Source organism: Teleopsis dalmanni, chromosome 2, assembly GCF_002237135.1.
Source record: "Teleopsis dalmanni isolate 2A chromosome 2, ASM223713v2, whole genome shotgun sequence".
Lineage (NCBI taxonomy): Eukaryota > Metazoa > Arthropoda > Insecta > Diptera > Diopsidae > Teleopsis > Teleopsis dalmanni.
This window is the reverse complement of record NC_051847.1, coordinates 25325042-25379642: the sequence shown is the minus strand read 5'-3', so window position 1 is coordinate 25379642 and position 54601 is coordinate 25325042. Positions and strand designations below refer to the sequence as shown.

Below are 54601 nucleotides of genomic sequence, written 5' to 3'. Positions count from 1 at the left end.
CAATTGTTTCATATTAAAATTTCCTCATTATTAACCCATTTTAACTTACTTTAATGTTAAACGAAAAACCTAGTGCTAACTTAGAAACTCTGAGCAGTGGAAGATTCTCTACAGACTACAAGATTTATCTGGTACAAATTAGATAGACTTTATATCGGATAGTTGCTTAAACAAAAGCAGAATCACATCGTTACTATAATATCAGTGGTGAAAGATTTTTGAGTATTAGGTATTAAGAAAGCATGTAATAAGATTTGGTCTACTCTTTAAAGACTTTTGTCACTCATTTGTCACCTTATTTGCCACTGCTGATCATTGACTAATAGAAGATTCAGTATTCTTGTGGTCCCTTTTCTAACTGACCTATCATACTCATTGTCTTCTAAAATAAGTGATATAGCCAAGATATAGACTTGTTAGGCATTTTTGAAAATATTTATAAAATTTGAATTTTGCATGAATAAATTTTAAATAGTTTAAAAAAATTATTTTTATAACTAAGCAATTTATTAAATATATCCTTTCTTTTTGCTATTATGTTACCTATCATGACAAGTTCAAGCAGTTATTGTTTGTGTTATAAGCGTAAATGTAGTGATTGATTAAGGAAAGGAGAACGATTTTAGTCTTCTACCCTATCACACCCTATTATCACAACTTGTCTTAGTAAAATCGGAATTTGTGAGAAATGTTAATGCACTTTACTTTATGTTCAGATATTGAGCTACAAAGTTGCAAATGCTTATATGGTAAACAACAATAACAACCAGATGTGGTATATGGTGTGGGTCTCTTATTTGTAGCCAACTCAATATCTCGAGAATCTAGCTGTATCTGCATATAACCTAATGGAAAAGTCGTTCACATCTTCCTTACTATTGCCTATTGCCTTCTTATTGAATAGCAAGCAAATTAAACGGTACCGAATAGAGTGAATACTTGGGCACACCATTACTTGTTATGAGTTTCTAAGAAATCTGAAGAGAAAAATTTAAGTCAAGAAGAATATTTTTTGAAGATCTATATATATTTATATAATTTTCATTACAAGTTATATTATTGTATACTATTGTTATAATACATCCACAGTTACTTCTCTAATTATATAAAACAATAACTAATTTAAATAAAAAACAAGACCTTATGAAGAGAACTTTTCCCTAAATTTCTTTTTTTTAATTAATTATTAGATAATACTTAATTTAACGATTTTGAACTTTCAGCTGATATGCTGATGAAGTAATTATTATTGTCTGTGAGAAGTAATAAATATTAATTTAAAAAATCAATTTTATTTATTTTGCTCGCAGCGTTTCACGGTCGTTAACAGTTCGATTTGAGAAAACAAACAACCGAACATGTAATTATTAATTAAACAACAATTAACATAGCTTAACATTGTTAATGTTTAAAAATAAACTTAATCGCGCAGTTTTGTAAACTTATTACGCTGTTCAACCGGGCGGTAACTCTCATTATTATTTGTTTATTTTTGTACCGATTAAAATCTATTGAAACATGTTTGTATCATCATTTCTCCTAAAGACTTGAGAATCAACTGGTACTATGATTTATATGTGATTATTGAAATATTTTTATTCTACTACTGTTCTAATGTTAATTACAATCTGAACATTAACTTTCTGGAATAACTGGCGGAAGGTTAAGATTAAAAAAGAATTAATTTCATACAAATAAGTATTTAATTATCAATTCAGAACGGAAGAGAAAAATAATTATACTACATTTTCATTATTAATAAGTTTAAATAGAGATTGAAAATAAAGTAATATGCAAAATTTATGTTTAATAATTATTTTATTATCTTACTTTAATCTTATATTGTATTCAAGAAATAGTTTTAATACTTTCTTTTTTAAAATTAACATATAATTAGACTATTAGCTTTCAGTAGAATAATCGTTTTAAAATCATTTTTATAATTCATTATTCATAAATACGTATATATTAATATTTTATATATTTTCTAAATGAAAATATTAATATTTTAGCGGTACTTTGTAATACTTTGTAGCGGTACTTCCTTAGGTATTTTATATATTGTACGTAATAAATAATAATTAAATAAATATTAATATATTTATTATATATTTTTATTCAATTTCCTTTTCGAAATAAAAAAGTGACCAACGAAGACCAACTCTTCGAAGATGAATGGTTCTAGCACAAAGCCCATTTAGCTCATGAGACTTGTAAGATGATACTCAATAGAATCAGTTATTCACTTTTTGACTGATAAAGTGTTGTTTCATTCTATGTACGTATTTATGATAAACATAAATGTCTACTAATAGATTACCAAAAATTTCAGATTACTCTTAAAATGTTCGATTGGGCAACAAAATTTGACAGATCGAGAGTAAATCTAGATTGAATTCAAATTTTTCAATTGAAAATGCCAATATAAAACAGCTGTTAATTTCAGAGTAAGCTGATTACTCTGGCAAGATATTTAGAGTGTTATAAATTAATCTCGAGCGTTATACATTTTGCATTAAGTGCATTAAAATCTAATGCTCGCAATTGAAAAAATTACCCCAGATTTACCAATCGAAAACGCCATAAGTTAACAGATTTCTACATATTCAGTGGATACTTAACATTTCTAATATCGATATGTTAACAAATGTTAATCGATTACTAAATATTTTATGCATATTTAACAGTTCTAATAAACACTATTATTGTTGCTATTCTATTTCATTTAAAGAACATTTAATTTAATTAAATAATATATAGAAACTTTTAATATACATTAAATTTTATATTATATAAAAAATTTGATACCCCAATAATACACACTTGAACTTAACATAAGTTATTTTCCTGTTGTTAATGATTGTCAATTCCGCCTCTGTTATTAACGATTTTGTAACTTTGTATAATTCCGAACAAAATCGCGCCTATTAGTTAATTATAATATGGCAGCGCATCAAAGCCATTTTTTAATAATAATTTTATTGTGGTATAATTATAGCTTTCATCGGAAAAGCAGTCAATCAACTAGAAATTGTAGTTAGTCATGAAGGTTACCTTTGTTGAAAATATTATGTATACATTGTTAATAATACTTTGTAGATGCTATAAATAAATGTTTGATATTTAAAATAAATTTGAATGAAGAAAAATATTTGTTTGGAATTGATTAATATTTGCTAAAGCTTCAATAGTATATCTCTTTTATAGTCATTGTCTATTGTCATATTACTTATAAGTTATTTATAGAAATTTTAAAATTATTTTTTTAATAAAAAAAATGTAATTTTGTTTATAAAATAATAGTAATTTTGTTTATAATAAAAAAATAGTAATTTTGTTTATAATAAAAAAAAATTATTTTGTTAATAAATTACAATATAAACTTATATATGTTATTTTTAAAATAATAATATCTGCTATGATATATATATATATATATATATATTATGCGGCTTACATATAACAAATCGTTATCGATTGAGTCTTTTTTTATATTCTTAAGAAATAATCGAAAACAAAATTTCTAAAAGAAAAATTTGATTTATATATTAAAAATCTCTTAAGGTTATTAAACTGTGAAGGTTCAACATCTAACTGGTACTAGTGATAGTAGAGCTTCCTAAACTAACACCGTTTTTATATACGTTTTGAAATGATAATCTCACTTTTAAACCAACCTGCATGGCTGATAAAGCAGATTATTTTTAGAAGATCTGTGTTTGGAAGATAGAGCTATCTACGTTTGGAAGATAGATCTATCTATGTTTGGAAAATAGAGCTATTTATGTTTGGAAGATAGAGGTGTCTATGTTTGGAAGATATATCTATCTGTGTTTGAAAGATAGAGCTATCTATGTTTGGAAGATAGAAATAGATTTATTATATGTGGAAAATAGAGCTATCTATGTTTGGAAGATATGAACCAAGCCAATATAGTTTGTTGATTTCCATAGTGGAATATCTCAATTTCGACAGGACTGGATATGTATAAAGAAAGTGTTCATTTGGTTTTTTCATCATTTACTTGTATATATTATTTTATATTCATTTTTAGTTGATTTTCTACAAATAATTCCATACAATAGTTCGATTAATTCTTTGTAAAATCGATATATGTTTGCGCTACTAATTTCCTGTAGTCTCAATCTGATATCTGTTTACAACATATGTCGAAATAAGTTCTAGCAGAATATTCGTGATGGCAGTTTCGAAACAACGGATATTTTCATGCTAAGTTTATGTTCAGAATGAAACTAACCACTTTTATAGTTTAGTATCATGTCTCATACCATATGTTAATAAAAAATCTTAAGTCGTTCATATAGAACTCAAATTATTCATAAAATGGATAACTCTTAATCACAGCTTTATTTGCTGTAAGACTAAACAGAATAGTCTTATTAAAAATGGTTAGAAAAAAGTTATGTTTAAATCGCATTATCATCTGATATAATGGTCTATTTAGATCTATGAATTTTTTACATGAAAAATATATAGAGCAGTAACAGTTAATTTTGGAAAATAGAAACTATTTATAAGATTCTAAAGATAATTATTTATTAAATAGACTGCCTTGTTGCAAAAATGTAATTAAATAAAATATTAGAATATAGAAATAACATTAGAAAAACAAATATATCTTCTCCATATCTAGTATTTTCTAATGATTAATTAAATTTATTATTTGTAATAATTATTCTTAAACAAGTGATTATAAATTGTAGAACGAAAATAATCAAAAATCTATTTTTTTATTTCAGTTACTTTCTAAATATGAACCTGAGATAAAATCATACATCTCTAGCTTAACTTTTTGTTATTGTAATGTATAATAATATGCTTATAGGTATAATTATTTAATGCAAAAATCTTTTTAGATATAAAATTGAGAGAAAGTATTTTCGTTATTAGATTGACAACCGATTGCTATATATATGTGTACAAACTATATAGTAGAACTATATAATTTAAACAACACTTATTCAAGAGTTGACCTAATTAAATAAAATTTAAAGCTATTATGTTTTTATCACTAGTTTAGGCATTGAATATAAACTATTAACATGTTTAATTTTATATAGTAAATGAATACATTTTTAAAATGTGAATATAGTTTCATTAACAATATGCAAAAATTTTTTTCACAAAATAATAGTAGCAATGCCAAGGTTGTAAAATTCAAAATATTTTAAAATCATATATCAGTTCTATCAATAACTAAAGCAAAATCTCTATTTTTGACCTTAATATATTTGAGATAATTAATTAAAAACTATTCCAATATTTTTATATACATATATGTATTTAATCTATTAAGTCTATTAAAAGTAATTCGTGCGTTAAATTAAAATTGAATTAAGTCTTTAATTTCAAAAGTTTGACATTTTTTTAAACGTAGATTGAATTATTAATTAAGTATTCCTGATTAAGAACAAGTGTTAACAATATTATTAAATTTACTTAATATTAATTAGTAATTTTTAATTATTTTGACTCAATGCAAACCTATCGACACTTCAGCATTTCATAGCTATTGTTGAAGTGTCGGTAATTTCATTATATTATATTTATTGAAAAGTTAATAAATAGTATTTAATGTATTTATCTGGTAGCTGTAACTTATGACTCCGTATTTATAGTTTAGAACGGCTTAAAGTATATTAATGCCATTGACTTCGTTTGGTTCTAAGTCAGTCAGTATCTAAAGTTTAGAATGGCTTAAAGTATATTACTGCTACTGAATTTAATTATTTTTTCCATTTTCTATATTAAAAATAAAAATTAAGTAATTTCAGTGGTTGTTTTTAATATGTATACCGTTATATACTGAAATATCTAGTCACAGCTTTATAAATAATTTTTCAAATACATAAAAACAACTGTTGATTGTTAGACGCACTAATTGATTTACCGAGCTATGCCTGAATATTCCTAATTTAAGTAGTTCACTGACTAAACCAAAAAACGAAAAATTAAAAAATAAGAAAAAGTTGTAAATAAAAATGTGCTAGCCAGCTGCACTAAAAATACAAATGAATAAAAAGTTCTGCAGAACGTTTTAAATGTATAGACCATACAATATACGCTATATCTACGAGTTAACACGGTGTATATCTTCAACGGTGGTTTAATTTAAATATTGATTGAAGTCTGATTGAATCAACAATTTAATGTATGTTGAATTAATTCATACTTAAGTCAGTTTCACGACTTAAATCACGCTTTTCAAGTCGGTCCTTATTTACTAAATTAAGATTTGTAAACTTTTTGTAAATCTACAAGGAAGAATACAATAAAAATATTGTATTGACAATTAGTCAAGATTTTTATCAGGCAAAAAGCATTTTGCTATTCTGGGAAAATCTTGACAAATTTCAAAGCTCAAGTACCTAATGCCACACTTTTCACCACGCTATGGTGAAAAGTGTTTTGTATACAAAAATCAAAAGCAGTGTGTTTTATTTGTCAAGAGCATTTGTCAACAACAGCAATTATCAAAAAAAAGCTTTTTATTTAAAGGACAGAATACTAAAACCTGATAAATTGTCAATCTTGACAAATAAGCAAGATGGTGAATAATTGGCAATTTTTAACAAATTTGTTAAGGTCACAGAATAGGTAATATATTAATAATATATATAAATAATAATATATATAAATGGTGTCTAACAGTTTTGTTATTATATACTTATTATTTAACTTTGGTCAATATGACGATAAATTACTATTTTACTTAGAAAATCAGCTGTATGGTCAGTCAAAAATGCAATTAATTAAAATAATATAAAAATAATTTTTGTTGTAGTTCACTACTTTTCGAAAACTCTTATTATTTAACTCGAATTTTCTATAACTTGAACTAAATAGAGTGTAACAGGGTTTAGAGAGCAAATTACATAGAATTACAAAAAAAATTCTTTAACTCGATATCTCCATAAATCGAACCTTTTCTTTGTAAAATGGTATTTCCAATTATGGAAGTTTGACTATATATTATTTTTTTACATTCAATTTATATTTGATAAGTCTTTAAGATTAACTTCAGGAAAAGGAAAACAGTATTTTTCTTAATTTTTGCTAAACTTATTCAATTCATTTTTTACATGTTTCGAATCATAGTCGAAATATGTTAGTCCTCAACAGGATCAGGTATGTAAATATATAATGTTAATAAAAGATGTCTAACAGTTTTGTTTATAAATATTATATCTTATTTTACACGTATTATTTAATTATAAATATACTGTATATAATCTTATTCATTTGTTTTTTTCCATATTATGACAGTTTTTAACATAATTATTAGGATAAAGTATGAAAATGTATAATGTAAATAATAGTTGTCTAAAAGTTTTGTTATGTCATATTTTATTATATATAGTAAATATTTTTTTTTTACATTCATTTTATATTTGATAAGCCTTTAAGATCAACTTCAGGAAAAGGAAAATAGTATTTTTCTTAATATTTATCAAACTTCATTTTTTTAAATGTTTTGACTCTGATGGTTGATCATCAACAGGATCAGGTATATAAATATATAATGTTAATAACAGGTATCTAATAGTTTTGTTTATATTTATTATATTTTATTTTATACTTATTATTTAATTATAAATATGCTGTATATATAATCTATTCATTTCATTTTTTACATTTTTCGACTACGATCGTTAGTCATCAACAGGATCAGTTATGTAAATATTTAATGTTAATAACAGGTATCTAACAGTTTTGTTTATTATTATTAAGCTATGTTTTTGAATAAGTGTAGACATTGTGTTTCCCGCCTTTGTCACTTGACTGGCTTTTATCATTGTTAACCGCAAATACAAGTTCATTGTATGAAAATATATGAAAATGTAAGAAATGTAAAACCTAGCACCTATGAACTTATACACCTATATCTCAATGGTATGAAGACTCGTACGTACGTACCTTTTCGTTGCGCGATAAAAACTCCCAAATTGGTATTGCTGAACCGTGAATATGGCACATCTGCAGAGCGATGATTAAAATCAGAAATGTTGCAACAACTTTCGCCATTATCGCGATGATAATAATTCTCGACGTTTGCAATGGATTTTTTTAAAGATTTTGGTTTGTTGTTGTTTTAACTATAATTTAATTATAGTGGAGTTATAAAAATTATTTTGGGTTTTTTGATTTTTTGATTTTTTGATTTTCTCCACGGCAATGCAAAATTAAAAGTCTGCAGTTTTTATTTTAATTCGAAATGAAGTTGAAAAGTGTTAAAAACGCTGCCGAACGAATAAATACGATTTTATTATTAAGTTTAACAGTTGTATAATTATTGTTTACCACATGCAGATACATTTATAAAAATGATGTGATGTGATGTGGTATCGAATTTTATTTTCTTAACTAATTTACTACGAAATTTCACTTTGTTTAAACTTTCTTTTTATATATATTTTTCATATATATATATATATATGTTCACTTTTTGAATGTTAATGGTTTCGTGCTTATTTAGTGCTCATCAATTTTTTCAATTTTATTTTTTTTTTTAAATTTTCATCTGTGTTATTATCAATGTTTTGTTATATTTCTGTTATATTTTTGTTAAAAGTCAAGTTAAAACAAAACTCGTCCTATTGACTTTTTTTTAATTGGCTTACAAGTTTATTGGCATTCGTTCGACCACTGGTACTTTTCTCAGACTTTTCTATTTTTTATTTTTCGTAAAAATTTCGCTTACTAGTTTGCTGCGATTCCGTATTCCGCTATGCCGTTTTATAAATTATATTTAAGTAATAAAAATAAATTGGCAATAATAGTGACGCAAATTAACCAGCACACAAAATTTTTAAATATTGGCTTTGGATTAGGTAAGCTCCGAGCTCTGAGGTTCGAGCTCCGATTTGGTTTTTTTTTGTTTTCTATTTTTGTTATTTCAGTTATGCGATCACTATTTGTTATGTTTTTATTTCTATCGTTTGTATCTCATTGAATCTACGAGTACGTACACACACTTTCCGTTGTCTTAAAAAATTTGAACCGGAAAAATATTTGCGTTTCGATATCAAAACTATTTAGATACTTTTTGTAGCTTATAAAAACTTCAACTATTTATACATCACTACTTCATACAGCGAAGACTCGTCTTTAAATGAGCAAAAACCAGTGAGGGGCTTTCATTTATAGTTTTACTCATTCCTTCTGCGCACTTGCTTGCTTTGTCTCCAATCATTTCTTCAAGTTTCTCAGCATTTTTTACCGAACACCGCTTACCGAGTGTAAGCAATTTCTCGGTTTGTCTCCCACTTGAGTTTCTCGGTTTGTTTCTCGAGTTTTAGAAAAAATAAGAAGACGTATCTTGTATCTGAGTTGTTTATATATTATTGAGATACATGAGTTTTCGTGAGCAACGCAAACTTATAATCAAACTCAAACGCAATTGGAATTACGGTTGTATACCTTTCTCCATCGATTTTCAGCTAAAATTGAAAATGATAATATCATTTATTTTCGATTTAAAAATCATTTATATCTCATACATTACTTTTTGCTTGATTTTTGAGGTCTGTGACGCATTTGTCATCAAAAAGTTGTTAGACTTCACCGAGACCTTAAATGCAGTGTTCAATTAAAATTTTGTTATTAACATTAAAAGCAGGTAAATAATTTTAATTTATTATTTGTTTGTCTGAGAACATTTTTAATTACTGATATACATGAAAATAAATATTAGATTTAAAATTTAAAAATATTTAAAATAGCTACCGGCTTTTATATATGTGTGTATATTTAAAATGTAATTAATATTGATTAAACAGTAGAAATTTAGTTTTAATATATAATTATAAATATTATCATAGAAGTTAATCTCAAAAAAATTAAAGAGTGATATCGAAAATTTAAATATTCGATGCTAAGTTTAAGAATATCAGAATATTAATAACCTAGGGTTGCTTAATCGTAGAGTTAATGCCAAAAAATTAAAGAGTAATATCGAAAATTTAAATATTCCATGCTAAATTTGACATAATATCAACATAATAATATCCTAGGGACAGTTAATCGTAGAGTAACTATAACAAAAAAGGAAAGAGTATCACAGAGAATGTAAGTATTCGATGCTAAGTTTGAGTATCCGAATATTAATAACCTAGGGTTGCTTAATCGTAGAGTTAATCTTAAAAAAATTAAAGAACGTTATCGAAGATTTGAATATTGGATGCTAAATTTGTGAATATCAGCATATTAATACTCTAGGAACGCTTAATTATGGAGTTAATAACAAAAAAATTAAAGACTAATATCGAAAAATTAAATATTCCATACTAAATTTGACATAATAATATCCTAGGGACAGTTAATCGTAGAGTAACTATCACAAAAAAGGAAAGAGTATCACAGAGAATGTAAGTATTCGATGCTAAGTTTGAGTATCCGAATATTAATAACCTAGGGTTGCTTAATCGTAGAGTTAATCTTAAAAAAATTAAAGAGCGTTATCGAAGATTTGAATATTGGATGCTAAATTTGTGAATATCAGCATATTAATACTCTAGGAACGCTTAATTATGGAGTTAATAACAAAAAAATTAAAGAATATTATAAAAAATTTAAATATTCCATGCTAAGTTTTAGAATATCAGAATATTAATAATCTGGAGGTGCTTAATCGTAAAAAAGTTTATCTCAAAAACAGTTTATAGAATTACAGAACATTTATTTATTTGATGCTAGGTACCAGAATATCAACACCATAATACCCTAGCGAGGCTTAATTAAGATTAAGTTTCAAATTAAGTTTTATTTATTAACATTTTGATTAAGATTATTAATATTTTATTTTAAATCCAAATATATAAGTAATTAATATTAAAATTAATGCTATTAATTATATTAATAATATTTAATATTTGAGTATGTAACTCTTAACGCTTTCTTGATAAACAAATCTATTTAACAACATCTTAATATATTGTTAATTAATATATGAAATAAAATGAAACAAATAAATATATTTTTAATATATTATATTTAATAAAAACCTATAATATTTTTTATAGAAAAACAAATGTTTTGACGTGGAATGTTCTGGATACAGATATCTCACCTTTTAACTCGGTCTTATTATCATTTCTGGGATCTCGGTTGCCAGTTTTCTGGGATCTTAACCTATATTTAAACATCGATTGAAGCGTTTACTCCCCGCACTTGAGAGTATACATTTGATCATTGGCAACTGCGGAGTACATTTTGACGTAGGTAGTTCTATATATAGAAATCTTACATTTCCTCTCAATATTATGGTTTCCATGCAGTTATTATAGATTTCCCAACTTCTCCTTGGGCCGATTTTACCCTCGTGGCTTAATTTTCAATTCCGTGACCAATGTTGACTTGAGTATAATTCAAGTCTGTATTGAGATTTAAGACAGTGTAATATTATTACAGTGTAATAATACAATACAGACTTAAGTGACCAATGTTGACTTATATAAAACTTAGGTCTGTATTGAAACTTAAGCCTTGACTTAAAAATCGGGGCTAAGTGTGTTCTCAAACATTTCTGTTGAAATTTATATACCCACGTATACCAGCTGACTGTGAACTTTATATAAAAGAGTGAGAATAGCTGTAAATGGAGCTCTTAATATTTTGTAAGTAAATAATAAGTTATCCAATATAATGGGTTCTTAATTATTATTATTATTAAAAGTTCAGACGTGAAATCGCCCAACAGTCGGTACTGCGGCCAGAAGAGTCTTATTGTACAAGTTTCACTATTGATTACACAAAGCCCCTTAAAGTTTTGTGAATAAAGTCCAGAACCAAATCTAGAGAAGAGTTCTTAATCTGTTCTGGTGACAGAAGTTTCATATAAAACAAGTTTCTTCTGTGCGTTATTATAGTTGGAGAGTCACAAAAAATATGCATGGTAGTTTCCTCATTTTCGAAGCATAATCTGCATTCCGAATTAGCAGATAATCATAGTTTATGAAGGTGTTATTTCAGACCTTAAATCACATTTTGAGAATTTAAGGAAGTCTTATCAGTGCTTTGTTTTCTCTAAGTCCTTGTTGTTAATTACTTTCATTTGTATTTTATAACATTTGTATTCCATATCATTTCAACAAAAAAAATTCAGATCCATTGTTTAGGGTTAGGCAGCTTATGATAGAATTTAACTTTACATCGAACTAGCGCTGTTTAGTTTAAGGTATTGTTAGTTCTCTCATACTTCGTCTGAGCTTTCCACTGTGCCATACCTCGACGAAAAACGGTTCATTACAACTTAAAAGTGAAAAGATGCTATTTTAATCGTGGGTCTGTATAAGTTAGATGGATCGAACGCAGTAAGTGACTCATAATATTTACATTTATGCCATTAAAACCATAGACTCTGCAAAGGGTTATTTTAGATAAAAACTTGTTATTTTTATATTTAATTAATTAGCATTAACTTTTTGAAGTCATAATATTAGCTCAGTTCAATATCTCAAAGAATGTTCCTAATAGTTCAATACTGTGATAAATAGTATAATATCCGTGTTTTGCGAAGTATTTTATTATTTTGGAAAGCAAAAAGCAACATTCAACACGTTTGACGTAGAAATATGTACTAATTTGATATCATGACAGTGATATTTTAATTTAGAATAAATTATTAGGCGCCGTAAACAAAAAATTAGTGAAAAGAAATATTTTTTAACGATTTGATGCTAATTGAGAACTAAAAGGAACTATAAAATTTTTTTCGAATTATTTTACAGACATAAACACAGAAAGGGTATAAATTTTAGAAAATACGCAAAATACGTAAAATAGCGGCAAAATAATTTTTGCATATTAATTTTGTTTATCCATTAAATTATTGACATTATTGACAAATTCGGTTTTATCCAAATGTATAACAAAATTTCAAACGCAAATACCAAAGAATCGGGAGTTTTTGCATAGTTAATGTTATTGTCTTCAGCATTCAGTGTTGTCTTCGATATCTTCTTTGAGGAACTGGTTTCGGCAAAAATTCCAAACGGAAAGTAGTTATACTTTGGATTTCATTTTGAAATTTATTTGAAATTCGCTATATTGGTTTTTTATTTAATAATAAAAACTTATTAATAATTTATAACAAATTCTAATCGCATTTGTGTGAATTGTTGCTAACTTTATTTTTTATCACATATTTTTTGTGGAATTTCCGATTATTGATGAGTGCTATTACATGAATCAGTTTTGGATGTTTATAATATGGTATACATATATAGGTATAATATTATCAAAGCAGACAAAACAAATAAATAAAATCAGATTGAGTAAAAAACAAAAAAAAATCTTCTTTGTTAGCCCTCTTTACGCATTTATTGAAATTTAAGTCTCGAGAAAAGAACGGTATCATGATCACTTGTGTCACAACTTCATCAACTCATTAAGATTCAAAAGTTCTGCACGTAACAAAACTGCACCCAAATGCAAAATTTAAAAGAATGAATTTTACTTAAATAAATACTCAATAATACTTGCCCGTAAAACTAATAAAAAGTTCATTGACATTAATTTGGGTGATAATATTTATATCAGATCGTTTCTGTGCTTGAGAAGATTACAAGTAGAACTTCATATCCATATAAAATATGTAACGAATTATTATTGGATATTAAGGAACGATTTCGCAGTCGTAACTTAAAGTTCAATACTATAAGTCAACAAAGTTAATAAATTAAGCACGACTTAAGGTTCAGATTTTATAATGTACACTTAAGTTAAGTAACACTTAGAGTTATGTTATGTACACAATCAAATGATCATCGATCACCACATTTGTTCTTCCCTTCAATGTAAATTCAAAAATTAAAAGCAACAACAGATGTGGTGATCGACGATCAATTGATTGCTGTGTACTTTTGATCTTAAATGTCCGATATTGAGCAAACTAATGTGTCCCTTAAAAGTCAGTTTAATCTCTAAACTATACTTAAGTGTACATTGAAAATCAATCCCAATTTTAAACTTAAATTTGAGAGCTGCAAATTTAACAATTACTAAATCATTTATTATATTAAAACAGAAGATATAACAAATTAATATATTTAAATTTGAAAAATAAATTATATTTTTATAGTATTGAAATTTAGCAATTAAAAATAAAAATATAATTAATTAATTCAGTTATTCTACAGCTGGTTTATGGTTACGTTCTAATATAAACATAGCAAGTGTTAATAAAACTTTCAGAGACAAGAAGGTAAAAAAACTTCAGAAAAATGTTCAAACATAAAAGTCAAGTACGGTTTTGGGTTGAAGAGCGCTGACTCTGAGCTTCAAATTTGGCAGGGCACGAGTTCAATCCAAAAAAAAACAAAATTATTTACAAATATATAAATGAAAGAATTATTTCCAAGACCACTGATGATACTCGAAACAGCTGTATGGTCACCCAAAAATTCAATTAATTTTAATAATATAAAATTAATTTTTGTTGTTGCAGTTCACTACTGTTTGGAAAACCTCTTAATATATTTATATAATAATAAAATGAAATAAAAAAAATTTAATAAATTAAACAAAATGAGAATTGAGCACGAAAAATAAATAGCCAGTACTATTCAAAAAATTCGAATCAAATTTTGTTTTCAATAGAATTATGAAGAAGAAGCTAATTTCTAAATACGAGCAGAATACTTTCCGTACAGTAAATCTTTAACAACTTATTTAAATTTTCCCAACGCTTTCCATATAACTTAGTTTTAGTACTGATAAGAGTATTAGAGATGTGGAGAATTGTTAACTATAGTCACCTAATACAAATTTGTTGTGTATGTAGAGAGTATTTCAAAACTTCATGGATTTAGATTATTTCACCAATTCCAATTTCTTTTATTAATTGTAGTATGGAACCTATATTACAGAGTTTTATGTCTTCATATGAGATGCCCCGCTAAACTTCTATCACGTGTTTTGAGGTTTTATCCTTTTCTCTACAAAAGCCCCAAGTTTCATTAGAGTAAGTGTTCAGTATCCTGAGTTGATACTTTAACTTCCAATACCTTGTCAAAATTCCTGTATTGATTCTTAAAATAATTTTAATTAGTTGCATACAATCCTTAAATTACTTTAGGTTGAGAGCTATATCGAGTGTAATAACTCTGATAGATTATCCCAGTATTGGTTTTAATAAACTTTTAAATTAAAAACGATTTTAAGTATAAATGTGATAGATTAATTCAGGTATGGCTTTTAATATACTTTTAAAGTAAAAGTAATTAATTTAAAAATAAATACGATTAACAAATTAAAATAACACTTCTTGAGAAAGAAGCCAAAAATTTTTTTAAAACTTCGGCAATATCATTCCCATAAAATACTTGTATATTGAATTATATATTGAATAAAATTATAACTTTGTACTTATTGGTATCAACCCATAACACTGAAGATGGATTCAAAAATTTTTTTTAAATAAATAAACTAAAATTTTGGTTTCAAATTAACAAATAAAATGATTGATTTTATATTTATACATAATTTTTGTATTCTTTAAAGTAATATAAAACAAAAACAACAACCTCAAAACCCCACAAAAAACTTTAACAATATAGTTTGTTCATATATTTTTTTAAATTGTTCATATAAACCTTAATTAAAATCAGTAAATTAAAAAAAAATATTTAAATATTAAAAAAAATTTGGAGGTGCCGGGGATTGAACCCGGGGCCTCTCACATGCAAAGCGAGCGCTCTACCACTGAGCTACACCCCCTCATACGTACCGTTGTTCAATGTGCGCATTTCACTAACATTTATAATAATTCTTTTAATTTCGAAAAGTTTAGTACTTAATTATAAAAAAAATGTATTAAGTAATTAACTACAATTAAAATATATATAATATATGTACGTATACAAAATTACTAATAAACAAATAACTAGAACTTCTTGAAAATATATACTAAGGTAACTTGCAGTTGTTTTGACACATTTTATTGAATGTCTTCTATCTACTGAAATATTTTATATTTATAATTTATTAAAAACAAAAAAATATGATATCTATTGCTATATTTTCTATTTTCTACATTTTTATTTAAAATAAAGTCTTAATTATTTTGCAAAATTTTAACATACGCAGTGTTGCATTTTAAATTTATTATACAATTTATCTTATCTGTTTTTTTTCCAGTACGTGAAAAGCATTAAAAGTCATAGTATGAGACATGATTATAGAGTGGAATTACAAGAGAAACGCGGATGAAGTCGTCCAGATAAAGGGTCAGCAATTGCAGGGACTTGCATCTCATATTATTGAGTAGGTCGATGAAAAATTGAGCTGGGTGAATAATGTGAGGTGAAGATTATAGTATGCAGCATATATCACGTGTTTATAATGACTGAATTTAATTATTCGATCGTTAAGAGTTCTAAAATAACATTCAATATGTTTTTTGTTTGAGTGAAATGAGTTGAAGCGTAATTTATGACTTAGTCTTTATATATCTGTTTGTTAATTCTAACTTAAAATGTGGTAGAAAAGTATAACGTACGTTTTGAACTCCACCATTATGTTTTGTTTAGTATGTGATACAATATTTTAGCTAAAACTGAAGAAATTAGTAGATACAAATCAGTCAAATTTAATCAGTTATGCCTTTTTTCAGCAATTAAAAGAATATATAAAAACACCTTGAGATTAGTAAGGTACGGCCCTCCTTATCAAGCCAGGCAGCATGCGATAATATATTACTTTTAAAACTATTAACAAATTATTGTTTAAAGTTTACAACTTTAAATAACAATATTTCGAGCACCGAACTTAGAATTTCGAATATTATAAAAATCTGTCGCCAAGTAGCGGTGCCTAAAAATTTGTATTTGAGCGAGTTATATATGAAGTGGTCACACCATACAAACTAGATTAGAAGAGAATTTTTCATTTTTTTGACATATATAAAATATTTCAGAAAGCACAATATGGCATTTGAACACACCTTATTCACCTCGAAGGAATGAATTGTGACAAATTCATTTTCCACGACCTGTAGGATCAGTAAATAAAATCCACAACAAGATAAATTAATTCAAAGAACGAAATAAGCAGCATACTAGATAAGGTTATGATTGGAGAAGAAGATAGGAGAAAAGCAAGTATGAACTTTAAGTAAGATCTGTGAGAGTTTTTGGAGATGTTCGTGCTTACATAATTTTTTTCGCACGATTGTATTAATTCAATTCACAAGGGATAGTGTATACCAAGTTAATGTACCGTCACATAAGTTTAGTTTATTTCTCGAGGAATGGTGATGATTACTTGGATGTTGTCGGACATAACTTTAAAACAAGTTATAAATAAATTTGTTTATTTTATATTTAATGCAACCCTGTGTGGAGTTTAAATTATTAATAAGTTTGGTAGCACTAATGTTTTTGCGCCATAGGCAAGCAGCCGGCAATTAAATAAATGTAAACAATTCGTGCTCTTCAAAAATGTCGACAGAAAGTCATGAAATAAATCATTTACGACGTTTTCTAAAGGAACGATTGCAAAGAGATTATACCACATTTCGTGGACATGAAAATGAGCGGAACAATATACGCACATTACTGCAACGTACCGCAGAATATGGCGAGTCTAACTCGATGTTACTAATTGGTCCAGAAGGATCAGGCAAAACCACAGTAAGAAAATAACATAAATTTGAATTAATAAAAGTAATGTTGTGCTTATAAATAAAAAACCTTTTCCTTTCTACAGCTTGTTAATGCTGTTGTAACAGATTTGTTGTCGAATAAAGATTTTTTAACAAATACTCTTATTGTTGTGTTGGATGGTGGCATTCATACGGATGATCGTCTGGCACTGAAATCAGCAACGACACAAATGAAATTAGAAAATGCAGTTGATGGAAAAGTTTTTGGCTCCTTTGCAGAAAATTTAGCCTTTTTATTAGCATCACTTAAATCTGGCAATAAATCGTCGAAAAGTGTAATATTTATATTGGAGCAGTTCGATTTGTTTTGTACCCACCATAATCAAACGCTTTTATATAATTTATTTGATGTTTCACAATCGGCACAGGCGCCCATTTGTGTGTTGGGCATAACACGACGTTTAGACGTTGTCGAGTTATTAGAAAAACGTGTAAAATCGCGATTTTCACACAGGTTAGTCAACTTAAATATAACAATATTTAATAAAATATATTTAAATATATATATTTTAGACAGATTTTTTTATATCCTGAAGCTGATAAATTTGAAGAGTACGTTACAGTATTCCAAGAGCTTTTGAGCATACCAAGTGAGTCAGAGATAATTGAGTACAAAGCGCGAATTAAAAATTTAGAGCTACTTAAATCAGATGAAATCACTTTTCAATACAATCACTTTAATCCTGCTTCGTATAAGTTTAGTTCAAAATTTACTAGAAAATGGAATACACAAATCAGTAAATTAATCTGCGATAATAACGTTGTGCAGTTGTTACAAAGATTGTTTGATTATGACGTTACAGAGGCTTTTCTAAAAAATTACATTTTTAGACTTGTAATGCAGCTGAATGTGGATACGCATCCACAGCTCACGGTGGAACAAGTAAAAGACTTGGTGACGTTGTATGAATTAGATCACAAAGTTGAAATGCTTTTGGGATTGAATGTGTTGGAATTGTGTCTCATAATAGCAATTAAACATCATTCAGAAATATATGATCGTGATCCGTTCAATTTCGAAATAATTTTTCAAAGATTTTCAAAATTCGCTAAGGTATCATCAACAATGCAAGGCATTGAACGTGGTGTCATTTTGAAGTCATTTGAATATCTACGGAATATTGAGTTAATCTTACCAGTTACGGGCTCTAACAGCAATAAAGTGGTTAAAGAAACTGAAATGCATCAGGTTGCACTTACATATGGACAAATAAATCAAGCGGTACAAAAATATCAAGCGCTGCCAACAGAAGTTTCGCAATGGGCGCAAAGTTCTTTAATTTAGTTTTTACTTAAGTTAATGAGTTTTTATTATTATTTTTTATTTAATTATTAATTTCATTATTGATATAATTATTATTTTAATTTCTAATTTAATTATTAATTTAATTTCCAGTTTAATTATTAATTTAATTATTCGTTTGAATACATTTTTACTAATTATTGTTATAAATATTAAGGTGTTTGCTTTCAATATTATGAATATTGTTGTAATATTATTTTATTGCTGTATGCTTTAGTTGGTTTAAGTGCCCATGCCATAGCGTGCTCTTTATGTAGTTATATCATTACCATAGTTTGCTGTTGAATTAACTATTTCTTTAGTTGTCATAACTCCTTACGAGAAGTTAGTTAAGTTAACTTTAAGACAACAAACTGTTATATTCAAAAATTTATTTAATAAAAGAAAATATGAATTTTCCATAAATATAAAACATAGACGTGAAAATATGTGGCGGTACTGCCGCCTTAAAGTGGTCCTACATAAATGGGAATGGGATAACAGCTACCTTAAATGACATGAATTAATGGCCAAGGAATGGTCATGTTAATGTTATTAAAATTGGCACGATAGGGTTCTTCTGGCTGCACTACCGACTGTTAGACGATTTCACGTCCAAAATTTTAATTTAGGAGAGTCTAATCATCTTTCCCTAACCTCTAAGAGATAATGATATGTATTTATTTTTGTGTTTCGAATCGAACAATTATGATTCTCTAACCCCTAGAGATAAGTTCACAAATCTACTTTTGTATTTCGAATGTAGTAGTCAAGTTTCTTTAACCTTTAAGGTATAACTTAACTTACTTTTTGATTTTGGCTGGGACAGTAATATTTTCCTCACCTCTAACAGATAACACTTCGTATTTGTTTTTTGATTTCGGTTGGAACAGTCATGTTTTTCTAATGCCTATAGGAATATTTCTTCTTACCCGAAAGAGATAACGTCGCGTATCTATTTTTCGATTTGATTTAGAAGAGTCATCACTCTCTAATCCTTAAGACATGATTTTAAGCGTGTACTTTCTTTGATTTAGGAAAGACCAGTCATCTTTTCTAACTCTTAATACAACGGTGCGTATTAATTTTTCGAATTGGCTAGTGTGGTCATCTTTCTTTAAATCCACTGTCTGACTTTGGATGGATCAATCATCCTTCTTTAATACCTATATAATAACTTAATTGCTCTTTGAGCTCGACTGGAACAGTCACCTTTACCTAACCCTTAAGAGATAATTTGACGTGTCTAATTAGAAGAGGAATTTTTTTAATAGAGTCATATTTCCCCTACCCTTAAGAGTTAACGTCGCATATCTATTTTTTAATATCATTTCTCTCCAATTGATCATCCTCCAGCTCTTCAGTTATTGATTTAGTTTAGTATTTAGTTGTTAGTTTAGATAATATATTTAGAAATCATATCTGAATTAGACGATATTGAAGAACATTTTATAGAGTTATAGACTACCCACATTTTTATTTAAAGTAACTAATTTTTTATTAGCTTTTTGATCTATCACGACATAAAAATTATATTCTTTATCGTTTATTTTATGAATTAGAAAAGTAGAAGATTTTTAACAAAAATGTGGATATTTTTTATAAAAGAAAAAATTATCTGTTGAAAAAGTACAATATGCTATTGAGTTAAAAAAAAATTAAACGAAAGAAATTAAAACTAAATAGGTTAAATAACTTTATTTTAACACCTTTTAAAAATCGATAATGCAAATTATTTGCTTATCAAGAGTTGTGCCCACATAAACTTACCCTAACCATTTTAATCCCAAACTGCTGGTAAGAAGCGAGCAGCGATCAAAAATGATATAAAATGATACAACGAAGTTGATGGATTCAGTTGATTGCCAAACTCCAGAAGATGAGCTTTAAATTCTAAATTTTTGGTTGAGCTCTACGAAAATATTTGAACAATAAAATGACTTCATTCCGCTTCACATTTGTGTGGCTAACAGTTTTGCTTTCATTCCTCATTAGTCGTGGTTATGGCGATGACAGTCCTGGATTTTTCTTAAAAACCATTTCAAAGAATATACCACGCTTAGGACGACGGTCAGATAAAGAATTTGAGAGTTCCTTTTTTAAGAATATGAAAAGTATTCCACGTATAGGTCGTGCCGCAACAACAACAAGCAAAGTAAGCCAATGACACCAGATAACAACGGACTAAAAGGAAGTCCAAAATAATTTATTTTTATTTCTAGAGTGACTTCAACGATCTCATTGCCTGGTTCAGTAATGATTTGCCAATTCTTAATAAACGTATGCTGTTAAATCCAGCAGCTGTGGCGGCTGCAGACCGGGAGTACAGTGTGGTGCAACCGGTCAATTCGAACACTTTGATTGAACTAATTGACAAGGATGCAATACCTAGCGATAACGTGAAATTTGTACACTGGAAGGATTTCGATCGTGCCTTACAATTTGATATGGATCTGTATGAGAAGGTTTTCTCATTGGGTCGTCGGCCAGATCAGCGTCTGAAGCAAGATTTAAGTATTGGCAGTTACATTCCTCTATTGAGCAATACTAATAACGTCAATGATGACTACATGCTGTACAATCGAGGTGGCAGTGGTGTTTTTGATCGCGATATTTTGCGTTATAATCATTTAAAGTAGATAAAATGTTTTTTTAGATTAATAATGATTATAATCTATATCTTTTAAAATATATGTATTTGGTAAATACTTAGCATTTAATGGTATAAAATGCATATACTTTTATGCAAGTAGAGTACATCTAGTCAATTGTTTTCAAAGGCAAATGTAAAAACATTAAAAAAATATATGTAATTGTATATGTAATTTGCTATTAAATTATGTGGAAATAAAAAAAATGTGAATGCAAGTTAATTACTTTTCATTATATTATAAATATTACTGGCTTATTTCTGTATAGTTTTGTATTTTGCTGCGGCTATTGCTGTTCTATATACACATTTATAGAGTCTTTCATTATGAGTGTTATATCTGAGAGAACTTATCAGAAACGTAGAAAAGGAAGGAAGGGATTTGAGAGGTTGAAGCCTAAATTAATTAAAGGACTATGTGTATATATATGTCTATTTAATTTTAATGCAACAGGACATGACTAAATGGTAAACAAAAGTTAGTCGTTCAAATATTTTATCTGAAAGCCACCCCAATTAAAATTTCTAGCTACAGACAGGAATTACCATCAATAATTTCTTTAGTAGAGATCGTTTAGTATATTATATTATCTATATTAAGAAAATATATAATATGTAATCCTTTTGCTGAAAACATTCAATTTACGCGGCATTTTTCGGCAAATTTATAGAAAAATCCTGCGTTGTGCAAAGATCGTAATAATTGAAAGCTCAAACACAATATTTCTTACTTCTAATACGGTCTTCTGTAACTGTCTCAAAAATGAAATTTAAGTGGTTTATATACAAACTAAAATCACATGAAGAAGACCGTACGCTTAGCTGAATGACATATAACCGAATATAAAAAAATAATGAATATATCATAAAAATGTTAAAATTCATTGAAAAGTAATAAGGAACTGAAAAGTTTTCGCGATCCGAATTAAAATTTTTCTCTGAAAAATGTAGCGTAAATTTAATATTTGTCAAATTCTTTCTGTTCAAGAAAATTTAAATGAATTTCAACGTGTTTATAATAATACGGACTTAACCGCATATCGTATTAAAAAAAGACATTCTCATAGTCACCGCATGGTGTGCGCGTTTGAAATTACAGAAAGTCCTGCATTATCTACATTTAGCACATTTTAGTCATCGCTTGGTGCACTTCGATCAGCAAAGCAAAAACGGGGTTCTACACTTATCATAGACATAAACCCTGACCATACCATGGACCAGAAATACTGGCAGTAAGAAATTCAATTTTTCTACATTTGCACATAAGATGGCAGTCGAAACAGTACAGCTCACATTTCACAAAGACTGCATAAAATGTTAAAAATTTAAATGATTGTCTTTTAAAGTGTGATTTGGCGCTTTAATAAAATTAATTCTAATTATATTATATATTAAAATATGCTATCGTTTAAACTTACGATAATTTGGCATAAACATTATTTAGTAGAAAAAAAATAAAGTTTTGTGCATGCAAATGAAAAAATATTATTTTTATTTATTTATTTTTAAAATAAAAATATTAATTTTTTATATTCAATATGATTTTTAAAGTCTATTTTTTAAAAATGTTTATTTTTATTAAAAATTAAAAATTTTAATGAAATTCACTACTGTTAAAAAAAATTTTCCTATTAATTTTTTGGCTTCTTTTATTTATACCTATACCTATACCTATACTTAAATTAAAATTGATATAATCGAAAATATTATGATTATTATTATTGTTAAGGGATGTAGCATTGCTCCCTTCTGAGTTTAGAGTAGGTCTCTAAGCCCTGTTCCATCAATAAAAAGTAGTATAAGTAGTAAGTAATTAATAAAAAATTATGATTGTGTGGTAAAAATAATTTATATTAAAATATAGATTGATTGATTTATTTATTAAAAAAAATACTTTATTAATTTTAATTATGCTATGTATTGAAAGTAAAATTTTTTTGATTCTAATTTAAGCTGTGAATTTATAAATTCATATAATATAGAGTATGTATACTTTCATGTCCAAGTCTCCTTCAGTAAAATCCTTTTAGTCACACTTTGTACATGACTGGGCTGACTGGACGACACTGCATGAGGCAGCAATTTTTAACACTTGACTTGTATTTCATTTAGATTTGTTGCCTTTCTTGCCTTTGTTGCACATGCCAAAATTAGTGCAACAAGTGCCGGCTGTGAAAATACAAAACAAAAAAAAAAAAAAAATACAGAAATATTTGAAAATTGCACCACAGCCGAAATTTGTTTATTTCACAAAATTTTTGTTTAATTAAAATCAAATGACAGGAACTGTTGCTTCCAATGGGTCTTGAGGGCGTTATTGTCTGTATGCTTACGCAGGATCATAAGTGCAGTCATTCGAATGTGATGGATTTGTTTCTTACTCGATCACTTCGTGACTATGTTCTACAAAGTATTTCATTTTTTATGACTTTATACTTTTGCACAAACAAAATGTTCACTTGATTAATGTACCAGACTTATATATATTATTTTGCTACACAACAATCCCGTCCATGAGTGATGTCATCTGTCATAAGAAACTATTGGGTGATATAAAAAGTATTTATCGTTTTTTTGTAGTTTTTTAAACAATAATTTTTTTTATTAAAAATTTATTTTAATATAATTTATATTGACCATTATTATTTAAAATAAATAATTCTATTGGTGTAAAACTTGCGTGGTTTATCGGCGAAAGACTTTACCAAATAATGTAAAGTCTTTTTTACCAAGAGAGTTTTGTACAGAGCAAAATAATTGATGCTCAGATGGTACAAGATCTGGGTTATATGTTAGATCCATCGAAACTTTCCAACCGAATTCCGTTAATTTGTTCAGATCCCGACAAAGACGTGTGTGACCTTACGATGTGTATTTAATTTCTATTCTATTCTAGTCGGTTTTCCGTTATTATCTCTTAAGTTGTGAGTAGTAGGTTTTGTTAATTCAGGCTTTGAAGCCATTGGTGGAGGTTGGGGTTTGACCATGATCACTTGCGTTTGATATTCTCATATATAACTTATTTTTTATCGCCGGAAATGATTCGTTTAAGAAATAATTTGAAAGTGCCATAGGCTACGCTCAACGACTACTGTCTTACTTATGGATTAGAGGATGAAGATAAAAAGGTCTGTTATCTACTAAACCAGTCTAGAGTTCCCCTTCCATAACAGACTATCAGATATCAGTAGATAAATTATAAGTGATCTACTGTTTATCTCTCCACCCTTGCAGGAAGGGTGTAGAAGGAGGCATGAATCTAGTATCACTGAGACCAGGGGTTACAACTATGGCTGATCTGACTAATTGAGGTTAGTTCCTTTAATGCAAGTATCATGGTAGAGAGGGTTAAATATCAAATTTAAGCAGGTAATCAGTTCATTTACTTTCATTAGATGTGGAATTGCTCTTTCGAACTTCAACTATAGGAAGTGTAAGATAGATCTCACTCTCTATCATAGAGGAAACGATACCCAAACACATTGCTTTGGCTGGTACCTACGAAATTTCTTAGAATATTCCAATAGGAGCTTTTATCGGCGCATTATACAATTCGTGTATTAAGCGCATCGTGGTGTTTAGCGTTTATGATAGTTAAAAACGTTAGAAAACTCTGGACTCTAGCTACTGATCAGAAGAAAAATATGAAAATATAAATTATGTGGATAAGTGACGTACAATTAGTTTAGAGTTTCATTTTCACAAGTGTATATCCGATTTAAATACTTAAAATACAATTTATCTGCTGAGTCCTTATCCAGTTTAGGATTTCTTTTCCGCAAGTGTTTCAGATATCAACAGGATAGGCATTTGACGATATTACACATGTTACTGCCATGAGTACAATGGTTTCTCAGTTGAAGATGAAAGCATCTTTAGCATGCCTTAAAACTAAAGTATCATAAACTTAGGATTAAGTGTGACGTGTCTCGGGCTGCTACAGGTATCTACTATCACTAACTTATTCAGCTCTGTTCACGCATTTATGTCGCATAGTTTTATTCTCGTAAGAAGACATATTCATTTCATAATAATATTCTATTTAAATTGTGTATCCAGGCAATTAAAGTCACTCGCATATGAAATGCACTATTTATGCACTGGAATTAATCAATTACACGTTTTCATTTCTTAGCAATTTCCATGGGCAAGTGGCATATAAATTGTAATTAATTATGTCGCTTTTCAATTAATTTTTGCAAACACTCAGCTTTCCTGCAATAAAAGAGTTTCGTTATTGCACCTACTCATATGTCCGCTTGTGAGCAGCAGTGCATCCATTAATTTAGCCCACAACTAAGTTGGCTCAAAAGCAGAGTTGTTGCAGGCCCCATAACCACAAACAATGATGAGTGACATCGCATTTTTAAACGCAAAACTTTTTGTCTTCAGTTTGTTTCAGCGGCCAGAAGTGCACATAATTAACGAGCATAGATTCTGATATGTCCAAGTGAGTTGAGTTAGTAGTAATTAACCCAACATAAATGCTTAATTCTAATGGCCAGTAGGTAAGTCAGTCAGTTTACTCATCCCATACTCAAACCATTTTTGTTAGTCACTTACGTCCGGAGCAGTGCTTAAAATTGTTTATTTTGTCCATCACATCATTAAATCTTTTTGTTTGTTTATCAATTTTAATTCTTCTGATTACAATCCTATAAAAAATTAATAAAAATTACAGGCTTACAATAATTTTAATGCTAATTACTCATTCGGTCTCTTACACCACTGTCAGATGGAAACTTATGCGTTTATTTATTATAATTCACACGAGTAATTAGCGAAATATAAGCGCAGCTCTTTGCGCCTTTGCGCCTTTGCGGCTTTGCGGCTTTGTTGCTTGTTAGCTGCCGACATCGGAACCGATTTCAGCTTGTCTTTCCAGAGGATTCATGTACTCATGTCGAAGTGCGCGCTCTTGTAATGACCAACGCTAATTATTGCATACATTGCATACATAACGTCTTAATAAAAGGTTTTAATTGTTGCTGGTAGAGTAGACAAGTCATTGCGCTACACTTCAGTGTAACCCTATGAGTTCATAATGTCAGTTGACAACAATTGCTTAAACAAGACTCTTAACTCTACTCAATATTTATTCTTACGTGGGTATTCTTACGTTTATAAAATCCGTTACGTTTGCGAGAGAAATATTTGAAAAATTTTTGGATGTAGCAATATGTAATTTAATCATAACTTGGTTCTGATATTTTCTTCTAGTTTTTTAAACAATAATTTTCTTTATTAAAAATTTATTTTATTATAATTTATATTGACCATTATTATTTAAAATGCCTTTTGTCATTTGGCAAGGGTTAAATCTCAAATTTAAACAGGTTTTTCATTTACTTTCATTAGATGTGGAGTTGCTCTCTCCAACCCAAGCAATAGGAGTTGGAGAGAGCAATATAAGCAGTGCGAATTGAGGCTACAATCACGGTTGCCACTTCAAAATTTTTTCCTGTACCAAAATTGGTTTAAAAAAGTACCATTTCTGTAAAAAAAGGTCCAAAATTTTTTTGGACCTCTTTATTTTTTCGTTCTGTGTTTTTCATAGTGTTATAAATGAACAAAATATAAAATAGTGTAAAGTTGCATTTATAAAAAAAATTAATTGGAAATATCCACAATAAAGTTGGGTCGTCAAAAATGTACCATTTTTTGAACATGAGTACCAAACGAAAAAAAAAGTACCAATTTTGATACTAAAGTACCATAAGTGGCAACCGTGGCTACAATTGTTAATTTCTCTTATTTCTTGAATATCGTAAATTTTAATTGTTGGTTCAACTTCTCTCTTAGCTCATCGGCATATTGCGCAATTAGCAAATTCACAACAATATTCAATATTTCAATATTTTTTTAGATTTGAAGTTCCAGAACACCAGAACATCAACATCAACAATATAAGCAGTGCGGATGGAGGGTACAATTGGTCTAATTTTCAATCTAAAATATTTGTTCATACCTCAGTAGAAAATGTTGTTTGAAGTCAGGCTTTCTAGAGACTTATACCATTCACCAAGGTGGCGCTTTGCTCCTAATAGGATCTACAGGAACTAATATGTCTATATATATTCAGTGTATTCAACAATATAATATTATTGACCTAAAATTGCTTTTTATTAATAACAAAATATAATTTTAATTTAAGATTTAAATTAATTTCATTAATTTCTCACACTTTCCGAATTCTCACAGGTAAACTCACTAAACGCCGTGATTAATTATCGCGTATTTAATTATTATTAATTTGCGTAGCTCACAAATGTCTCAAATAGTTTTTAGCGCATCTCAATGAATTTGCGGTTTTATTTCAATTTGAAATTTAATTTATAACAATTTTTCAATTTTTCAGTTTTCAGTTTTTAGTTTTTAATTTTTCAATTTTTAATTTTTCAATTTTATTTATTCACGTTGACAGCCTAATTTGCTGTTATGACAAATGCCGACTCCTAAGCTTTTAATAATAATGGCGCGCGTAATAATTGCAACAACCACAACAATAACAATAACAATAACAACAACAACAATGCTAACAAAATTATTTAATTACATTAATAAACAGTGGCAGTTTAGAAAATTAACATAAACTCATTTTTAATTAATATTTTACGATATTTTATATGATTTCCAAACAATATTTTATGGCGAATTTATGTGAGGAAATAAATTATGTTGCGGCTTTGAGTGGCTCGGATCGGCGGCATTGATAATGGAGCGTCTAGATTGAGGCAGTTAAGGTAGTAGAGGCAGTTGAGGTGTTACTTTTATTGATTGATTTCAGTTTTAATCACTTTAAATTAAAAAGTATTAATTTTAATAATATTTCGCTATCTTTCTATGCACACAATAAACAATGATTAATTTAAAAGCGATAAATTAAAGTGTTGAATTGTGTTTGGTTTCATTGGGAAAGTCATTAACGTAATTTACTCTGAATATTTCAAAAACGTTGTTAGCAGTAAATTATGTATCAATTAAAAACAGTTTAAGTTGAATAACCCAAGACATAATGCATTGTAACAAGTATCACAGAACTAAGCAAATAATCAAAAATATAGTACACATTAGGGCAGTGATCCAGAGAAAGTGAGAGAGCATCGAAGTTAAGTGTGGAATAGTGATTCGGAGAGAATGCAAAAGATCTAAATAAATTGACGAAACGTAATTTAAGCCCTTGGATTTTCAGTAATACGGTAGCACAATGGATCTGTGAGCCTAAGTGGATCCCCCTGTGATCGCCGGCACAAACAAACCTAACCTAATTTAAGTTAGGACAGTGATCCTCAAATATAGAGAGAGTATAACTGATCTGCGCAAATAAACGAAAATATGTTTTAGGTTACGACAGTGATCTCGAGAAACTGAGAAACTGAACTGAAGATCTAGTTTATGTTAGAAAGCCTTATAGATCTATGCAAGTAATTGAAAATGTCGTTTAAGTTAGGATAGTGATCCAGAGAAAGTGAGAGAGCTTCGTAGATCTAAGTAAATAACTGAAGATCTAGTTTATATTTGAAAGCCTTATAGATCTATGCAAGTAATTGAAAATGTCGTTTAAGTTAGGATAGTGATCTAGAGAAAGCTAGAAAGATCGAAGTAAATTACCAAAATATAATTTAAGTTAAGACATTTAAGTGATTCTGGGATATGGAGACAGCGTCAGCAATGTAAGCAAATAAGCGAAAATGTGGCCGGCAGTGATCTCAAGAAACTCAGAGAGCGTCATGGATCTTAAAAATCTTGGTTCTTAAGACAACGACAAATCATTACAAATCTAACCAAATAAAATAAAATGTAGTATAGGTTAGGACACTGCCCAGAAAAGCATTACAGATCTAAGCAAATAACCGAAACTATAGTTAAATTTTGGACGGACACCCAAGGAAAGTAACAAAGCATTACAGATATAACGAAATAATCGCAAGGATGACTTAGACTAGGAGCCATATAACGAAATCTGAAGTTGCTATGTAACAACATGGAGAGACCAATTGAGAACAGTGTTGCCACAGGAAGACTGGGAGTGATAATATGTGCAGAGAAGCATTTTGATACACTTCAAAACTATTTTCCTACATAAATTTGAGACATTATGAATAGTAGTTTTCTATATAATGAAATAAAATGTAGGAATATAACTTAAATTAAAAGTGGAGTTATGAGAACCCTATACACATATAGTTCAAAATTCTTTCATGCTTTTTTGAAAATTTAAAAATTATTTTTTTTTTTTGTAAGCAAATAAAATAAAATATCTTTTGGCGCCATTTGATTCTGTAACAATTCCATATAATTTTGTTACTTTGTTGAGTTCGACTTTAACGTAAGTGTAAAAATATTTCCGCTTTCAAGCCAGTGTTTAAAATTAATTTAGTCTCCGATTTAGCTGAATCATGCGGGAGTAATTATTCATGATTTCATTTTTTGTTTTGATTTGAAGTGAAATGCATTAAATTGAAGAAGTGTGGCAACCAAAGGCCTCGTGTGAGGTGAATTTCACGCTGTTTATGTTTAAAGAATAAAATAATTTCCAGTAAAATTGATGCAGTCTTCAGCAACTCACTTGGAAAGTGTTGAAATTCTTGTAAAGAGTTTGGTAATCCTTTTTTAATTTCATTTTTTGGATTTGTATGGATTTGTTCGGAGGGTATGTACCCGTGATCCTAACGAATATTTTGCACTCATGGCACGCTGCGTTCTTGTGAAGTGTTAAAATGTTGTAGTGATTGATGATGTGACGGATGTTTGTAGTTATTACATCGTCAGTTACAGATCAATATTTCAATTTATACTTATGATTGTAAACATCAGATATAAGGATTAAAAGAAGCGTAGGAATATATGTTGACATGTGTTATATTTTAAGAAATTAGTTTTATCGAACTAATATACAACAAAGTTAAAAAGAAAAGCACCATTAATAAGTTTTTTGAAATATTTATTTTCATATTGGGTTGGGCAAAAAGTATTCGGCATTTTGATTTCGATTGACTTTGAAGTGCAATAGTGGTTCTCTGTTTTCTTTGACAAATATCATTTTTTGGTGATTATTGATATTTTAATGGGATTGGTTTTTATATTAACAGTTTTTACATAGCAAAAATGAATAAAATTTCGAAATATGCTCCTAGGGTTTGGGTGCTTTATGAATACAGTGAGAGGTTAAAAATTTTGTGTGCAGACTTTGGTTTTGCGAATCAATAAAATGGACCAATTTTTACGGTTTACTTACTTACAAGACTGTTATACAAAATTAGTCCTTTTTAATAAAAAGATAGTGTTCTACGAATGGTGACAATACGCGTATTGACTTCAAGGAAAGCAAACATTCATTTGTTGAACTTGGAAGATTATTACGTATTCCTATTACCAGTTATTATTTCGGTTAAGGAATGAAATTGAAAATTCAAGGATAATGGAAGAAATATGCTACTTACCACAGTGGCAATGATACAGAATAGACAACATTAATGCCATATTAAAAATGGAAGAAGTGAAGAGAACTGAGAAGTTTTATGAATCCATCATGACATCTGCTTTATTTTCACACCTGTTACGGTGGCAACTATGGGGTATACACATCTTTCATCTTATGCTAAAAATTAAAGGAGCTTAATTAGGAAATTTTATTAATCCATCGTATATTATTGACACTACACTGTAAGAATATTATCTGCTTTGTATTCGCACCTATCACGGTACCAACTTTAATATATACATATCTTTTATGCCATGGAAATAATGGAGAAATCTTAATTGAATAGTTTTATAAATCCATCGTATATTTTTGACACTATACTGTAAGATGGGCATCTGGTCTGTTTTCGCAACTTATAATGGTAACAACACTAAGGAATACAGATTTTCCATAAAATTAAGAAAGTTGAATTGGAAAGTTTTATGGATTTTTCGTATAATCTTGACGTTCCACTGTAAGATTACCATTTATACTGTTTTCAGAAACAAATTTTTATTGCTTTTATATATACATAGGCTGCAGACGAGGACTTTAAATATCATTATTGTCTCTTTTTAATAGATAACACTGCGAAAATCTATATTGATATATTAGAAGATGTGACTGAAAAATGTCAAAAGGTGTTCGATAAAGACCTATAGTTAGATTAATAATAGTTGTTCTTTAAAATAGGAAAAATATGTTTTAAATGAACACTAGTAAGCATTTCTCTAATATAGTGTATATATAATTTGTTGAGTATTATTACACTGGTATCCATCGGATTCATGATATGATATTCATAATATCCATTAGATTCGGCTTATATTTTTTTTTATATATATCCAAATTTGAAAAAATGGTTTTGATCAAACTCAGATGTAATTTCTGCAACTAATAAATGTTTCGTGAACATCAAAGAATATCTTTTTTTCAGAAAGTATTATGATAGTGGAATACGTAGTCCCTTATGTCGAAATATAGCAATAATCATAAGTATAAATTCAATTCTGCCCATTTATCATTGAGTTATCAATCAATCTATATAGTGTTTATATATTAATATATAGTATACATAGCCTACACTTTATTAGTTATAATAAATGAAGTATTAAAGAAGTTTTTATTTAAAAAAATATTTACTTTAAAGTTCCTTCATCTCCCTTTGTAGTCACATTTTAATTCTGAACTGTTGCGATTAAAACCAATTCTAATGTTTTTTGTTCAAAAACTCCTACAAGTGTGAGTTCCATTGTAAAATAAAACAAAACGAACAAAAAGGCTGTAAACTCATAAAGGATGCACTCGCAGGACAATGGAATTATTATTTCATGTTTATGGTTGATGGTTTATGGTTTATGGCTGATGGCTGATGGTCTCTTGTGTAATTTTACCCAATATTTGACTTTATGTTTGAACAAAGAGCAAAGGGATTTATGGTTAGCCGAGGAGGAATAGTTGGTTACATAAAAAGAAGCGACTATGGAGAAGCGGTGGTGGGTCTTCTTGCGGTTTTCGGGCGTTGACCATGTCTTTGTCTTATGTTACACTCGATTTTTATGACGATTATATAATATTTTTTATGTCGGTTTATCTTTTTCTAATTTGTAGAAAGCGAGAATTTTATGTGTTTTTAATTTTCACCTCAGCGGCGTCTCTACTACCTTCGCCTCTAAAGTGCGTTCCGTTTTTATTAACTGTTGACATATAAAATTGAAAATTTATGACGGCAAATATTTAGGAAATTAAATCATCGCATTGACAGATTTATCGTTTGTTGTAGTTTCTGGGGCGTTCGACTATTTGAATGGATGGCTTCATGCTTTATTAGCGCGTTTTACAGTAAAAGAGCAATTAAGTTTTTTTTTTTGTTATATTTTTTTTTTTAAATTTATTATATATATTTTCTAATGTAAATGATGTTCTTTTATTATACTCGTATTACAAAGAAGCGCCAATTATGTGAATTTGATTGGCCCCCTTTTTGCGATTGACAAATTGCACGGTTACTTAGCCCAATAAATTGTTTGCACAATGCAATTGTAAATCCGTGCAAAACCAAAGAGAAAACAAGTCTGAGTTGGAAAAATTAAATATTCATAAAAATGCTCAAATTGCTTCTAATTTGTCGCCACAAGATTCAACCTATTTTTTACTTAAGGGGTTGCAGCTAGTGGGCTTTGATGATGGGCTTCTTTTTCTTTGCAATTTACTAATTCATTGGCTCACAAATAGTTCGTAAGATATGCATCTATGGAATTCATAATTTTCTAAATTACACTAAAGAAAAGCGTTTCGTATATGTACGATAAATTAATATACAAATCAACCTCATTTCAATAAATTAATATTCGCGTAGTAGTCCGATATATTATTTACAGCTACTGTTTGTAATTACTTTCTTCAAATCAAATCAAATCAAATCAAACATATCCTCAAAGAGGGGTTTTGAAGAAACCTCGCAGTTAATAGAGAGTAAAAGTGCTCAGGTGCACTGACTCAACTAGCCTCAACATAATAATATCCTCAAATAACAATATAATGTACTCAGTAAGCTCTACCAATCCATTGTTCTAGCAATAAAACGCGGTTTTATTCTCTTGAGAGAAATGCACATGAAGGACTCTGACTCCCATATGTCTTCCATAGTATATAGTCCATAGTCCTTTTTAATGTGATTTATTCCAATTGAAGCTTAACACCGTGATGCTTTTAATACATGTATTAGTATAATGCAACGATAAATGTTCCCAGTAGAATCACAAGGATTTCCGCCGTTATCAATTGAAGCTGTACGCTATATATCTATAGCTATAATTAATAACTCTGCTGTTCTTTAGGCCGAATCAAATCAAAGTAATATATATATATATATATATAAATTTTATCTACCAGCGTGGTTTTGTATTTTAATCGTAGTCAGTACGATAATCACTTTAAAGAGCTCAATTGGGCAGACGATGTCTATTAGAAAGAAGAATGTATATTTTTCTGTGGTTGTACTCATATATCCACACAAAAAAATACAATATTACCTTTTACTAAACTAAAAGTTTTAAAATAGTAGTAACAGTACGAATTAACAATTGTGATATGACTCTTTGTATATATGTTTTGGACATAACCGAAAAGTGTATAAAATTTCCGGGACAATTCGTCATAGAATTGTCTATATGGCATGGTTCTATTACATCAATTGAGTATTAGAATTGCTAGTTATTTAAATTATTTAAATTCTTGCTTAAATTGCCGTTCTAAGATGTGTATTTCTTCAGTTTTTGGATATTCTTAGTTTTAATTGAAATGGAACATCAAGCTATATCAACTATATTTTCTTGAATGCTTCACTTTTTTGAAACATAAACGGATTACAGTAATAGACCGTCTCACCTTAGAGAAGTTCATGTACGTCACTAGAAAGGGGTCTGTAGTGATATTACCAAAAAGTTTTAAGGCACTAGGGTATATTAGTTAATCTGACTGACCGTAAGCTAAGAATATACGAATTGATTCTTAGCGACACCAGAGAGTGTTAAGTCGATTTTAATTTAGATTTTGTATTAGGCATTTTTTAGGAATGTAAGAAGTGCTTAAAGATTTACTCCTAAGAGAAAGCTATACAGTTAAAATTCTTCTTTATAGTAGATATCTTTTTTTTTATGAATTTCAGAAGTGTTTAATTTTCTAAGATAGCGTTACCAAGCATTTTTGTAAAAATTTTTGAACGCTCAAGATTTTTAGAACAGTCTTGCTAAGACTGCCGAAGACGAGTATGTTGGGTGTAGATAGTTCCTATTCTGAGATGAACAATGAAATGCCAAGACTTAATCTTGATTATAGTTTAATTGTATATTAATGGAGGGGAAATAAATTCATCCCTGACATATATATATTTTTTTTAAATTTATTTTTAATGTTATCTCCCAAATAATGTGACATTAAACAATATTTTGATAAATAAATCTGTTTGACATAAGCACAAGTATAATCCCATAGATTTATATTTCATGATAGTGTCCATTTTCCTTAACAGGCATAAGATTCCAACGATTCTTTTAGACCATACTTGATTGGGTGTTGAATGGTTGTTTTATATTAATAATGCTATTATTTAATGGAAATCTGAATCTGAGTATAAAATAGTAATGTAATATAAACTTGAAGTACGTATTTAAATAATTTTTTATATGCAATAAAAACGCTAGCAATTACTCAACTGCATAATACCGAAAAAAAAATAATTTTAAAAAATAAAAAGGAAAAAAATGAAATTCCCCTTTTTGTGGAAAAAAGCTGAACAAATGATAATTGCGCGTGAAGTTGGTCACAAGCAGCAAACAATAGCCGTGCGTCATTGTTTTGCAATAATTACGATCGCTTTTTTTTCTGTCTATTTTTATATGGAAAATGGAAAAAAGTACTGACTTACAAATAGATTGTTCTATTTGTTATGATCAAATCAATTATATAACAAAAAAAAAAAAACTTTTTTGTTGTATAATTTTCATTAAAAAAAAATCTAAAACCTTTCCTCTAGATTGTTAGATTGGTGGCCTATTAATATTTCATCACATCCGTGGAAAAGTGAATTTTAAAAATGACAAATAGTTATGGAAATTCAGCAGTTATATAGAAGATAATAATGATGAAAATGGAGCATCCCATAAGTATTCTATGAAGTGTTGAATGGTTAGTAGAGGTGCACTTTGATATGAGTGAACACTTCTCTATATATCTCACTGAACTCCGAATAGAATTTATACTAACTGCCTTATGTCTGCTTCAAACACCTGCCCAATCCGCCACAAAGAGAATGTACCTTCTAGTGATATAATGCCCCCAAGGAATCGTTAAGCTAATGGCATTGATAAAAGAAATGTACCAGATTGTTGAACTATACTTTTTTAAAGAATATTTACAGATTTACTTAAAAATGAGCAATAATACGTATTGTCATTGATTTACGAATAGTAACGGGATGGACAAAATCCTGGTTGTAAAATATAAAGATAGTAAGAATAATCCTTAATTTATTGTCGAAGATTTGATATTACCCAACTCTTTGTTGAGGTTGTGTAATGTGGAGAGAGTAACAATCAGCTCTTCGCTTTGCTAAATATCCGTAAATTTCTAATTTATTCATAAGACTCTATATATGTATATACTTAAAACGCATATAAACATAGCTTATATCATATCACTACAATGTAAAGATATCGCATACATTTATATAACTCTTTATTTTATAGCACTACTTCATTAACCATACAAAAATATAACGAACGAAGTTGATAAAGACTTTGTCTGCCATTTTTCCATCTTCAGAGGAAAATTGGTTGCCTTAAGTAACGTTGACAGCTGCTGTTTGACCTATAGATGGCGCTGCGTATGAATAATGTGTTCGCCAATCATTTAATTAGTTATCATAGAAACATTAACTTTTCTATCTGTCAGAAAATTATTAAAAAAACTGTGTTTCATAAGTGAAGTTAGAAAATTTTTTCAGGTTCTCATAGATTTTGTTTTCCTTACTAAGTAAAAATAAATTTTTCATATTCAAAATTTTTTTCTACAGCTGATTACGTTTCTGTTGCATGTAGTAGATTCTGTCCGCATTAACCGTCTTCAAGATCATGGACGACGCTTTCAAGCTTTTCCGTCAACGTGTCTGCAATGTTATGAACAATTTCAAGAAAACAATTGTTGAGACCAATCTTGATGACAAGGAGCATCAGCATGAGGCACCGGAGGGCAATAACCAATTACCAAATGATCTGAAGAAACGTCCCCGTTTGTATTTCCAACAAAATGGAGATATACTTAAAGTCGAGTATTTGAAGAAGTAATCAGTTGTTGTTTGGCATGCAAAAATAAATAAACGTTAATTTTAATTTAATTTTTTTTTATTTAATTCACATTTATTTAATTAAGAAGAAAGATATCAAATATATAATATGGGAATTATGTGCAATTTCTAAATTAAGATGAGGTGTTTAATTGGGTGCCTTTGTATTATTGGTTAAATTATATTGAAAAACGATTGATAAAATTTGTATTTTCTTAGCAAGTGTAGCTTGCTTGGGGACAATGAGTGAGCTTACGGAGTAATGTTAGATTCGGATTCGTGAGATGTCTTTTAAAAAATCCTTTATTTAAAATGTACAATTTTACTTAATTTACTATAAATTTTTTTTTTGTTTTTTAGTTATAATTTTATTAGACATTTAAATTCATGAGTAAAGAGGAGTAGTGCTCAGCGCACAATTATGCAATAGTCACTAGGAACTGTTACTGGTAACAGTCACTGGCAATAGCCACTGACAACAGTCGTTGTCAACGGAGTCTGCAAACATGGCTTCTGTAATCTCTTGCAGTTTTAATATCCGTTCTGTTATAAACCGTAGGTTTTTTTTTGGAACACTAAAAATTTTGAGTTACCTAAATTAATCCAAACCATAATCTATTGCAATTGAAATGGATTGTGCTGTGTTTCCATGGTGTTTACTAAGTATACAATCTATAAAATATGTACTAATTTGACTATTACAGAGACATATTGTCCTTGGTCGCGTCAAGTAACCCCCTCCAGACTGCTTGATCAGTGGCTTGTTGCCGCCAGTTAGTAGTACTAAATGCCTTTCTATCCTTGGTCACCTGGTCTTTCCACCGAAGATTCAGAGGTTTTTTGTCGCGTCTTCTACAGCAGGCACCAAATCGAACACCTATCTATTCAAGGCCTTTTCCAGCTCCATAGTGAAGCCGTTGAATTTTTATACGTTGAACTGTGCCAATGTCCTGGTGTAGCGTATAAAGCTTATCATTCCATTTAAATTGAAATTCGTTCCCAACGTATACAGGACTATAGAACCTCCAAAGAACTTTCGCTTATACTTTCTAATTATTCTAGTTCACTTTCTGTACCATATTTATTTCTTATATCTTATTTAGGTTTATTTCTTATTTATAATTTTTGTTTATTTATTATTTTTATATTATATATAAAATATTTATGATTTATATTGTATACTACCCGCAGTAGCTTTTTCATTGACAAGAGTGATTTTTCTTTTAGTCTAAAAGCTGACATCAGATTTTAGCGTTAACGGTAGTTCGCAAATAAACAGGGTCTTTTACAATTTTGAATGCATAGTTGTCACCAGTAATGTGGGTCCCAAAACTATCAGGAAATGCATTTATTGAAAGAAAGTACTTTGCTGACATCAGATTTTAGCGTTAACGGTAGTTCGCAAATAAACAGGGTCTTTCACAATTTTGAATGCATAGTTGTCACCAGTAACGTGGGTCCCAAAACTATCAGGAAATGCATTTATTGAAAGAAAGTACTTTGATTTTTCTTTAGTTCAGTTTTTAAAATATCTCTCGTATATTTTCTGTTGGATTATAACAGGAAATATACAAACAACTATAAATCTCTCGGTAATGATGAATATATAGTATGTGTATATTGCTATAATAATGCAAATAAATCAGCACAAGATATTTTTAAAAAGATGTCAATTGGTAGTAATGATCATTATGGGGTATTATTTGAGTATATGACATATGTAAAGTAGTGTACAGCGATATTATTATAATTTGTTAAACCAGAGGAACTTGAAATTCCACCAAATTTTAAAAAATTGTGGAGCTACAGTTACAAACATTGCATTGGATTGCTGTTCATCACTATTGATTGGTTCATGTTAGATAGGAAAAGTCTCGCATGCTCAAACTAGTAACAATCTAAGATTTGTACTTCTATTTAGAGAAAAACAGAAAACGACATAAACAACACCCAAACACGCAAACTTTAACTAAAACGACTTTTTTTTTTTAAATATATTTATTAACCGCAAAGAAATATTTATTAACCATCCAAACGGATGTCCACAGTTGCGTGATTGTACGAGTATTTCTATTCCTCATTCAACTAATTCAGTTGATGTTGCAGGTACACAAACGGAAGATCGCGTTTTCATCTCAACTAAAAATGTCTTTCTTCTTGGCAATGATGGCGTCTTTTTGGAGTTGTTGTTATAGTTATATAGTGCCGTTGTTGTTGTTGTTGCTATTCTCTGTTTGTTCGTCCATCCGTTTCTATGGAGCGAATGCTTGTGCGTTTTTCCGTTCTGTGCTGGTTTTGTTGTTGTTGCTATTGTTGCTTTTATTATTTTCTGAACATTTTCTTACTTATGTGGCTTTTAGCCATTTTAGCTTCTTCATTTCACTTCAATTTGCTTCACTCATTTCAGTTTAATTCACTTCACTTCCATTCCATTCAATTCTATGGAGTTAAGTTCAGTTCAGTTCGGCTTAGTTTTGTTCGGTAGTGTTTCGTTTCCTATATTTCCTGCATTTGTTACTCTTGTTCTTGTTGTGCTGTTTACATTGTTGTTTCTGTTTCTACAGTTGTTGTTGTTGTTATTATTATTATTATTGTTCCTGCTGTTGTTGCTGTTGTTGGTCTTGTTGGTGTTGTTGCTTTTGGCTAGCGTGTCGGCAAAGTGGCCTCTATCATTATAGCTGTCGTCTTAACTCAAAATTGGGCAGTGCTGATGCGCTTGCATGTTTTCAAATAAAATAAAATAAAATAAAATAATAAAAGAATAATTTTAAGATTTTATATTCGTAATCATATAACTTTTGCTTTTAGTCGGTGTTGGTGTTGATGTTGATGTTGGTGTATATAAAAATTTTTTTCTTATTTTGATATGGGGAAAAATTGATTTACGACTTCCGGTACTATTGAATGTTTTTTTTGTTTTTTTTTTTTCATTTTATTAACCAACTCGGTTTTAGTGCTTGAAATTTTTACAGAAACATTTGCGGTTTGTGTCTTTTTATCAAAATAAAGTGAATAATAATTAAGTATATTTAATTTTACAAACTCATTTATATTGATTATTAAGCGTTTTTACAAATACAAATGAATTGAATCATATTCTTCACGATAAATTTTTATTTCGTAGGGATCGTCTTCGATTTTGCTAAGAAACCCACACACATTGATCTATTAAAACTGATTTATATGCTTTTAAAATCAATTCTTTTGAATATCTTTTTTAAGTCTTACTAAAGTTAAGATTATTTGTTAATATTAAATAGGACATAAAATTTTCCTACAGCTTTGAATCAGACTAAATTTTGTCAGCGAAAGTGATTAATTTCTATAGATCATATGTTAAATTTGGGAGCTGAATACTGGTTCAGTAAATCCGCACACATATTACTTAATATCTATTAAGTACAATTCAGCAATAGTAATAAATTAACAATTATTTAAGATTACTACTCATATCATATGGATGTTTTTTTAAAAAAAAATATATATTAAATATGGTGAAAAAATGATAAAAACTATCTCAAGTCAGAACAAAACTATTTATTTTCTATAATTGGAGCTTAACCTTTCAGTCGGAAACAGTTACTAATGCCTATCACTATAATATAAAACAGTGCTAAGAGGCGAGGCTAGGTTTAGTGAGGTTGAGTGAAGGTCTTTATTGTGCCCAAAGCCCACTTGAGCTCTAATAATGGCCCGTTGTGATACTACGGCTTAGTGTTGTTCATACGCCGCCCGGAAGAACTCCCGAAAGAACTGCAGTGGACAACGCTGATGAACAACGCTGAAAGGCACGTTTTCCAGTCAAGTAAAAATGAACCAACCTAATAAGTCTATGAAATTGGACAAGTCTTTAACTTTACAGGATGACAGTTCTATCAGTTCGGTAAGAATAGGATTTTTAATCCTTTTAAATCTTCCTTTAATCAATGGTAGACACTGACACAAGTGGGTTGGAGTATATTTTGTACACGTTCGCAGAACCACAACCCTGACAGAGGTCTTTGTAGGTTAGACTTAGTCTCATAGCATGTCTTATTAGTATGTAGTGACCTATTAGCACCGATATCGTAGTGATGAAGGTTACGCTGTAGTTAAAACTGTAGACTAGTACGTTTCTTGTTTAAGAGGTTAGGTATGAGGAGTTTACGATAGTTTGATGTGACAGTTTTTTACACTTGAGCACAAATAATGATTCATGGTGGTGCTATAAGTAGCCACTGTTCATTCTACAGACTAGAACATTCGAAAAATGTGCTGGTACTGAAAAAGGTTTTTTGGCTCATTTTATGATATTAAAAATAAAATTTTCATTGGAAAATGTATAAAAATATTTAATTTCAATTTTTATCTACAACATCATCTTACATATTTAAAAGCGATCCAATATGCTGGCGGTAGGGCAAGCAGTTAACCCGACTTGCAGTTAACCCGACTTATTTTACAATAGACTTTTTTCTTTGAATTGATATGCAATTGATATGAGTTGATTCGAATTGATCTTAACGTGTTTGGGATCGAGGGGCCTTAAGTTTTTTTAAGCTGTTCTAAAGAAGTTCTTTTAAATTTACTTAAGCTATTTTTCAGTTAATGTTGGTCAACCCCTAAATCAACTTAAGTGGCATGTCCGGGAAACTGGAATAAGGGCAGTTTAACTACCTAAGTTTTGAAAGTTAGTGACCAATAAGCCTAATACAACGTATTAATAATAACTTCAGTCATAAAATAATAAATATTTAAATGTCTAGAGCAATCTAAGCATGGTTTGAGAGTATGGGTTCTGAATTACAGGTTCTTTAACCGCCATCGGTCCACACTTTTCGCACCACTGGTTCATTAAATATTGTATTTTTGTCTAAACCGATATTATTCGATTATAAAAAAAGTTTAAATATTTTTCTGGGTTTTTTAGTACGTTTTGCGTTAAGAAACGCTGCTCTAAAGAGCTTTCATTTGTTGAATAAGTAAAATTTAATTTTCATTTCTGAATTTCTACACTTTACCAGCTGCAATTGCATTTCTCTTCAACTATTTAACTTAAAATCTAATAAATTTTATATTGCAAATATTGAACACGTGATAATTCTCATAGGGAGTTTCTGAGGTATTGAATTTCGCAAAAAATAGTTCTGTTCAAAATTATGCCAAGTGAAAAAATAATTTCTCAATACATTTTCTAAGTACTTCTGGCTGTAATGTAATTTAAACCATTTAATGGTAATAATATCTATTTTGATATTATTGTATTTTAATGATACAAATCACCAGTATATAAATATTTATATTTATACATAGTATATATCTTAGAATAATGCGAAATACCACGGATTAATAACTATACTTACAGAATCCTGCAACATTAAATTTCAATATATGGTATTTAAAATAATTGTTGTTAATTAAAGTTCTAGAAAAGTGTTTTTAAACATATGTAATATATACAAATTAATTTTTAATAGAGTTACTGCAAATTATTTCGCTAGTTAATATAATAATGCAATTACAAAGGATTTAATATACAGAAATTATTTGGTTTAATCGTTTAATGAAGAGGTTAAATCCTATTTAGATACTAATTTCTTATTGATTCTATATAATTTAGTAAAATACTTAAGAAAATTTAAATAAACTTAACACTGTTCGAGTTCAGTTTAACAATTTGCATTAATTTCATCAATGAAAACAGACATTAAACAGATTTGAAATAAACTTCTAGTTAGTAAATTCGAATTATTTAGTTGTTTTACTGGTTCCAACAATTCATTACTGAGGTTTAGTCTGATGCAACAGTTCTCCACAGACGCCCTAAAGTGAGTACAAAGATCTGCACAATACGGTGAAATGGAAAAGTAATACGAGAAAGAAAATGAATAATAAGAAGGTTTTTGGAACGCATATTGAATCTAACCTGAATGGAGCCATAAGTCAATAGGACTCAAATTTGTGTGTGCACGTGAGGAAGAAAACATATTGACGGTGTCTTTGGAGAAGAACTGCAGTCGCTTCAAAAAATTAAGAATGATTACCACGTAGTTATATCATAATATTAATTGGGAATGGTCAGTTTTTACTGCACGTGGATTACATCATTCCTTCCCGAAAATAATAGGCGTTAGCCAATTGAGAACCATATTGTTAGACAAATGTAGCCTCAAAGAGAATACTGTCTCGCTTTACTGGACGGAAAGCTCTTGACTGTAGTCAACCTCTCTGTTGTTTTCTCCACTGGGGTGTTGGTTGATGTATCAGCCATTGAACGAAAAGGGTTAACATATACAACGAGGACGAAATCATTTATTAATTTTGGCTATTCATATGCAATTCATTCAATAATTTCGCCGGAGAAGCAGTCTTCTGTTATGTGTTCTTTCTCAGACAGTTATTGCAAATAATTTTTATGTTGGAGTCAGGTACGTAACCTGGAGAGGAATTACTCTTTAATTTAGCGGCCATTTGGTTGTCCATTAATTTGGCACAAAAGCATAAATTGTTTTGGCAATAGCTAGTGGTGCTCGCTTTACATGTAGCTACATTTATTCAGTGCAGTTAATAAATCTTAACTTGTCGCTACATTGGAGACACAATGGGTATTACGTCTTCTTCACCAGACATTTTTCAAGCTGTAGTCAGTTTAAGCATGTGGACTATATATACATAGTATATGTATATTCATTATTAATATAGCACGAGTAAATGGTAAAGTGTAGTCGAAACAGCATTTTATCTGGAACTCTCCAAAGTAAAACGATTTAGATGGAGTATTATTTACTATCTTTACAATATGATTCAGCTAGTACAGTAGGGCGGTTTTAATCTAAATTATGTGAATGTCACTGAAAATCTTCTACAGCTGATTATTTTTTCAGTTGCGGTTGCTGTCATCAATATTGCAGAACTATATCTTCCATTTTCAGCTTGAGTTGATAAAAATCAATATATAAGATTCTAGTTCCAAGTAATAATGAAGTACTATATAATATGTCGAAAAACGAGTTCTGATTAATATTCGGTTTTTATAGTATGAAGAGGATAATCAGGATACGTTGGCTTTCTCATCAACGTTGTTAGGAGATAAAGATCGGTGGTTGGCAGAATTTTATTTATAGAGTTTCTCCATAATCTTGATTTAATTTTTTTGTGTTTTTTTTATTTTTAATTTTACTTCAAATGCCAAAAGCCATCGATTCAGCGTGTAATCTCTTGTCTTGTTTCTCTTTAAAGATCCGGTTGAGTGTGCTCCCATTTGGCTTTTCGATAATGTCAAATGAACTTTTCGATAATGTCAAGCTTTCTGAAGATGTTGTATTCGAGTTTAAGGAGTCCAAAAATTTTCCTAAATTTTTTCTTTTTCTAAAAACTACAATCGGCTTGCAATCTTGAGTTTTATAAAAATTACTATAAAAACTTCTATTATTAAAAATCTATAATAAAATCAAAAAAATTTTAATTTGTGTCAATGCACTTATAAGACTCTCAATGCTTTTAAATACAAAGTTAAACTTTTATCTCTTATACCGTATAAGTTTCTGGTGCTACTGTTTTTCTGTTTTAATCATTATCTCCAGATTACATTTTTTCTTATATCGCAGCATTATGGGAACCACTTAAGAAAAAGTAAAATTGAAGTAAAGTTAATAATTAAACGGTAGTTTCTTTTTTAACATAATTATTTTAACGTGTTTGTGTTTGTTAACGTTTTTTGATTTTTAAATTGATTTGATCTTTCAATTTGATTTTTATTGTATCAGAAATTTTCACAGCAATTTACTACAATATAAAAGATTTTGTTGAATCATTTTTGCGAACGAAGTCGAAATGATCAAACATTTTCGATCAATTCTAAACAATGCAACCTTCGAATAATTCGCAGCCAACTTTTTTTTTCCATGGAGCAATTTTTTATTATTTTTTTATTTTTCCGTAAGTTTTGTTTTCATTGAAGCTAATCAGAATGCAAAGAATACTCATATTCTTAAAATTATTATAATGATATTATAGTTCTATTAAATTTGTGCGTTGTTATTGAAAAAACCCGTAGGCTGCCGCCTCTAGCGTCCGATTACAGGAAAAAGGTGGATGGTTACTTGGAAAAATCTTCTGCAAAACTGTTTTGTGTTGAAGATATAAGTGATATATAAGTGATAAATAAATTATATATAAGTAATTTTTCAGTGATATGTGATTGAGATTGTTTGATAAGCCTATACCACTAAAGAGAAACAACCGATTTATGTATGCTTTTGAAAGAGATATACCACCGACATTGAATTTCTAAATGTCTCCCATTAGATAGTAATAAAAAAAAATTTTTTTTCTATTTTTTATAAATACATGACGTATTTTTCTTTGCCAAAATATTCGCCACTTCGCAGATTATTATTCAAACATCCCTTAAAAACATAGTCAGCGATTAGGATTCCAAATATTCCAAATATATATTTATCGATTGGCCAAAAAAAAAAAAATGCTTGTATTATTACAGTATTATTATTGTCAAATTTTTCAGATATCTGACCGTCAGGAAGTTCTTTATGAGGAGCGATTTTAAGTAGGTATGTATACCTATAGCTCTCAAATATTGGTAGTAGTGCAGGTTCAGTTATTTTGAAAAAATGAACAAACTTTGTATTATAGGTTTCCTACTCATTTTAGTGTTTTTTAGGCGAAAGTGAACGCTATGAGGGAAGCTTTAGCTTGTATAGAAAAGAATAATATATTAAATTGAAATATATGTATACTATCAGAAAGTTAAGTTAACGTAAAGTAAAGGGCTTACTTTTTTAAGAATCACAGCCAGTTCCAAGACCTACTTTAAAGAACCTTTTACTAAAGATTTAAGGCAATTTTTAAATATTTGAATTCTTATACAGTAACAGAATGTGTTAATAGGTCATAGTGGATCTTTGGATTCGCCGGTATAACATAATTTCCTCTAATTTTGTCAGTTGAATCTTACGTATTAAATCCGAAAGAAAGGGATTATTATTAATAAAAGAAAATTTTTAATAAAATATAGAAAATTGGGAAGTTCTGTTAATAATAATAAGAGTAGGTATACAGTAATGTGGTAGCAAAACAGCGAAAAATCTATATTTGAGATACACGAAAGTTATATATCTAATAGCCTGCCACTGCAACCAACCATACAGTAATGGGAAACTGTTGAAAGCCTATGAACTGAAGAGAAGCGTAAACAAATATTTTAAAAAAATTTATTTATTAATCCTTTAGAACTAAAATTTTTGAATTTTACCCAATTTTTGCTGAATTTTTGTTTCTAGTATAAAAACGGGTTGCAGTTTTGTTCAAATTACTTTAAAATCACTATAAACTTATTATAATGGCAATTCAGACCACTCAAGGTATTTAGACTCATATAACCTCTGAGATAAATGTAATATGATTATATCGTTTACTTTACGTTCTGAACTAGCTCTATTCGACGTCTCAAGCTGGTAGTTCTATGCATAGCATCTCTTTACAAACTGTTTAAGCTAACCTTATCTGATATTGTCAGTTAAATACTTCTTCTATATAATTTTCATTTGTATTTAATCAAGCACCTTCGCTTATAAATTCAGCATTACCCGCTTTCAATGAGATAATAACTCAAGAAAGTGCTAATAATGAATGTTTGATTTCAATAATAATGATAATTATAACTGATATATATAATTAATATATATTATTGTTATTAACGTCTATTTAGTTGTGTAATGTAAAACAGTGTTTGGCAATTTGTAGTTTTGCTTCCAATTCAAGTTATAGATTTAGTTTTGTTGTAGTATTTACATTTGCTTATTATTAATAATTAAATGAAACAACCTAGTTTAAGTGTACACCTAAGTGCTGTTAGTATGCCATTCTAAATAGCTTAAAGTCAGTATTTCACCTAAATGAAAAATAGCTCAAAACGGTACTGAACACAAGTCAATTTGTGCAGTTTTGTGTACCGGTTCATCACCTTTGCCTACATTGACGACGACGGTGCCAACGCAGTGAAGCACAACAATCATTAGCATTAATTTATTTCAGACGCATTTGCGATTTACGATTTACGATTTGTGATCATCTTAGCCAGAAAACTGAAATCTTATAGCAGACCGTATTAACATTTTGGCCGAAAGTGGATTGCGGCTGATATAGGTAACATCATCATCGTCATAACCAAGGGCGGTATTGCGGTGCAAAAAACAAATGAAAATTGGCAAATTGGCGCTTCAAGGCGGTAGAACTTGAAACGATTTTTTGTGGCCTAAAGTGAAAAATATAAATAAAATAGTGTAGAAAAAAGTGTTTTAAAATAATCAGCAAGTCAGAAAATCAAAATAAAATAAAAAAAATAATAAAATGAAAAAATGATGAAACTCAAAAAAACTATAAAGTCGTCAAAAATATCATAATAAAGCACATAAAATTTATGCCGAAGTGCCGCCAGACTTTATACGCTGAACTTTTATAGCCAAAGCCAACAATAAGGCAAATGATGGTATTCATGAACTGTTATGACGGACGTCGTAGAGCGGTACGCGCGGAATAGAATAGTCTAACTCAGAAGTGAAAAGATATGCCAATATGCAAAATGTGCTGGCAAGTAGCAAAAAAAAAAAAAAACGCAGCTGTTAGTAGTTTTTGAAAACATTCATAAATTAACAACCAGTCCAATCTCTTCACACAACAGGGATTGGACTCCAAAAGAAATCCCTTCATCTTGCTAACGTGTTTTTTTCTTATTTAAGTCCTAGAATGTTTGATGATGTTAGGAGCGCAAGAGTTTGCGGATTGCAATCCATCATGAACACAACTAGATTTTCTTACCTCAGGAATACAGTATCTCAAAAGTATCTGCGTATTTACCTGTTGCAATTTGATTGCATTCACTATTCACTCACAGTACTGAACTCATTGGGTTATGCATTTTTTGTGTAATGCAAAAGTATTTTTTAAGTCAAATCTACTTAAATTTAAGCAAAACTGGATTAAGTCCTTTTATATATATCTATCTAAATTTTTTTTATTTTTTTTCGGCTGAAGTGTTCGTTGGCGCCAGTCATTGTCAGTGTCTGAGCTGTTTTACTTAGCAGTTCTTTGTACTCTGCCCATTGGTCCTTGTGCGAAATCCGCATGAGAATGTTTATTTTCGCAAAAGGGTTTAGTTACGCTTCATCATAGTTACACTCCTGTATCGTGTCAAATTGTTTGCTTTAACCTTTGTCCTTTTTGACCTTTTTTGTTCTAAAAAGTGGCGTTTCAAAATAGTTTTGCACTTTACACTCAGTTTTGTTTTTCTAATCTTTATTTCTGTAAGATTTCTGTGAATTCCATTATATATTTTTGACAATTTCTGTAGGCAAATGTAAGCAGTTTAATGTAAATAGTTCGTAATAACTGAGCTCTACTCTTTCAGTTTGAAAGTATGACTTCAGATTTTGTAAACAGGCTTGTCATTATTTTGATTAGATTTAAATTTGATTTCGATTTGTTGAAATTGAGGGTGTTTTTGACAATTAGTAGACGAAGTCCGTGTGCAAATTTAATATCATTTTGCATTTATTGTTAACCTGTTACTTGTCCACACTCAAGTACTACACACTTTAACCTACAATGAATACTTAAGTCTTACGAGGGCGTATACTAGGACTCAATTTTGGAAACTAAGTCAAAGTCCAGTTTATTAAAAGAATAATTTATATTAAATTTAAAATTGTCTAACATAAATAAGTGGAGAGATTAGCATTCCCCCTACTTCTTGTATAAACGACTGCAGTCATAGAATTATAGAAGTTGTATAAACGTGGTGTCAATAATTTTACTAGTCAGTGTTAAAAGAAATTTTACAAAGATAATTGACTTTGTAAAATGAACTACTTTAAAATCACTTGAATAACTTAATCTGATATTTTAATAAAGCATTTGTTATAATGGATTACTCAAGTGATTACAGACATAAGCGAGTAAAAGTACTTTAGACAATAACTCAGAAACGCGAGTTAGCAAAGAAGAAGAAGACAAAGAGAAAAAGAAGAAGATGAGAAATAAGTCACAGAAATACAATATCATAGTAAATAAAAAGATAATGCCATATTATCTAATATACTTAATAAAACAAAGTACTTATGTATCACATTAACGCAATGTTTATTATAATACCATTTTTATAAATAGGGTAACACTCTCCAAAGTATTCAGAAAATCCTTTTATTTATATATATATATATACAGTCAAACATCTCTATAGCGAACCTCCCTATAACGAATTCCTCTCTATAACGAAGTTTTGTTTGAAGACACAGATTTTCATATATTTGAACCTCTCTATAGCGAATCTCTCTATAACGAACCTCTCTATAGTTAATTCCTCTCTATAACGATGGTTTTTGAAGGCACCAACGACTTAGTTATAAAGAGGTTTGACTATATATATATGTATATATGGTAACATTCTCCAAACTATTTGAAAAGATACTTCTGTAACGCCAGCTACCGATTTTCGTTGACCTTACAAACATACCAAAACGTCAGCTTGGATTTAAAAAGTTCGACGGATCACTTGATCCGATAGCAGTGCTATTTAAGGATTAAGGACAATTAAGGATTAATAATATAGCACCGATGCATTTCGCATTATTCAGTAATTCTTTGATAAAATTTGGTATTCAGATTTTCTTCACACTGCACTACATCCTGCGCCAATGTTCTTGATTCAAAACTCTTACCTTAGTAAGTGATATTTGTATGCAACATCAAATCATTAGTTTCAAATCATTATTGTAACAATACTGAAGTTCCACAAAGAAGTGTTTGCTCTGGTGCTCTATACTGTATTCATTGCTAGTATATTTGTTTCAAAAAAGTTAAACATAAATGATACGTCAATTATGGTACTTGGTACAATACAACTGAACCTTCTCAATATCTTTAGCAGCAGCTAATTTAACCAATAAGGTCCTATGTACCAGTAAGAGATACAGGAACTTCTAATTTAATCAATGAATGTTTATTAAAATGTTTCCATTAATTGTGCAATGGTGCTCGATATCTATAGGTGAAAGTTAGGAATACTCGATGAATGGTTATTGAAATGGAAAATTAATGTTGCAATTTCAAAACTGTGTGTCTGTGAAATATCTGTGAATATTTGACCCTCGAGCTTACTAAGAGAAACTATATAAAAGTTCAGCGTCTGCAATTTGTCCTTAAAAGAAGAAAACTATGCTAACTTCTTGGGCCAAATTCAAAATTAAGCTTGAAAAACAAGATTTTCTTACATAAAGTTATGTTGAACCGGTCAGGATGTATGTTATTTAACTTTCAAACACTGGAAGTGTATTTCAAGTAGATGTGATATGAAGACATCAATAAGAAACACCACATATACTTAAGGTTCTATGGTATATGTTATATTACTCGTAACACTCATATCATCTCACTCATACTCTTAGGTACTGAATTTATTAGAATCTGAAAATTTTTTTTGTAAAAAGAGTAATTAGAAAAGCTATCAAGAAATACATAGAAAGATTAAGCCAGCAAGTCAAATTAAGTAGCTTTTTAAGAAAACGTCAATGAATCTTCTCTTGCGGCTAGTCTGCAAGAAGGTTAGAAAGGTTTTAATTGGTTTTTTGGTGTTAATTTAAGACTCTAATTCATAGTTTCATTTAATATTGTGAAGTTGAAGAAGTTCCTTTTACTTCAATATATCTAATTCTATTTGATTAGATGTTATTTGATTGAATAAACTGCTTATTATAATTCGCAATATATGAGTATTTACTTGCAATATACGAGATCTTCCTTAATTCCGAAATCCAAATTTTGAAAAGTTGATATATTGTATTTACAGCTATGATTGGCTTAATGATGATGATTTTTCAAAGCTTTTTCATTGGTTTTTATGCCATACAAATTAGTCCTTCAATTCATTTTTCAGCTTCTCAAGACCCCTATTGGCTATGAGCCTGCTCGCGAAGGTCGAGAATTTTCTTTATTATTTTTGTAGGAAATAAATACGTTTAGAAGCGCGAATGTAAATATGTGTTCAGAAATGCAAAGTCAAGAGTGACTTAATTGTATCTATATATATTTAATTAGACACATTAAAGCAAATTTTTAACCTAATAAGTGGTAGTGGAAATCTTGGTCCTTGGTGTAAATAAACATAAACATAGTAAATAAAATTCAAATAAATTTGTAAAATGTAAATGGAAACGCATGCACATATGGCTAAATGTAAATCTTATACATATGAAGAACTTATTGTTTTTCATTATTATTTTATTATTAATCAATAGTGTTGCCCATGAGACATGTTTATCAAGCGGTAAAAATCTCAACGGAAGTCCAATTCAATTTATTGGTGAAATTATCTTAAAAAAACATTCATAACAATCTTTAACTTATTCATTCTTTTTAACATCTTTTTTCTCGGCGATCTTGTAATCCCCACTGAATGCTTTCAAATCATTCGGTTGTTAAATTAAATGGGTTGCACGCTTTATTTCTTCAGAGTCATAACTATTTTAGAGTAGCAAAACAGTGCACAGGTACGCAAGCATAGTGAGAAGAGCAGGACTCATAAAGAAGAAAAGAAAGCAGAGAACTGGAAAAAAAATCATGAATGAATTGAATTTTTATTACACAATAATGACGACGTCGACGACGATGATTACAATATGTTAAGACACTGTTTTACTTAGTGTTGTTAAAGCTGATGTTGTCCGCAAGATCGTTCCCAAGTGATCTTATTTTCTCACCTGTTTGTTGTTAGCTGTAGAGTTGCCGATTATTTAAACGCCATAAAAACAGCAACAAACTTCAGATGAAAAAGTGTGCAAGATCATTTATCGATCGATTGATCGTCAACGATGTCCGCTTGCATACACACACAACGCTCATTGGTTCATTGGTTGATGGACGCTTAGACAGATGAACGTACGAGTGTATATGGTAGGCAAAAACAGTTGGACAAGTGAAGTGTCGGGGCACAGAGTAAAGTGAAGTGGCGTTGTTTTGTTCTCTCGCATAACCTGAGACATCAGAGTCATACAATTTAATTGCACCGGACAAGTCAGCAGTTTTTATTTCTGTCAAGGGTTTTTTTTCGTACAATAGAGAGTATTCAATAAACAAAAAACCGGCGCTCAACGACTTTTGAGATCATTTTTTATGAGCCCCACTGAACTTTGTATACAATCAGATCGGATCAGTTCAGGCAGTTCAGTACGTCAGCCTCAATAATAATAATCATAATAATAACCTTGTTTTTTTTTTTGTTGTTATTGTTATTGTTGTTATTTATTTTACATGTATGTTCTCTCAATCGATTGGACTCTTTGACCATTGAATAGCCGAAGGGGTTTGTCTTGGTTTGGCGATAGTGAGCAGTGATTTGATTTGGTGCTGACAAAGCCATTGTTTACGAATTTGTTCGGTTTATTTGGTTTATTATTGTTCTTTATTTTGTCTTTTATGTTTTTGCTTTTCGGTAAAATTTATAATCTTGTTTGAAATATTTTTTATATATCCTTTGAAGTACTTCCAATTTACTCAATTATCAAATTGGTAAAATTTGCTGTGCTGTCATTTCGGACACTTAATGCAGATGACTGTTTTATATAGAGGATGTCAAAATTCAGTCAAGAAACGAAATTTTGCCGACAAGTACAAATCAAAGTGAAGTGTGGGAAATATCAAAGAATATCAAATGGATTTTTTTGAACAAATAAGCACTTGACTTAAGGTCCTTGTATTATATCTGAATTTTAATCAAAGTATATATATTATTCAAACCTACTTCAAACTTATTCGTATAATATTTGAGATTAATATAATGCATAGTGTGAATAATAACCAGAGACTTTAAGACCACAATGATTTCTATGGAAAAATTTTTTGCAATAATTACCAGTTACCATATGCAAACCATTTCGTTGTCTAGGTATTTAAAATTACTATACCTATGATGTGTTCAAGACTATCCTGCTTTGTGATAAGATGTGGTTTCTAATGGCTTTCATTCATGCCGTCTGCAATTTGTTCGCTGAGCAACTTAAAGCCATAGATGTATGCCTGAAGCCCCTTGTCTGATCAGTAAAATATGCCCATGCTCGAAGAACCAGAGTAGAGGTATGTTAAACTCCGTTGATATCTTATTTAAATGTGTGTACCAGTCAAAAATTATTCTGGATGTAAATTGAACTGAACTCTTAAACTTTAAACAGAGTCAAGCTCTTCAAAAGTATGTAAATATTCCCATTCAATATATAATCAATTTCTAGACAAGCTATAGCTTTCTGAATAGCGATATTTTTTTTATAGTAGGTGAAGATCATCGACAGCCACAATGTGAGCTCTTAACGCACTAAAATCACTTAAATGGAGAGAATTTCCATTTTTGCCACGAAAAGGAGTTCAGGAAATTTAATTTCAGTCATTAGAGAATAGAGCTAAGATGAAACAATTTAGTACGTAGAAGTAGGTCCAAACAACGCCCAAACCAAAAGGCTGTTGAAACGAAATTACAGAAATGTATTAACAACAAATAACAAATCGGATGATTACTTATGTTCTCGCTTATATTTTGATAATAGCTTTCTGACTAACATTCGCTCGAGAACGGATTAAGAGGCAAGGCTGATTACAACGTAAAAGAGATAGTAATTTACAGTGCCAGTAAAGGTAACTTTAGTTTAGGTTGCCAGACATTCTAATATACCAAGGAGAGAGCGCGCAGATGAATAAGCTAGACTTATAGGAATTGGGCTCATGTTTCCTCAGCAGTCAGGTCAGAAGCTACGTGGCACTTTACTCCAAATGTAGAACCTCCGACTTGGTGCATAAAAGTAAATCAGAAGTATTTAGGTAAATATCTTTTGTAATGGGACACTGGACTACAGCACGGCATAGAGCTAAGCTCGGCTTACCTTGTCGAATTTTTTAAGTTGTTGAGCTTAACACACTTGGCAGTTTTTCCAACATAAGTATTGATTAGATACATTAATTGGTCAATGCATTTGGCTGGTTGTTATATGCCCATTATTCAGAATTACTAGGAATGTCTCATCAAAACGTCTTTCATAGCTAATTGAGGAGGATTCATTCCTTTTTCACACACTTATCTACCTGCCATACTATTGACTTGCTTAATATTCACAAATGCACTAATTGCAATGTGTTATGAATCAAGAAATTTTCGCATTTGCCACTTTTCGCATTTCCTAGAGCTACAAAGAATGGTTGTTGAATCAACCTAATTTCTTTACATAACAAACTATCTAAAATAACGATTTAACCCGAGATTTGAAAGGTCAAAATAGATTTATCTACTTTTTCAAAGAAGAAAACTTAATAAAGGTGTAAAATATGCCTCTGCAGCTATGAAAACAGTTATGCAGCAGCACATAAGCAGCATGATTAATGATGATGAAGATGAATAACAAATGTTGCGCCTCATTGTGCCCTATACAAATTGTGGCCAACGTATGCAAATTATTTCAACAACAGTATAACAACAATACAAAACAAAAAAAAATTAAAAAAACAGTGATAGAGTAAGAAGGCAACAATAACAGTACATAAAAACAGTTACTAGTTAAGCATTGTGCGAATTCATATTATACATTTTGGGTTAAACAGAGTAGAGAAGTTGCAAAAGCAGACCTTTGCAACATGTACCATTTAGG

The 54601-nt window shown here is 29.4% G+C and overlaps 2 protein-coding genes and 1 non-coding gene across 3 annotated transcripts; 2 read left to right on the top strand and 1 right to left on the bottom strand.

The window, feature by feature from the left end:
* Positions 1 to 15666: 15666 nt before the first annotated feature.
* Trnaa-ugc lies at positions 15667 to 15738 on the bottom strand. Its single transcript has one exon. It is a non-coding gene; the product is annotated as a tRNA-Ala (tRNA).
* A 1666-nt stretch (positions 15739 to 17404) lies between these two features.
* Positions 17405 to 18974, top strand: LOC119681393 (origin recognition complex subunit 4-like). The gene is made up of 3 exons (XM_038094570.1): positions 17405 to 17651; positions 17728 to 18137; positions 18197 to 18974. Exons 1-3 carry the CDS (start codon positions 17460 to 17462, stop codon positions 18966 to 18968), a joined length of 1374 nt encoding a protein of 457 aa, XP_037950498.1. The 5' UTR covers positions 17405 to 17459; the 3' UTR covers positions 18969 to 18974.
* A 1869-nt stretch (positions 18975 to 20843) lies between these two features.
* LOC119674164 lies at positions 20844 to 21604 on the top strand. The gene is made up of 2 exons (XM_038085290.1): positions 20844 to 21120; positions 21188 to 21604. The coding sequence occupies exons 1-2, from the start codon at positions 20902 to 20904 to the stop codon at positions 21602 to 21604; spliced, it is 636 nt and encodes a 211-aa protein (XP_037941218.1). The 5' UTR covers positions 20844 to 20901.
* Positions 21605 to 54601: the final 32997 nt, after the last annotated feature.

Excerpts from the sequence above, each read along its gene's own strand:
- LOC119681393 (XM_038094570.1), top strand. The coding sequence starts at position 17,460 with ATGTCGACAGAAAGTCATGAAATAAATCATTTACGACGTTTTCTAAAG. Across the intron at positions 17,652-17,727 it reads AAGGATCAGGCAAAACCACA|CTTGTTAATGCTGTTGTAAC; the intron begins GTAAGAAAATAA and ends TCCTTTCTACAG. Across the intron at positions 18,138-18,196 it reads AAATCGCGATTTTCACACAG|ACAGATTTTTTTATATCCTG; the intron begins GTTAGTCAACTT and ends TATATATTTTAG.
- LOC119674164 (XM_038085290.1), top strand. The coding sequence starts at position 20,902 with ATGACTTCATTCCGCTTCACATTTGTGTGGCTAACAGTTTTGCTTTCA. Across the intron at positions 21,121-21,187 it reads CCGCAACAACAACAAGCAAA|AGTGACTTCAACGATCTCAT; the intron begins GTAAGCCAATGA and ends TTTTATTTCTAG.